Raw genomic sequence first — 72,089 nt, 5'->3', positions numbered from 1 at the left:
TTGTTGTTGTTATTTTGGTTTTCCAAGACAGGGTTTCTCTGTGTAGTCTTGGCTGTCCTAGACTCACTTCGTAGACCAGGCTGGCCTCAAACTCACAGCAATCCTCCTGCCTCTGCCTCCCGAGTGCTGGGATTAAAGGCATGCGTGCACCACCACGCCCGGCTCAATTTTGCTGGATGTAGTTGTCCTTGTCAGGTATTTGCCCCAGGGCTTGAGATACATCAGGTCAGACCCAGCTCTCCTGCTCTTCAGTGTTTACCCTGAAAAGGCTACTGTTACTCTGATATGTTTTCTTTTGCATGTAAGTCGGGGTTTCTTGCTTCCCAACGTCCGTATTTGTTCTTTGCCTTGTACTCCTGGCACTTTAAGTACAATAATACATGAGAGCTTCTTCTCTGGTCCTACTTATTTGAGGTTCCAAACGCCTCCAGGACTTGAATGTACATTCTTTCTCTTTTTTTGGGAAAATTTCTGCCTTTAGTCAAAACTTTTCTGCACTTTTTGTTTATATCTTGGTCTCCTCTCCTACACCATAAATTCATAGGATTGGCTCCTGGGGTTCATCTCAGAGGGCTTAGATGTTGTGGCCATGGTTGCTTAATCCTATTCTTAATTGCTATCTGAATATAGTAATTTCTCAACTTTGTTTTCAATCTATGATATTCTTTCTTTAACCTGGTCTGTCTATTATTGATGTTTTCCATTGGGTTTTTATTTTATTTATTGGCCTTTATATTTACAAGATTTATTTCATATTTCTTTTTTTAAATAATTTGTTTATTTTTATTGTATATGCATTGGTGTTTTGCCTGCAAGTAGTGAGGGTGTCAGATCTTGGAATTACAGACAGTTGTGAGCTGCCATGTGGGTGATGGGAATTGAACCCGGGTCTTTTGGAAGAGCAGTCAGTGCTCTTAACTGCTGAGCCATCTCTCCAGCCCTGTTTCATATTTCTTTTCCAATTCATTTTTGGCTGAATTTCTCACTGGAACATTTAAATTTCTCTCCCAAGAGCTGACTGTTCTATTATAATCATCTTCTTATCTGAATTCTCTTTGAGGTCACTGACTATTTTTAAAACCAGAGTTTCAAATTATTTGGCATTTCAACCATTTTAACATCTTTGGGTTCAGTTTCACATTTCTTGGGTTTCTGTGTTGCTACTTTCACATCTGTTCTGACAGCCAGCTCTTTTTATTTTACATAGGAGCCTTCTTACAGAGCATTCTTCTCTTGTGGGAGCTTTGCATCTTCAGGGGTTCAAAAAAGAAAATAACACATTTTTTAAAAATCAAATTTCAAAATAAAGACAAATGTGTAAATAAAATAATAGTAAGAATAGTTAAAAATAATAATACTAAAACATATATTTCTAAAAATTTCAGGGCTGAAGAGATGGCTTAGTGGTTAAGACCAAGTATTGCTCTTGCAGAGGACCCAAACTTGCTTCTCAGCACCTACATGGTGGTTCATAACCACCTCTAACCCCAGTTCCAGGGATCCAGTGCTCGCTTTGGGCCTCTGTTGGCACCTGCCTTCACATGACATACATAAAACAAAATCTTAGATTTTATTTATTTATTTTTTAAGACTTAGAGAAGCCTCTTTCTGGGTCCTCTAACATTCGAATCTCCCATATCTGGTATTAGTCAGCCGTGGCCGGAGTCTACTACAGTTCTCTGTGTTCGACTGTACAGGCTGGTCCTGTACATAGGCTGAGCGCCGGGTCTATGTTGTCAGGGCTATATTCTCTTTGGAAGATTGTCTTCCTTATGATCTGGGAGCTACTGCTGACCTTAAGGAGCTTTAGCACCTGGAGGCCAGAAAGGTGCCCATCCCCTGAGGGGTTCTCCCCACCCCCATCTCTGCACCCAGGGGTGGCTAACATCCAAGCCAAAGGCTGTCTCCTGCGTAGATCAGAATAGGAAAACCAAGAGAGCACTGAGCGCTGCTGGGGAAAGAAGGCCCGCAGGCGCTCTGTCTATTGCTCTCAGGCTTTCCGACCCTGGCCAGCAGCAAGGCTACTTGCAGGAGGTACGAAACGGTGCAAATCCATGGACCTGGGTTCCAGGCTCTACAAGCCCATCCAGCAGCAGGCCATATTTGAAAGGGAGGTTCCTGCAGAGGCCATACAATCCGCTGGCCACAGACTCACAACTTCCAGCCTCTGTATCAAACCCACAGAAGCTGAGTCCACAAACCCATTTGTCCTCTGCAGCCCGAATCCACCCTGCTGCTTACATTTCTCAGTGGGCCTGCCTCTAACTGTACCCCCACCCCACTCCCATCTCCACAACTGCCTCTCAGCTGCTTACCACACTGACACTATGGCCGGATGTTGCCAGGTTCCTCCACTCACTACTGACTTTTGTCTTCAGGGCCCCAGAGTATGTAAGTCTCAAACAAGAGGCTCCCTCTCAAGATGGTACCCTGTTAAAGTGCTCTGAGATATCAAGAGCTCGGGATATCACTGCCACCCCAAATGCTCCCATTGGATTTAAGACCTGCAAGAGCTGTGAGCTTACTGTCATCACAGCTCACATTCCCTAACAATAGACCTGATTGGAGTTGAGGTCTGTGGCTCATAATGTTCTCTTTCTCTCATCACAGTGTATACACAGTGTATATTTGTCACCCTGGCCTCTGTCACACAGAGGAAGTTTCTGTCTTACCCTGCCATCTTACCCTGGAAGTTAGATTTCAGCCTTTGAACCATGTTGCAACTGCACCCTTAAAAATCAACTTAACTGCATTTTTGCATAATGGGATGGTCATTTAGGCTGGGGATGGTGACATGTACCTGTCATTCCAACACTTAGAGGTAAGAGATCAGAAGTTCAAGGCCATCCTCAACTACATGGCAAGTTTAGAGGCTAGCCTAGGCTACACAAGACCGTGTCACACAAACAAAATAGAAGAAATGACCACAGGCCTTTGGGGGCCCCAGGGGAGAATATTGTATCCCTAGCTGACACTATTTTAGAAGGTTCTAGAAGGTTAGGTGAGGTCTAACTGTACAAAGCAGATCCCTGGAAGGGAAGATGGTACCTCTGAAAATTATATTGGAAGTCTCTGAGGTGGAACCCACGCACCTCTTCACTTTCTCCTTCATCCCACTCCTGCCACTGTTAGAGCCTGTACAAGCAACTGTTAGGGCTCAAGGGTAGACACACACTGACCACTCCAACACCAGACTCAGACTGATGGAGGTTTATCTGAACGCTGAACAAGAACTGACAAGTCAGGGCCATGGTCCGACTTTATAAGAAAAATCATAACCAGGTAACCAGATGGGAAGCAAGGGCAGGGCAGCATGACATCATCTTGATTAGCTAAACACAAGAAGAATCGATTTTGTTCTGAGCACAACGTAACCAGGTGGCTAGACAAAGCATTTTAAGCTGATTGGCTGGGATTTAGGGTAGGGGAGCTCTTGGGGGCTTTCCAGTTCTCTGGGAGTAAGGAACATGGCAGGATGTTGTGGTCTTAACTCTAACAGAACATCATTTATCTTTAACCCGAGCAGAACATGCATTTATCATCTATTGTTTTATTCTAAGCAGCATCGAACCTTCCAGGTTTCAGGCACGTAGGGCCTGAGAACTTGAACTTAATTTTACCTTATAATCGAAATGGAGACTCGGGAATAAAATGGCCTCTGATATGTTAAGAGCTGGTGCTAACAGAGGAGCCACAGCTGTGCTAAGAACTAAAGTAGGTCTCAATGGAAGGGCTACAGAGTTTAAGCAGGTTAACCAGGTTACATCACAACCATGGCCTGAGCTCCAAAATCCTGAAGCCAAATCAATGCTTCCTCCTTAAAGCTGTCCTTTCAGGTATTTTAGTCATAGCTGTGTGGGAAAAAAACAAACAAAGAAACAAAAACAAAAATCAAATATAAAAACAAAAACTGATTTTTAAAATAACTTTGGTCTCAGGGGCTTTTATCCTCATCTCTTGGAAGTCATAAGGTTAAAAAAAAAAAACCACTTCTCTTTTGAAGATAAAACCTCTTTTTCTCATTGCTCTCTAATGATTCATTCCTCTTGATTTTCCAAGGAAATGTAACACCAAAGAGTCGCTGTGAGCACAGCGGGGTGCAGGTAACACAGTCTCCCCACTGCGCTTATTGTAACCCAGCTATCATAACACAAAGTTCATACTCAATAGTTTGAAGAGGGGGAACAGATAGACTGAACACACAAGACAGCACAATGTCTGCCTTAGTTTGCAGAATCAAGGGGTTGCCTTGAGCAATTCACAGCTGAGAGAAAATGTTGAAAAAGGGATAGGGAGCAAGTAGGTATGGCTTGGTAAAGGAGGTGGGAGGACCACTCCCCGCAGAGGGAGCACCAGAAGCAAGCTCTTACAAGTGTGTGTGTGTGTGTGTGTGTGTGCGCGCGTGCGCCCGTGCGCGCGCGCTCCATCCAAGCGTATGTGTGTATAGTTAAATTTGTTTCTTTTTACTCTTCTCTTTGGGGTACAGGATCTGGAACGGATACCCTGAGGCTTGACATACATCTGGTTCGAGTTGAGTCCCCATCTGGCCTCTGTGTACATGAGTGTTTTGTTTGTTTGTTTTGAATTGTTTTTTGAGATTATAACTACATCGTTTCCTTCCCTTTTCTCCTTGCAAATCCTTCCATATTCTCCTCCTTGCTCTCCTCCAATTTCACGGCCTTTGCTTTCATTAATTGCTATTGTATACATATACACATCTATAGTCCTAAATACATAAATACAGCATGCTCACACCATACAATGTTGCCTGTCTACAAATATTTTCAGGGATGACCATTCAGCATTAGGTAATTAACCAGTGTGCGCTTCCCCGAGGTGGACTAGTCCTTTGGGTCAGCATTTCTTCGCTTAGCTGTAGCTCTTTGTGTAGGGCTGAGGCCTCATGAAAGCGTTCCCCCATCTGTGTTAGCATGTCTGCTGTTTCCTTGTTCAGCTCATGTTTAGGTGGTCACATTGGAGAGAATTTTATGGGTGTAGCCTTTGATATTCGAGTAACCTAAAGCCCTCCTCCCTGAGAACTAGCTTTCGTGGTACCCGAAGGCACTATGCCTGTTTCTGCAGAAGGGGAGTGAACAGCAGTCCCACCCAGCCATGATGCCTATGACCCACAACACCAAGCATGGCACAATAACTCTTAAGGGTGCAGTGGTGGCACACATACCTTGGTGGTAACCAACAGCTCTCTAAGTGGACTTAAGACCTGCTCAACAAGAAGGAAGTCATGCCTGTCCTGGAAACCAGGGCTAGTGAACTTGTGTGAGGGTGGGGGCAGGGTGCATAGCAAACAATCATAGGTAATGGAATACATGTGACAAAAGAACGGAGGGTAAGTGTGAGAAAGGGGCCTAGGAGGAGAGGAGTGGAGAGAAGGGGGCTGCAGATAACAAAGTGCAGATAAAATGTCCTAATGAAACTCCATTACTCTATAATACTAATTAAAATTAATCAAAAGTAAAATGCAATGAAATGAGCACAATTGTGAAGCCGGATTCCCGGCCACTGCATTGTCCCCTTCTAGATCTTATAGTTGTACATAGACGCACCAAGAAGAAACAAGTGCAGAGCTGTGGGCTCAGGGTGCTGGAGCACCTCATCCATGCTGGTCGCCCACGAAGTCGGCCACTCCTACTGCATCATGATTGAGATCGACTAAACAGGGTGCTGACGGACAAAACAGTTTTGCTTGAGCCTCTCTGAGTTGTTTTCAATCACTTACACACACACACACACACACACACACACACACAAAATAAACGAAGAAACCACACACTGATTTTAAATTCTACTATAGTTTTTCAACGGTTTGGGTAACAATAGATAACTGACTTCCCCTTGGAGAATGTCCTAATTTTGTTTCTGTTGCCTTGAAATATACCACGGCCAGGAACAAAGTGTGTGTGTGCGCCAAGGGGAGGTGGGGAGGTTTGTTTTGCTTACAGGTCCACATCACAGTTCATTATTAAGGAAAGTCAGGGCAGGAACTCAATCAAGAGCAGACGCAGGAACCATGGAGGAATGCTGCTTTCATGTTTTGTTTGTTTTTTGTTTTGTTTTTGAGACAAGGTCTCTTTCTGCAGTCCTTTCTGGCCTCAGATTCCTAGAGATCCGCCTGCCTCTGCCTCCCGAACACTGGGATTAAAGGTGTGTGCCACCAGACCTGGCAACCTGCTTTCTTATATAAGCAGGACCACCTGCCGACACTGGGTTGGGTCCCCCCACATGTCATTAATCAAGAAAATAGCCCCCGCCCCCAGACATGGCCACAGTCTGAACTGATGGAGGCCATCCTCGCCTGAGGTTTCCGCTTCCCAGCTGGTCCTAGTCTGTGACAACTGGACAAAACCCAACCAGCACAGCGAACTACAGTGCTTTAGCTTTCTTTTTAAAACTGGAAAAATTAGGAGCGCTGCCTTTCTACCCTTCCCTCAGTGTTCGCCCTCCCATCTCTAAATAGGCACTTAAAGAATATTCATTCAAGGACACTGGAGAGATGGCTCAGCGGTCAGTTAAGGGCACTGACCGTTCTTCCAGAGGCCCCGGGTTCAAAGCCCAGCACCCACATGGCAGCTCACAACTGCCTGTAACTCCAAGATCTGACACTCTCAATCAATATACATGCAGGCAAAACACCAGTGAACATAAAAATAAAGGCAAATACAATGTAAAAACATAATAAAATAACAATTTCAAAAAAAAAAAAAAAAGAATATTCATAGGAAAGGGCACCAAGGTATGACTGGCTAGTGACTGCTAGGGCCTGAGTCAGCACTTCTGGATCTCACTTGATGCTCTGGGTTCACCATGGGATGTGCATCCTGGAGCCTCCTAGCTTTTCTAAACCACAGCTTAGGAGCCCATGACTGTGAAGATGACAACTGCAAGGCAGGACGTGTGCAAACGAGAGAGACTCCAGCAGGCAGCTGCTCTGAGGAGGGAAGTCTAGCTAAAGCAGCCCTGGAGAGGTGGTCACCTCACAGCACTCACTCCGGCCTTTTCAGGGATGCGTGAGCACCTCTTTGAAACTTCCCCAAATTTTCAGACTGGTTTCTACCTGATAGGAATCTACTGCCCAAGAAAATGTTTGATGAAATAAGGATCATTTCATACTATTTTATTTGTGGGTTGTTGCTTATTTGTTTGCTTGTTTGTTTTTGAGACAAACAAAACTCAGAACTGAAAATAGCACTCAGTGTCAGGAAAGCACTCCAAGAGTGCTCACACATACCGGATCAGCAGCTTCGGGAAGCACCCACATGAGCTCTCCATTTTAGAGGGAGAGGGCAGCCAGCTGCGCCCTTTGCTGGAGAGCCCATCCAGAGGGCACACTACCAGCAAATGTGACAAGAGCCCCTTTAGTACAAGAGCATCTTCCCAGAAACCAACCCACAAGTCTTAAGCCCTCTTCCCATTCCCAGAAACCAGGTTCTCCGCCCCAAAAAGACTCATTGTTGTCAAGCTTGTGCAGACCTGGCATCCCAGCTACGTGAGATGCTGAGGCAAGTTCAGAGCCTTCCTGGTTACACTGGTCCTTGCTGAGTAAACCTTGCTCTACCTACTTAAAATTGATTGGTTAACTTAAAAAAAAAAAAAAATGCTGAAGCCTGGGATTTGGCGGAAGAGAGAGGCAGAGTTTGAGGTTTGCTGGCCTGGGGTCAGGGTACCAGGAAGCGGGGAGAGAGAGGAGACAGGTACAGGAGAAGAAGAAAGAAGAGGTGATGATGGGTTAGCATGGAGAGAGCACATAGATGGATCGTCATAGATGGCGGGAATTAGCCCAGATAGGAATGATTAAAACAGATGGCTTGGGATAGGGGCTGGAAAATGACAAGGATAGTTTAGAGGATTAATATCTGCCCAGTCCCAGGTACAATGAGGCTATTCTAAAATACAACAGATGTCTGTGTCTTTATTGATTATGCTAGCAGGTTAGATAATACTTGAAAAATTATAGGCTAATTTTATAATAAACATTACTAGGTTTTTATATTTTCAACAACAAAACATTGTGTGATATTTTCTTCACTATGTTTTCTAATACTGTAGTGAAATACCATGACCAAAAACATGTCTGGGAGGAAAGGGTTTATATGGCCTACACTTCCACATTGGAAGTCCATTATTGGAGGAAGTCAGGACAGGAACTCAACCAGAGCAGGAACCTGGAGGCAGGACCTGATGCAGAGGCCATGGAGGCGTGCTGCTTACTGGCGTGCTCAGCCTGCTTTCTTATAGAACCCAGGAGCACCAGCCCAGGATGGCACCACCCACAATGGGCTGAGCCCACCACATCAATCACTAATTAAGAAAATGCCCTACTGCCTGCAGCCCTATCTTATGGAGGTATTTTCTCAGTTGAGGCTCCCTCCTCTCAAGTGACTCTAGTTTGTGTCAAGTTACTATAAAACTAGCCAGCACAAACATTAACACTGTTTTCTCTGCAGAATGGGGGCAGGCTCCTGGGTCAAGTAATTTAAAGTGGCATGCCACACAGTGCATGTCAACTGCATGACCTGTAAACTTTCACAATGCTAACGTACAGTGTGACTCATGCCATGGTGGGGGCTTTAAAGTGTGCCAGGCCATTGTCTCTAAGCCCTTCCCAGGGAAAGCCCAGCGTCTTTCCATAGAACACCTCTTGGGAGTGCTACACTGTGTCTAGAGACCCTAACTCAAGCTGAGTCCTCTAGGCCAGAATGCTGCTCCCAACAAGAGAGCACAAAGCAGCAGGGCCAGGCCCCTTGGCCACCATCACCTCATCAGCCTCCTTGGAGCCTTTTTCCCAGGCTGTCGCTACTTGCCAAGGGGCTTGTGCAGGTTCTTTCTTTTGAGGGTGGGGCAAAGGGAACTTTTAATTCTTAATTGCTGGCTACTTTTTCTTTTCTTTTCTTTTTTTTTTTTTAAATTTATTATTTATACAGTATTCTGCCTCCATTTGTGCCTGCATGCCAGTAGAGGGGGCCAGATCTCATTATAGGTGGCTGTGAGCCACCATGTGGTTGGTGGGAATTGAACTCAGGACCTTTGGAAGAACAGACAGTGTTCTTAACCTCTGAGCCATCTCTCCAGCCTCCTGGCTACTTTTTCTATCAAAAATTGTTTTTCTATCTCAGATGAGTCATCTGAGAAGAGGGGAACCTCAATTGAGAAAGTGTGTCCATAATTATGGATTCAGTTGTAAGTTAATTAGTGATTGATGGGGGAGGGTCCAGCCCATTGTGGGTGGTGCTATCCCTGGGCGGGTGGTCCTGAGTGCTACAAGGAAGCAGGCTGAACAAGCCAGTAAGCAGCACTCCTTGCATCAGTTCCTGCCCTGCTTGAGTCCTATGCACCACCATTGGTGATGGACTACAATACAAGAACTTAAGCAAAATAAACCCTTTCCTCCTCAAGGTGCTTTTGGTCACAGAGTTTCATCAAAGCAAAGCTGACTAAGACACTTGTCAAGAAAAGAAGTTACAAAAGTTGTACCATAGTTTCTTAATATACGTTAACATGTATCACACGACTATCAAGCAAAATAGGGCCATTTGTTTGGAAATGAGAGCAAGCCTTCTCATACTCCCATCCCAGTGTCCCATTTGACATCGTCATTGCTTTTCTGTTGGTAGTTCACTGTCATCAAGATATAAATCTTCCCCTGCCATCCCTCCCCGAGGTTGAGAAAGGCAGAGCCACCCCGGGGAGCACCCACTGACATCTGTATGGGGATCCTCCCTTTCCTCCAGCCAGGTTGTACTCCTGGTCCACGATCCACATGTTGCTCCCACATCTTGACTTGGTCACGACTTCTCCACATAGGTCATTATCCTCGCTGCTGCACCTCTTTCAGACCAAGACTACCACTGACTAAATGGTCACAAAATGTATTCAGTATCTGCCTGGGCATTAGCCTTCTGGATACAGTCTTTTTGTCGGTTATAAACTGGTTTTGTTTTGTTTTCTTTTTGCAAGACAGGGTCTGTGTTAGCTTTGGGTGTTCTGGACTTGCTTAGAACAGGCTGGCCTCAAACTCACAGCTATCCGCCTGCCTCTGCCTCCCAAGTGCTGGGATTAAAGGTGTGCACCACCACACCCCTCCGCTATAAACTGTTAAACTGGTTTCATTTTGTCCAACCAATTCCTTACTGTAGTACTGGAAGATTCTGGCTGGGGAAAGAGGTGGTCAGCAGGAAGGGCTGTGGAGTATCTTTCTGAGAATGCTGAAGGGGTTTAGCGATCTTACAGCAGCAGCCAAGTTGCTTCTGCCTCCCTGGGACCCATCTCTTCCCTTCTCACCTCTCCCCACAAATAGGGTGAGAATAACTACCATCCAGAGAGGAGACTGGGACCCATTAATAGCACAGAATGCTCTGTTTAACAATGGGAGATGCAATTGTAAGGGAATTACAACCAAACAAACCTCAGCTGGAGAACAGAATACCAAGACGATGTCCCCGCAGAAGGAAGAGGACAATGAAGACGGCAGAGCACTGATATGGGAGAGATGACTATTCCTGGAGCCGAACGTCCAGGTGAACTTCCCAGGTACAATCTGCAAATCTGTCAGTTTGTTTTGACTTCTCACTTGCATGCCATTCTACTTCAAACCCTGACAGTTCAAACTAATTTCCATATTCCCTTCAAGGTACTTCTGGATCCAAGACACCGAATCTTCTATTTTACCATCCATGAGGAAGGCCGCTCAACTTACCCTGACTAGTTATGACCCAAGGCTTGTGAAATACACATGCTCAAACTTCATTACCCTTTGCAATAGGCTTTGTTCATATCCTAGTGAGCAAACCGAGACTCAAAAGGACCTGTAACTTGGTCAAATGAAGGCCGCAGCTATTCGGGCCAACCTGACTCTTGGCCTTGTCTTTTTGTATTACATGATGTTCCACATGGCACTGGACTGGCTACGAAGGAAAATAAATATATTGACAATACGCAATCTCAGAATTGGCACGTAGACATTGTTTTCTTTCTTGACGGGAATATCTGTTCCTTACAGCTCTATCTGGCTGAGTGAGTAAACAGCTTTTGAGCAGGCGGTGCTGAGTCAGCCAGGCTTTCATTCTGCCCTCACTGCCTGGAACACAGAGAACTTCACTGGGATGCCTGTAGGCCTCCTTTCTGACTCTGTCACCTTGTTTACGGGGCAGTTTGACCTCAAGCTGTGCACAGGTGCCATGGTTTGTATCCGGTCTGTTAGCTGAGTACATCCAAGGACTAGATGTAAAGATAAGCCCTGTGACTCAGGCTGACGTTGACATTAACTGTTAGACGAAAAGCTACTTTGAATCTGCACCAAGGACTGAACAGCCAAAAGCTATCCCAATCACAGGATGTTTAAGAAATTCTCTTAATACTGATGTGGGGTGAGGTAGATGCTTCCTAATTTCAAAAGAACCTAAGGGTCCCAAGGATGCAGAGCCAGTTCAATTGTAGGGATTGGATTTGGCCATAGTTCTAGGTAACTCTTGTTTGTTTGTTTCTTCTTCTTCTTCTTCTTCTTCTTCTTCTTCTTCTTCTTCTTCTTCTTCTTCTTCTTCTTCCTCCTCCTCCTCCTCCTCCTCCTCCTCTTCCTCCTCCTCCTCCTCTTCCTCCTCCTTCTTCTGGGTTTTTTGAGACAGGGTTTCTCTGTGTAACAGCCCTGGCTGTCCTGAACTTTCTTTGTAGACCAGGCTGGCTTTGAACTCACGGAGATCCACCTGCCTCTGCCTCTCGAGTGCTGGGATTAAAGGCGTGCGCCACCACACCCAGCCCCTAACTCTGAACCCTTTTGTTTTCACAAGACTCTACTGAAATTCAGGAACCAAAGGCTTCCCTCAAGATAAACAAAAACAAAAACAAAAACAAAAACAAAAACAAAAAAAAAAGAAAAAAAAAAAAGAAAAGAAAAAAAAAAGCATGCAGAATATTACAAGACATACCCAGTGCTTAATACTATGAGCTAAACAAGGCAAGACAATTAAAGTGCAGTGAACCCTAAGTAAAGGGTTGAGGGGAATTTGTGAAAACAGAGAGAAGAAAGAGTCTAACTGGAGTCAAGACCTCCTCCCGGAACTGCTAAAACTGAGGAGGCTCAAAGAGAAAAGGGAGTGCTTGGTTGGAATTTTTAGGCCTTCTGAGTGCTATCAAACCACACACTAAACTCTCCAAGACTTCATAATTTTCCCCTTTAAAGTGCTTGGTGACTGGAAATTTAATTCCTTGACAGTCAGTGCCCTCACAAATCTGTGAGCACTCTCACTCACGTGGCTTTCAAGGTTTTTAACAATTAAGCCGGAAAGCATTTATTTTGCTTTCTGGGTATTTGGATATTTTTGTTCTTTGCAGTTTGCAACCAGTATTCCCCGCCGCTCCCCTCCAACCTCCCCTCCCCATTTCCTGCAAGCTTATAAATCTAAGACACAATGCCTTTAACTGCCTAGTCAGTAAAACAGTAGTGACCCACAGAACTCAAGACACGGGGAAACATGTGTCTGGGATGGAGTTCCAGGAACTCAACAGCCTGAAATTGCTTGTCATAGCTAAAGTTGGATCCCTTCACACAGCAAGAGAGGCAGCCCCTGAGAAACACAGCCTCTTCTACCATTCTTCCACAAAGGCTAGCAAGAGCTTCAGGATGGCCGGGCACACCCAGACCCAGAAGGAGGAGTGTCCCTGGTACTCTACGTCCCAGCCTTGGTGACCTGGACACATACTCCAGAGAAGAGACACCTAAGATCACCACGTGCCATCGCTAGGCTGTGTACCTTCGTATTTAACATGGTGTCTACCTTCATCCGTGTGAGTACATCATTTTCCCAAATCATAGCAGAGAAAACCTAACAAGTGAAGCCAATCACAATAGCTTTTGGATGCAAGGTTCTTTAAAGGGCGGAGAGTTGTGGGAGAGGAACCAGGTATGCCTCGGGCCCTCTGAGAAACCCCATGTCAGAAATCACCCAGAATGTTTTCAAGCAAGTATGACTAGGATCTGTTGGGTCAAACTGTCTTGACAGGTATGACAAGGACCTGGGGCAGTCCTACACCCAGCGCCCTGACAAAATGACAACTCGTGTTTGAGTAAAGCAGTGGTGTGGCTTGATCTGTTAGACGTCAAACCCCGATAAATCATTCTTCTCAGATGACTTTTCAGATGTGGTCAACAAAAGTACATAAAGGCCTGACCTGCTACAGACATTCCCACTGTTAGTCACTTTGGAGGAACAGGCGAGGGCCGCCTGAGTGTGGAGTTCTAAGTCCTGGTTACGTGTCATTACTTGGATGGGTGAAAAACAATGGAGACACGGGTTGGGCATATAGACCATAGAGCTGTCCCGCCATTCCTCAGACCGGCTGTAACCACACAGGCAATTCTGCATCTTCTCACATGCTTATTATTTACTTATTCAGCCTACTCTGCCCCCTTTACAGCTAGGTTAAGTCCATCCCTACTGTGCATACACTGCCAAAACTTCAGTCCATTACTGTGGTGTTTGGGTTTTCCACCCACCTATTGTACTTAAGAGTGGCCTGTATCTGAGAAGAGCAGCCTGATGGTTAGTTTTTGTGTCAACATGACACAGGCCAGGGTTATCTGGGAAAAGGAAACTCCAGTTGAAAAAAAAAAAAAATTAATCAAATTGGTCTATAGGAGTCTGTGGAGCATTTCTTAGACTAATGATTGATGTAGGAGGGCCCAGTTGACTGTGAGTGGTGCCGCCCCTGGACAGGTGGTTCTGGGTCCTGTAAACAAGCAGGCTGAACAAGCCAGCAAGCAGCACCCTCCATGGTCTGCACTTGAGTTTCTGCCTCTGGGTCCCTGCTTCAATTCCTGCCTTGACTTTCTTTCATGATGCACTGTGATTGCAACATGTTAAGTCAAAACAAATAACCCTTTTCTCCCCGAGCTGCTTTTGGTCACGGTATTTTATCACAGCAACAGAGACCAAACCAGAACAAAGACAGCAAGCCAAATTCCCAAATCAGATCTGCCAAACAGAACTCAAACTTAGAAGTAAGCACTCAATAAATGACCCCTCCCTAGTGAGTAGCTAGCCCAAGGGACAAAGCCAAGAACAGAACAGACTGTAGGAGTTGAGTGGTCTCCAGACGCCAGCAGGCGGACGACTCCTGCCTGGGGTATTGCTTCTTTGGGGAAATTGAAAAGGGATCAAGAACAGGTTGTTTAAACAAATATTGCATTTGTGGGAACGCATTCCTGTGGTCGTAGGAAGCTGAGGCATTTCAAGTGTGGACTATTTCCTATGATCTTGTCCAAATTTGGGGGTGGGAGAGAATCCATCCTTCCTTATCTTCACCACTGCTCCCAGATGCCAACTCTAGAAGCAGCTGTAGCAGAGGGCTGGAACCTACCAGACACACCTGTGCCTACAGACAGACACACGTGCTCTCTGCTGCTTGCCACAGTCTGCTTAGGCTTCTACCTGCTCCCTGATACTGACCAACAGTACCATTTCCAAAGCTTGTACCAAAGGACAGGAAGCTTCTATCAGAGAAAATATGGCAGGCAATGTGGCCGCTAAGGTCTTTTTGGGTAGGTCTGACTTAAAACAAGAGTGACCTCAAATATATGACGTGCAGAATTCTAAGATGACCAATCAGACACTAGTTCAGTGCCAGGACTGGCAAATCTTCAGACAGGAGGATTCCCCAGGCAGGACTGCTGTAACCACAAGTTACTTCAAGGTGATCTTTCCCTAGGGTGCACCCCAAAAAAGAAGTCAGATTGAATTTAAATGTCAAGAATTTGATAGAGTCTTGTTGGCTTGCTGATGGAGGAGTCAAGCGAAAGGAAAGGCTGGCAGAATCTAGAGGAAAGCTGTTGGCAGCAGCCAGCATGGGGGGGAGGGGGGAGAACTGGACTTCCGTCTCATACCCTGAAACCTCCTGCACCTAGTTTTTCCCAGAGCCTTCAAATAGCCTCAGGGCCAAGACCTCGAGAGCAACCTTGTGAGAGGTCAGGTAGAGATGCTATCCACATGAACCACACTTCTGACCTACTGACTCTGGGATGAAGAGTGAGTATTGTTTTAAATTGTCTGTTGTGCACTAGCACAACACTAACAGGGAAAGTTCTGGGCTCTGGGCCTCATCCAGAAGGTCCAGGTGTTCCTCCAGGACAGATCTCCAGCCTCTGCACCTTCAGGCAGCAGCAAATGGCATTGCTCCTTCACTGAAAAGAAAATGTTCCGGGGAAGATAAGTGAAGCAGAGGCCATCCTAACTTCCAAAGCCCACCTCAATAGCCCTTATCCTGCCCACACGTCAAACATAGAACCTCCTGATCGGCTGGGGGTCTGTCATGGTCCTTGGTATGCCTGCACATTCCAGTTGGTCTCTGCCTAAGTCCCTTCTCAGAACCGTGTTTGCATAAGTAGTCTTGAGTGGTGAAGTAGTATTTCTAGTGGAACAAAGAACTGACTATGAAAAAGGAGGTATCTGCAGCATCTGTGGTCCCTACCTGTGGTGCAGGGCTTACTGTATGCACACCAACCTGCGCCCTTTGCTTCCACAGCAGGCCTTGGCAGTAGCAGACATCTGTTTGCATGTGTATGCTGCCTGCCATGCAACAAAGTTCTATGGCTCTGACTCGGGACTCTGATGTCTTCTGCTAGCATTCGTGAAACAGGAATATTAACTTACAAATAGGTAAAACCCCAGACTCTGCCTGTTACATCTTTATACGAGGAGATCTAGTATTTTTGCATTATAAACATCGAACGAACAAAATACCCTTTTGAATTGTCTAATGGAAATAATTTACACTACAGTGTTACTAGAAGAATAAAAACAAAACTTTATGCCATACCTGCAACACAGGGAAGATTTAGCACATTCCATAACAGCCGTCCCCATCCCAAGCACCAGACCCTCACAAGCACAATATTCCAGACTAAGTGCAGCATGTGCTCATGCAAGCAACTCATTCACAAGACAAGAGACAGGACAGACAGCTTTCACACACACTGTCTCATTGCTCCTACACAAAGCCACAGTCCAAAGCCACAGAAGCGCTGCCAGGACACTGTTCTAGCAGCATGACCACTTGATGAGGGCCTCTCCTCCAGATGAGCCAGGTAGCCCACACAGCCTGCACCTCCAGAGAGTGTCGCTGTCACCAGAAGACCCTCTGGAAGCCACGTGGTACAGACTTCTCCTATCTGCACAGCAGCGTTTCAGTGGAGAATGAGTGGAGTCTAATGTGGAAAGGCTGCCCCGTCTGGACAGACTGCCTGGATTTGGTCCCTTTGGTCCTTGGCAACTTCTGCTTCATCCTTCTGAGGTGCGGGATCACTTGAGGGTCTTGCTGAGGTTAGAGAAGCCAATACCCACGCAGGTCATCAGCACTTTGTCCCCACCCTTGAGTTCTTCCCCACATGGCTTGGTTTCAATTTTAAACATAACCTGGAAAAAGCTCTTCAAATGCCGCAAAAACTCTATCCTATAAGAAAATAATGAAAACATTCATTAAAAACAAAACAAAACAAAACAAAACAAAAAACCTGTATTCTTAAAAGCCAAGATTTTCATTTCTGAGACTAAAAAGACTGAGACTTAAAATGTCTAATCAAAACTGCTTAAATAATACTAAGCCTGTCAGTTTTCCCAAGAGGACTGGAGCAGCCTTCAGAGACACACACAACCCAGAGGGGTAAGTTTGACTGGAAACAGGGTACAGGTTAGTGTAGGACACATAGCCATTTGGTCCCACACACTTGTTAGAGAGATATATGGAGATATATGGAGGTGATTGAGTGGCCCATACAACATGAACCCCTCCATGAGCCACAGCACCATGGAAGTGAACAAAGACTATTTCTGGTACTGAACCCCAGCACCTGCCTTCTACTTACTCAACGTTTTCTGGGTGTCTCTACTAGATGCAGTCACTGTTATTGGCACTAGGAACACTGTCATGAAATGAAAAGATGAAAAAAGGAATGCTTCTCCCATCATCTGGGACAAACTAGAGAAGTTTAATATTCTTAAGAACATTTAAATAAAGTAACAGAGAGGAGAAGGGAAGCTGGGGTGTGGCTCGCCTCACTGAGGGGAAGAGCTGCATTTGTGCATATGTGCAGGAGACAAGTGTTCAAGTACTGCGGGAAGAGTTCACAGTGAAAAACTCATGAGGCCGTTTCTTACCATTTCCTGTAACAGAAAAATGGCCGCTCCCTTCCTGAGACAGCAATTCTTCAGGCAGGCTGCAAAGCGGCTGCAGGGGCTTCAAAGTGCAGCCCCAGCACATTCAGCATGGCCCTGGTCTACAGAGGGCTCACCTGGAGCAGTCACTAAACCCACAGGGTCCTCAGGGCTGGAGGAAGCACCCTCACGGAAGAGCCTAGAGTCACAGAGCACATGTAAATGCATGCTCTCCTCTTTCCTACACTCTGCTGTCAGAGTCCAGGGATCGGGAAGCTACTACCTGCAAGAATCCCTGGTGGTCCTTATCAAAGCCAGCCGGAAGAAACACAGGTCAGTGAAGAGCCCTGTTCTGCTCATCTGCAATAAAGCATCACACAGACAGCCTCCCTACCCAAGCCACATACTTCAAAGCCTCAAGTACACAGGGATGGCCTGAGGACTCCAAACACAATGATTCTAGACATGCGTATCCACGTAACAGAACTGGGGGTCAAAAAATAATCCCACTTACTTAAGGCAAGTTAATAGCTTGATCAGAAAACAACTATACAAATGACATGGGAATAAACAATTATTCAATTATTCACAAGCAAAGAATGGAGCATTTGGACTCCTTCCCATCACACACACACACACACACACACACACACACACACACACACACACACACACACACAAAATCAATCCAAGAACGCCAAAGACCTCTATAAGCATTGAAACTGTACTTCATTGCTTTTGGATAATGAACAGTTTCTTTTTTAAAATAATCAGTTTCTTAAGAGTTGCTAAAATAGAGACACCAAAATCACAGCAGTAAAAGGGAACATAAAAAATTCTTACAGTAATTTAGGAAAACAACTAACAAGACCGGCAAGCAATCCAAGGAGCATCTCCTGAAAGACATGCGCGTAAGCAGCAAGCACATGAAAAGAGGCCCTGCGGCATTTGCTATGAAGGAAATGAAAAGGCAAAATGCCAGAAGAAATCACTTTGTGCCCGGCTGGACAGGCACACAGTAACAAGTGTGGTGAGAGGCGGTGAACAAGACACTTCACGTGCCATGGAGGCAATGTAAAAAGCAAGGGGTTAAGGTGTGGCGTGCTGCTCTGGATGCATGCCTGAGAGGAGTGAAAGGGCACGCCCTACGAAAGCATCTACACGTGCATTTGTAGCAGCACTGCTCATAAGAATCAACTGATGAAAGAACGAATGTTCCCCAGCTCTCTAAAGTACTTGCTATGACACAGGCAAGCTTTGTAGACTGTGCTAAGTGAAAGAAGTGGTCACTAAGTACCATCTATTACTATCTGACTTGTTTTAGTCGAGATGGTCGCACTAGGAACAGGGAGCAGGGAGAGTGAGAAGAATGGGCAGCAACCACAAGTGGGCACAGAGTTTCTTTCCGGGATGATAAAATGTTCTAAAGTTAGACTGTGGTTCTTCAACTCTGAGTACACTGAAAACTGTTAAACTGTACACTGTAAATGGGTAAACTGTATGGTCACGTAAATTATATTTCTATATGGTTATTTAAAATAAGTACAAATTTATGTCCTGATCCTGGGCCCCACCCCTATTCAGTTATATATGAAACTAAGGCTACAGCCTGCTGCAGTGAATGTGCCTCCCTGTGCTCAATCCATTCACAGGAGGAAAAGCTACCCAGAGACTGAAGTGTTGCTGATCACTCACTCTGAGCTGCTGGCACAGGACAGGGACCAAGCACTAAGCTGCCTGGTAGCCCTCAGCTGAGACCTCAGCTGAGATCTACCTTGCTGTCCCTCCAGCTGAGAACACACGACTTCATCTTTACAATGCAAGCCCGTGTTTGGAGTCTTCCTTGAAGCACTCCTCATTAGTAACACCAATCCATGCCACTCTTCACTGCCTTATGGGTTTCTATAGGGTTCTCTGCTGGTGGCTTCTTAAGTTACTGCCACACCATGCTGACCCCCTGGGTAAGTCATATAAGCATCTCCGCAGTGAGGGCCTTCTGCACACACGAAGCTCTCCACCTGCTCCTGAAGGCATAGCGTAACAAGGCACCAAGGAGAGTGAGGAGTTGGGGGTAACTGAGGAATGACTTCAGCATTCTTGATTACTCAGGGAAGTCAGTTCTCCCCCTGCTGGCTTTCTGGTCTTACTAACCATGATAGTTTGTTTTTTTGTTTTTCCTTTTCCATCTCCTTTTCCCATCCATCCCACCCCCTTCCTCACCTTGTCTTAGAAGAAAAAAAAAAAAAGGAAACAAAGACAGGAACCTCATGGATAAACAGGCCACATGTGTGAGCCCAGCTTCCAGCTGGCAGCAGCAGAGAAAAGCAGCAGGGCCTCCCCCATCCATCTGCAGGCTGAGGGGACACAGCCTGTTCTCTCATGGCTGCTGTACTAACACAGGCCTGAGGCAAGCGTCCCTCTGGGCCTCACCCAGCTTCTTCACTCTGAATCATTTAACTGTGCTCAAAAAGCCAGACCCCCTCCTAGGGGCTTCAGCTTGCTGGGTGTCTTGGTGGAGGGAGGGATGCAGAAGTGAATGAGTGGCCTGTGTATGGGCAGCTTTGAGGAGTTTGTAGCTTTTGGAACGAGTAAGAAAAGCAAAGACTGTTGGACTTTCCACAGGTGTTCTGCCAACCTCTGAGGCTGTCTGAAGCCGGCTGCAGAAGGCAGGATTGAGGTACATTTCAGAACGTCCTTCTTCTCCCTCCAGCTCCTGTAGCTGGATACTAAAAAGCAAAGATGGAGTTGGAAAATGACCAGGGATGAGGTTAAGCCCAAACAAACAGCTTCCTTAAGAAGGAGAAAGTGGCAGGGGGGCGGGGAAGGGGGGGTAGGAGGGAGGGAGAGAGAGAGAGAGAGGAGAACATTTCTGACTTTGAGTCCAGCCTGGTCTACAGAGTTCTAGGACATCCAGGGCTGCACAGAGAAACCCTGTCTCAAAACAGAAGAGAAGGAAAAAAGGAAGGAAGGGAGGAAGGAGGGAAGAAAGGAAGACAGATCCAAGAGCAAGGAGCAGCTTCTCTTATAGATAAACCCACTTAGAGCAAATGGAGTTTATACAACCTCTGAGTAAATGATCCTAATTCCTCACTTGACAACTGATTCTGCAATGAGATTGTGTACGTGTGATATTTTTTTTCAGGACAAAGTGATTCTAGTAAATAAGGCTTTGCCGTCAGAGCCCCTGTCTATCTGACAAGCACGTTTCAGAGAAATCTGGAAGCAGATAATTGTCTCTGTGTGTCCAAAGTTTGATTGTCCCCACTGCCACTGTCAATGGGCAAGGACCATCTGCTCACAGAATCCCAACAACCAGAATTGGACAGGCTCAGATGCAGCCCCTCCAGTGCCCTCGAGAAGTACAGGGGTGAGGCAGGTGGTGGCGGTGATGGGTTAGCCTTTTTCTGGTGCCACAAATGGAAACCCCTGCCCTCTTGTTCTACCACAGCAGCAGGTTTCTGTGTCGCCTGGATGTGGGCCAGGGTTAGGTGTAAGGAGTTGTCCCTAGAGCTGAGTAGGGAAAGCCTGCTTCACCTGGTCCCCTGCAGTCAGCACACAGCTCCAAGAATGGCATTATTAAGTTTGGTTAAAGGCAACAGGAAACAGGAAACAGATCCACCCTAGCTGCAAGGCTGGCACACAGGGATCTCAGCTGGGTTCAGCCAACCACTCACCACAAGCAGGTATCACTTTATTTTACTATAATGCATTTTCTAAGGTTAAAGTATCAAAAGTGTCACAGGAGATTACAACTTCCACTGCTCTCTACAAACATAAGTCAGAAAGGGACACTGCAAGAGCTCCCAGAAAGCAGCAAAGCCAGTAATCGGGTGACCTTCACATGGGTGTGCTTGGCTAGCTGAGCAGCTGTGGCTTTGCATACCTGTACTTCCGTAACTAAAGGAAAGAAGTCATTACTAAAGTTTAAAGGAAGAAAAGTATCCTGCTGTAAGGTATGGCAGACCTGAGACAGGACATCTGAAAGCAGCAACACGATGTTCTCTCAGCAAAGCCCCGACGACCTACAGGTCCCAGCGCTTACTTAGGCTAACAGTTTAAGAAAGCAGCTCCTCCAATGAACCTCTCCCAAATCAGAGCCCCGCCTGCTCTGTGACCTTGGCAAGGGGCACGGCTTATCAGCTAACATGATGCACACAACAGCACCTTCTTTTTCATTCACACAGGGTTATGCTGAAAACTACTTGGGTTAAAAGATTTAAAACAACTTATCTTTTTGTTCAAGAAGAGGGAAATCATGCCTGGTGCTGAAAACCCAGACAACTGCCCAGGATTAATGAAGTTGTAGGGCCCTGGAAGAGAACCCACTGTAGTGAGCGTTGGCCGCTTTAAAAACCCAGTTATGTCATGCAAACATGTTTTTGTTTTAATCTCAGGTGTGGGATATGAGGCTGCTTCAGACTGTCCACAGCAGCTGACTGTTTGCCTTGTGTGTGCTCTGGCAGGGGCATGATTCTGCCAGCTGAAGACAGCTTATTTCTGGGGAGTCTAGAGAGGATATAAAGGCCAGAGCCCCAAGAGAGGCGGTGTGGCTGTTCTTCCTGCTGGTTCCTGCTCCTACTTGTTGCTGGTTTGTCAAGTGGTCATGAGAAAAGATGTCCTGGTGGGATGCTCAACATTAGCCTCCCTGGTGGCTCTGCGGCATAGACAGAACGTAAGTTGGACTTCAAGGCACAGGCAGAAAACCAAAGCCTGCTAGCTTTGACCTCCTGTCAGGATTTCTGAGCATTCTAAATTGCCTGATAATTGACGTGTGTGTGTGTGTGTGTGTGTGTGTGTGTGTGTGTATCGATTGATATATATATGCATATGTATGTATATATATATAATTTGACATATACATATATAATATATATTTTGATATTATCTCAACTTGTAAATAAAATGTAATTTCTCAGTTAACTGTAAAATTAGGCTTCTGGGGCACAGGGTAGAAACACTGCCATCAACTATAAGCCAACAATATTCAAATTTAAAAGAAAGAGAGGTTCTGTTCACATGTCTACAGCATCCAATACTATTTATTCAACTGAGAAAATCTAGCCTCAAAAAGCTCACAAAAGTAGACTTATTTCCTCAAAAGTACAGAGGACCCAAAACGGCAACCTCCTATAGCAACAAAGAGAGATAGGCTAGAGGAATGCAGCTGCCTTCACTTCGCAGCAAGGGCCTAAAGACAGAGAGAAAACCTTCCTAATCCTGGTGCTCCATGAGATGGCACTTAAGACACTACTCACTTGAATCAAGCACATGCAAACTACCAGAAGAAATGCACATGCTAGTTTCAAACAAGAATAATCTTCCTGCTTTCTTTGAGCAATGTGGAGTCTAAAAATCTGTTTCCATGACTTTAATGGACCAAGAAAATGTATGTGATAATCCCTCATTCCTGTGAAGAGTCACGGAACCTGCCCCACTCACGGGTAAAAAGATGCCAATTGTGCCTGTAAGGTCTCCTGTTCACCCTTCATCTTTCTGAGGCGCTGGAGCCTTCCATAAGATTAAGGACAAACAGGTCCCCCCATTTATAACATGCCTTTGCCGAACATAATTCCCTTCCCCTCATCTGTGCTTGCTTACACCAAAAAGTGCTTAAGGTAGGTGGGGTAAGTGTATGGCAGAGGGGGTGAGGGTCCACTTTCCCACCTTGTGAAAGCCCTCTGCATGAAGCCCCAGTGGAAGGAGCATGTGTCCAAGCCTCAGACCCAAATCCTGAAGCACAGATGCTCCCCTCTAGTTCTACTCTTTTAGAGCTCCACTGGGAGCAGAGCACTGTTTCCCCAGGAGCTGCAGTCATTAGGTTTCTGAGAGAAGGAAACCTCAATGGATTATGTGGTAAGGGACATGCCGAGGAGGAGACAGTCACATCCAGCCACCTCCAGAAAGGCTGTGGGCATTCAAAGATTATACAAGGCCCCAGAGAAGAACTGAAAAGCTCTCCAAAACCAACCTTAAAAAAAATAAATAAATAAACGAAAAAAATATATATTCCATGTTCACATGATGTTCTGCCAATGCCCAAACCCTGGACCGCACACATTTGGAGACAGTGGTTCTTACTGTTTCCACGAGAGCCACGGGGTCTCTGCTGCCCTGAAGCAGAGGCTGGACACAGCACCAAGCAGCTAAGAAGCCAACAGCCCCAGGATGCTCACAGAACCACCAGTCGCTTCCAGCAGCTCTGATGGAATCCTGGGCCTGGGGTGCTGTGCTGGCCGCCACCTCCTCTCTGAAAGCTCCAGTGCCATTCTGTTTGAGCAATGTGGACTGCTGAAGTTAGCAGACCTTTGGGATTACTCAACTCTAGGCTTCCTGTCCTGTGACACACTTTACACACGTTATCAAGAGATAATGTGTGGCTCTTTAGGCCCTGCTTATCAGTGTCGCCAGCTGCTAATAGAGTGTGTTCTCTCTGTTCATCTTCTGTTCTAAAACAACTCCCGCTGCCAACTCCAAAAGTAAAAGAATCTCTTTCAAGCTTCTGGTTCCCCAAGCCCCCTCTCTCAACGTGATGGCACCACCATTCTTCAGTTATCACAGTACTGTACCTTTCAGATATACAGCATCGGTACCATGATAACCGAAAAAGGGCAGTTCAGTCTCAGATCTACCTGTCCCCTCCCAGTTTACCACCCCCAGGTGACCATACAGCTATCTTAAGTCTGTAAGCATGTAAATGCACGTGTATGTACACATACACGTATGTAAGTGTGTATACACACACACACGTTTTCAACCCTGCTCATTTATCCCTGACTAGAAATGCTTCTTGCGCTTTGCACTCTGTCGCTCAACTAGCCAACTAGCTAGTGTTCCTGAAGAGTGTGTGCTTTTATGCCCTAACCCTGAGTGTCTGCTAATATCCAACTGCTCAAAGTCACCTCTGTAACTCTTAACTGGTCTGGCAACATCCCTGTGAATTTTGCCACTCTTTATCCCTTCCAGCCAATATGCAATTTCATTGGAAAAATAGCCCACTTGCCACAGTAAGAGTGCGAGAGTGAAAAAACCTGAAGCTTCCTAAGTTTCTCTCCAGATTAGAAACAAAACATAAAGTATGGACACAGAACTGCCCAGGGTATATGATACAGCTCAAAGAACAGGAGGACAGCAGCTGTAATGGAAAGAAGAAAAGGTCCAAGCCCATGTGTGAGTAAACAACCTGCAGGCCAACAGTTGGCAGCTGCTGGCTGGTTAAAGATCAATACAGGCAGGTGCATTGCTGCAGGCACAAGTTACACACAGCACATCCCTGTCATACTGTACAATCACAAAACCAGGCTGACCAGAGCATCGAGGTCAAATGAAAAAGCAGCTTACGTGTAGGGCGAGAGTGGTCCCAGCAGGACTTTGGAAACATCCTGTTGTCCAAGGGTCATGAGCAGCAGAGCTAGACTTTGGTTGGTCGAGTCCACACATCCACCCTGTAAACACAAACACTCTAATGATTATTCAGAGTACAAACCAGGAAAGGGAACCAATAAGCAGGGAGATGGAGGGCGGGAACACTCAGAGGACCAGAAGGCCCAGAACAGAGGACTAAGGTTCAAACACTAACAAATGGAGCATGGGCCTCCTGGGAAAGACTGGTCTACCAACCACCTTGAGGTTAAGCTAACAGTGAACCCACACGACAGTTGAAAAGATGACGATGCACAAGACATTCACATTCTCAGACAAAAACCTTTACAACTGGGCAACAGAGTGCATCATCTTAGTTCCAGGAGAGCTGTAGTTGCTCCCAAGGGTTAGGAGATGACCTGTGCTTATTAGCATGCCCCAGGGCACTCAATCACACACAGAAAGGGAGGAGTCTCACGGCACTCCTCCCATTTTGCTCCTAAACACTTCCCGGTGCTTTAACTGCTCTTTACCTCCTCCCATGCGACCTGACACTGCCAAGTGCCACAGTCAGACCACTTGTTCTTATTACTTGTCTGGTCTTATTACTTATCTCTCCCCAAGTTTTCTTTACCCCCCTTTTTTTTCTTTTCTTCCAAGCATTAGCAAAACACTTTTCTTCAAATTTTCTCTACTGAGGCAAAACTGTTTGAGCTGTTTCCTTTCTTCACTCTTTACTTCCAACCCTGTCAGCTGAGTTGCTGTTTAAATATGTGTCTTTAAAAAGCCTTTATTCCTCATTATTCTCTCTAGGGTAACTGTAACACTGTCAACCTGCATACAGCTTCACAAACAGGATGTCATGAAATATCCACCCATCTTGCATATTGAACAAATCCAGTTTGTGGCTCTCTGCTGTGCAAGGGCAGACTGAGAACAACAGGTGGCCAGCAGAGATGCAATGCCTTTCGTTTTGAATGCATGCAGGTTGGGGAGTAAAACAAATTCCCAGCTGCAAGCACTCCGTCGCTGGCTGTCGCTCTCAATTTCGGAGGCCTTTATGAAAATCTATTCCTCTCCGAAAGTTAATAAAAAACAAGACACCTTTTTCATTTTATTTGGCAAACTTTAGGACAAAAGCTGCTTTTCCATACAAAACAGGAAGTCTGACCAACAAAACAATTGTTTCACAGCTCTTGTTCATTTTCCTAAGACTGCCTAAAATTAAACTGCTCTCTTCTCTGCTGCCTACACCAAGCGCTATTGCATCATCCTCAGCTGACTTGTGTAAGGTACTGGAGTGAGATTTTAATGCAGTAAATATGTCAGGGTCCATGTACAGAACAGCATGGAGAGAGCAGGGTCTACAAGATGAGGGTGTTCCATGCCCAAGAACAAAGGCAGGCTGTGGGGAGCAGGAACTTAAAATGGCCTGAAGGGATAAGTAGGCCTTGGAAAGAAGAGAAAGGCAGCATGGGAAAATGGCTCCCAGCCAATGGGAAAGAGGACAGGCTCTATAGAGGTAAGGGGGAGGGCTGGGAGTGGGGAAGGGTGGTGACTGAGGCGGGGCTTTTCTAACTGGTCACAAATACTGACTATTGCAGAGGCTAAGAGGCCAGTGTAGGGCTCTGCACACGAGCATAGAGAGATCAAGTCCAGGTTTGGAAGAAGAAACAGACTGAGAGGGAGGTTGAGAGGATGTGGAAAGACTCTCCCCTCAGAAGGCAAAAAGGGCAACTTCCACGAGAGTGCAAGGTGAGGTGAGGCGGAAAGAGCAGGGCAGAGCCAATAGGGCATGGTAACCCATGAGCACCAGTAACTCGATCAGAGATTTGCAATTTTGATTTTAAAAAAAGAAAGGCATCTTCACAAGGGAGGGTTTTCTCACACATCACATCAGAGACCTACAGAGAATTAGCTAAAACAGCACCAAATATTTTCATCCTTTTACTGATTAAAGAAGAAGTTTTCTTAATGACTAAAACAAAGCAAAGTTGGCTGAGGAACAATCAGATTTTGAAAGACCTCAGTTAAAGGTAAGAATCCAACACCTACTGCAGGCTGCATGTTTTTCTCCCATAAGTGTAGGCTACGCTTTTACCCTGAGGCTTCGAGTCTGCTATTTATAAAAAGATGAAACCCAAACTCCAGCTAGACCATGGGCTCCTGCTGAACTCCTCTCGAACACAATGTTTTCCATTCTCCCACAGTCTACTAGAAAGGGACAGAAGTGTCCCCACAGATGGAGAGAGGACACATCAGCTCACAGGGTCAGGAGGAGACCTACACAAAGCCAACAATGATCTTAGAGACAGACAGCTACCACCCTTTACCCAACACAACGCACACATGGGGACTTTAATAAACTTCATGAATAAGTTAACTGGGAAATCAGTGGCTTCATCATTTACCCACAAACATCTGATGAGCACTCACCTTTCAAAACCAATGCTAAATCTGTCGTCAAAACTGAACGGATTTGACACCAAAAACCCTGCACTGCATAAGATTCCTGACAGGACATGTCTTGGGAAGGACCTCACTTCCTGTCTCCACTGCTTCCAGCAGCAAGCACAATGGCTATACCACGCTCCTCAGGTGTATCAGGAGGTACTCCTGTCCTCAGGCGTATCAGGAGGTACTCCTGTTTTTAATTAGGTAGACACAGCCACTTAGGACCAGGGTTTACTTAATTCTAAAACAGTTCAGCCTCCCTAGTCCTACTGCGAGAATGCTGACATTCTGTCGCATGACCACTGAGGCCCGCAGACTGTGCGGTCATTCTGGGGATCATGCACATAACGTAATGGATGGATCATAATCCATCTCTTAGGAACGTGTTTTCCTCTTGCCAACATCTTCTCTTCCCTCACAATCTCCTCCTTACTGTCAGTTGCCTCAGCGGTGAGAATGTGCAGTGTGCGCTCACGTAAGTGCCTGCCGCACGAGTGATTAACAGCAGCCATGAAGAAGGCAGGCAACCTGAGCTACAGAACTGAAGACTCAAAATACCAACTGGCTGGAGTCTGTCTTTAACAACGCCTAGTTCTCACACTTCCTAGAGCCTCCACCATGCTGTGACATTCTGCTCTTCCCTAAATTGTTTTCAGTACTCTAGAATATAATGCAAAAATCTACCCACATACAAATCCAGATTTCTACCTTGATAAATCTGAAGGTGAGTCCCCATCTTCACACAGCAACAAATGGGGAAGCTAAGGCTGAGTAGTCACAGGACTAAAGAGATGACTTGGTGGTAAAGCACACTTGCTACTCTTGCAAAGGACCCAGATTCATCCCAGCATCCACAGTGGCTCACAGCTGACAACACTGACATCTGACAACCCTGCAGGTATAGCTATGCATGTGGTGCACATAATAAATACACGCGGGCAGACACTCATACACATAAAACAGGCGCATGTGGGGCGGGGAGGGGGGAGAAGAGGGTTACTTTTGGTCTGTTCAGAGTGCCAGCCACCATTTCCGACTCCCACCCCCACCCCCGCCCCAGACAAGGTTTCTCTTGTAGTCCTGGCTGTCCTAGACTTGCTTTGTAGACCACATTGGCCTCGAACTCAGATTTCCACCATGCCCAGCTGGCCAGCCACCGCCTTAACCTTACTTGCTTTCTGTTTTATTTTGAACCTTCACTCCCTTTTCTGACTGTTTCATTTCTCTCCTCTGTCCCCATTAAAACCTAACTCTTCTAACTCCCAATAGAGCCAGATCTCTGCTCATGGTCTCGTTCAATGAACCCATTAAACCAGTTAATTCTAAACTGCTTGATGCACAAGCATAGGTCAGCTCTTCAGCTTAAATGCTTAGAAAGGAGTAAAGAAGGCAAGACATCCAATTGCCTTTTTCCTATTGTTCCCTCTCCAAGTCGGCAGAGGCCGGGGACATACCCTGTAGATTTCTTCAAGCAGCAGCTTTGCACAGTTCCTGCCGAGGTCCTCAGGAAGCACTGCTGCTCCCTGGCCCTGGGGATTGGAAGCCAGTTCAGCACTCAGGAAGGTACCGTTGGTAGTTTCTGCAACCAGCGACAGCCCAAACCCTGGAGACCTAGTGATGCAAGGGCAGACACCGAGTTAGTGAAGGCACGCACAGCAGCTACAGGAAGACAGCTGTGTTCTTCATTAGAGAAATACAGACTGCGAGGCACACAAGGCAGAAGCGCCACAAGAGAAAGTCCGCATTTCCTATTACTCCCTCCCTCCCTGCTCTTTGCAAAGACCACTGTGTTTGTAACAATCACAGAACATGACGCCAACAGGCTCCTAGGTACTGAGTGTGCAAATAGCATCAGTGCTGTTCAGTCTTGTAGAGAGTCTAGCATTGCCTCCCTTTACAAACGAGAATATGCCAGGAGTAAGCAGCCTGAAGCATGGCCACTCAGCTGAAGGGTGGCAAAGGTAAGAGTGAGGCCTCACAGATCCCAGAGTCTATAAAAGTTCTCCAGTTCCCATCTGTCAATTCCAAACTTACTATGGCACTGCGGACCACCTGACTACAATTCTGAGAAATACCAGATGTTTCCCATAATGAAAAGTAAAGCACCAGAAAGGGCAAGAGGAGTTACATGTTTGCACTTTTGTCTTAACTACAGTCAGTGGGCCGGAACTGTGGCCTCGGCCATGTTTATACCATCGATGGCTAGAGCCTAACAGTCTTCTCCAGGACCACTGCTGAATTACACATCCACTAAGCACCTGTGAGAAGCTTCCATGGCCAAGAAGTATGCTGGGTAAACTCTGAGATTCAGTCCTCACGAAATACAACAACCAACTTAGTCAGAAAAAAAAAAACAAAGCAAAACAACAGTTCACAAATAAGTTTTTTTTAAAAAGGCACCTCTCCACAAGTTAGCCAGATTTGATGCTGCAAATGTACTTTGTCCACTGCAAAGTAAATACCCTGGAAAAGTGTTCTCAGAGGCATGGCCCATACACAATTGCAACACAGGTCTGCCTCTTCTAACACTGCTCAACACCATTTCTCAAATGCCTTCTATATCCATAATACTGGCCAAAAGTAGTTCCAGAAAAACTGTAGTATAGTTATAATCATTTTTATTTTTAGAGATGGTGTTTCACTGGTAGCCCCAGCTGCCCTCACACTCACAGTTCTTGTCTTAGCCTCCATCGAGAGTGGGATTAGACATGCACCACCAACTCTGGCTAGTGATGTTTTCAAGCACTATATGGACCCATTATGTGGAAGAATTCTATTGTCCAGTTATAACTTCTTTAAAAACTGTAACACCTGCCAAAGCAAAGGCTCCAGACCGTCTGACTCATATTTAGCACTCTATCACCACTCACCATTAGAAACCCCTACAAAGTTCTGCTGCAGCACACAAGATGCCAAGAAACTGTGTGTCTCCCATGAGGGAAGCATGCACGTGGCGTCGCTGAGGATCTGCACTGGGAGTCTGCAAAGCATTGCCTCCAGTTTTCCAACCTATAAAGGACTACCTTACTCTTTCTTTCTTTCTTTCTTTCTTTCTTTCTTTCTTTCTTCTTCTTCTTCTTCTTCTTCTTTTTTCCTTCAGGACAGGGTTTCTCTGTGTAGCCTTGGCTGTCCTAGACTCACTTTGTAGAACTGGCTGGCCTCAAATGCAGAGAGATCCGCCTGCCTCTGCTTCCCAAGTGCTGGGATTAAAGGCGTGTGCCACCAACACCTGGCTTTTTTCTTCTGTCTTTCTCTTTTTCTTTTAAATAATGGCCACACTGGACTAATGTACATGATGGTCTAAGTACTAACAGAGGCCACCAAGAACTGCTGGCTCCCAGGGTTCCAGGCCACGTACACCACATTTCAACAAGCCTTACATGTGTGGATCCATCACTGGGTCAGACAGGGGCATAATCCAGACATGACTCCACAAAGATTTATTACCTGTAACTTGAGATTTCAAAACGGAACAGAAATGTAAGTCGATTTTATAAGTAATTCTTTAGATGAATCTTCGGTCTGTATGTAAGGCAGCTGCACTCAGAAACTGACCGTATGCCCAGACAGCTGAGTCAGCCGCATGATAAGAAGCTGTCTTACAGCTGGTGGCAGGCAGCACGGCCTCCAGGCCTGCACTGTTTCTTTCCTGCCCATTCTGGTAAAGCAAGAGATCAGAGAACAGTCTACCCTGGAACATGCAAACAGCTTCAGCTGCTACCTACCCTTCCCCGGGCCTCAGCAATCCCCTCCAAAAAGAGCTGACCTACTAAGTCCAGACCTACCACTATAGTAGCAGTGGGGGAAAAAAGGCCAACATTAGGAGCTAGCATTTCTGTAGCATGTACTGAGTGCTAGATACACGGATGGGGTACATAGACGCTTTTTAATGCTTACAATTATCCCGGGATACGTCACTACCCTTGGTGTGTACATGAAGAATGCTCTGGCGTCTGAATAATAAAAGGTATCAGAAGCCAGTGACCTTTCCATGTGCAGAGGGAAGGGCCAACTCTGTACACATAGCCTTTCCAGGCCCAACCTCCACAGGGCAGGGTGAAGGCCAAACTTCTCACTTACACTAAACCACACCCCTTCCTCACCTTGACTCTTTGCTCTCAAGTCGGGAGAGAGCCTATGAAACAGCTGTGAGGACCAGCTGTACTGGCCCTTAAAGGTGACTCTTTTGTTTTTTGAGACAGGGTTTCTCTGCATAGCCTTGGCTGTCCAGGACTCGCTTTGTAGACCAGGCTGGCCTTGAACTCACAGTGATCCACTTGCCTCTGCCTCCTGAGTGCTGGGATTAAGGTGTGCGCCACCACACCCAGCTTAAAGGTGATTTCCTAATGCAAGGAGATAATGTCCACTGTTTTTACTAGGGGGAGAGAAAACCTGAAAAGTTCTGTTCAAACCAAGATGAGAGAGGAGTGGCATAGCATTGTCACTGAGCTCAGCTGCTGACAGTTCTAAAGCAAACTCACTTCCCAGAACTGATGCCTTTCATGTGGTCTGTGTAAATATAGATGTCAGGTATGAACTTGTTGAGGATGCTCCTTGCAGAATCCACAATCCGGTTCGCCATCTGAGGAGACACACGCACGGAGTACCTGCAGCCCAGGGTTAAGGAGGCAATGATGCTTGGATCGGGGCTGCGGGGAGGAAGCAAGGCCTAGTTAGAAAGCCAGCACGTTCCTGCCACGCTGGGACTTAAAATCCCCGTTGCCCAACTGTTATTATTTAACTAAATAGTTCCATAACTCAATTTTTTTTTTTTTTAAATTATAAAAAGGGATCTAGATCCCTAGAATGGAAGGTACGGTCAGGTCCCACAGCCTGCTGCCCAACTCTGACTTCCCAACCACCCTTTCTCTAGAACTGTCGACTCCACACAGTGCGAAGATGTCACAAGTGGGATCCCTGCGATGACCGCAAGCTCTCTGCTATTATTCTTAGTCCAGTCCGACTGCTTAAGGAGCGTCTCTACAAACATAAGGGCAGGCCAGATACCACGCTGGGTGGCCCAGCCACCTCCTGGGGGCCCACAGAGGGACACAAAGCAGAATGTGTTTCTTGACAGATCAAGGTTGACTGCTATTTTGACTACAACAGGTTTTCCAACCATGGTATTTAAGAATCAGTTATTGCAGCTGGGTGTGGTAGCACCCACCTTTAATCCCAGCACTCAGGGAGGCAGAGGCAGGTGAATCACTGTGAGTTCGAGGCCAGCCTGGGCTACAAATGGAGTCCAGGACATCCAAGGCTACTCAGAGAAACCCTCTCTCAATGGCCCCCCCAACCCCTGCCAAAGAATCAGTTACTGCATCTGTGATGACAGAGGGGCGTCTACCTGCTCCTCTCTGATGAAAACTACTACCCAGAACTCTACAGCAAGGGACCCCAGGAAAGGAGGAAGAAATTAGCAAAAGGGCCGGTGCTGAGGCTGTGGAACCCATTAACCCCAAACTCAAGCTTTGTTAACAAGACTGACTCTCCTGATCCCACTGTTAAGCTGCAGTGTATCCTCGGGAGCTGGAGAGATCCGTGCAGGACTATGCAACGGGGAAAAGAAGATGTGGTTTTCCCACCACCATGGTACCAACCCATGTGGCCTCCAGCATAGTGTGACCTGCCCATTCCCACAAAGCTGCCCAATAATTATTGTCAACAACACACTTGGTTTTCTTTAGAACTAAGAAACAAATGCTGGGCATGGAGCCTGATCTGTCAGCCAGCTCCTCACCTTGACTGGACCTGAACAGTGCTCAAGTGCAATCTTCCTGCATCCTGCTGTCAAGACTCCCAGGCCCCCAATCTGGAAACCTCCACCCAGTCAGTCTTCAACCCCAACTGCCTTCCATCACTCTCCAGTTCAGACACCTCCGGCCTGAAGCCCTCCAGGCAGCACCCGACTCACCACGTTTCCCTTCAGACACATCTTGTCCTTGCTCCACAAGGCCAGGGGCTGTACTGCCCTAGCCCTCGGGACTCTGCAAAGCACTCTGGTACACAGAAACACTCAATAAATATTTGACTTGACTCAAAGGACAAATCCGAAATGGCGAAAGAGCAAAAAGGGATTTTTCAATACACAAAGACCCCAGTTTCATCACCACCTCTTCTGTCCAGAATGTACTTTGAACACAGTTTAGACAAACAGCCCCGGGTCTCACAGCCTTTGGACTGAGCGGGTGCCATCTTTCTGAAGCCTGAGCCTGTCCATTGTCCCTGGGACAGCTCAGGAGATGCTACCACCCTGTGACAACTCCACAGCATTCATGATTCCCAAAATCATCACACACATCACCTTATTTTATGCTCACGGCAACCCTACGGCGGGGCCTTAAGTCCTGGTTCTTGCGCTTACTACAGAGTAAGTTCTTGGGATGCAGAACTGAGCCACCTGCTCAAAGCTAAACAGACCTTACTTCAAAACACAGCGTCCTTTTACCCCTCCTGAGACAGGGAAAGCAGGGTGCAAGAGGCTGAGTATGTACTGCATGCAAATACACACATACACACATACATACACACACACACACACACGGGGTGAGGACGACACATGGTATGTGAAAGAAAAGGAGACAAAAAGAATCAAGCCAGCCTCTGTAGTGATAGGGAAAAGAAGCCAGATTGTCCCACAAACCCCAGCTCACCCACCTGTTGTCCCCAGTTTCTGCACTCAACTGTTCCACACCGGATCATGAGCTCTGGACCAGCATCGTGGCACTAAGAGCCTGTCCCTCCTCTCCTGTCACAGTGGGTGGCAGTCAATAAATAGGGATACGCTCCAGTCAGGGCTGCTGACTCAGACCACCACCAGCCTTCCCAGGACCTGTCCGTTTGGTCATTGATCTGTAGGCAGGAAAGGCATCACTGGAACTTGGGGGGTTGGGTGTCAGTTAAAACCACAGTGCTCCCAACTCAAAAACAAGAATGAGCTCAGTCCAGCCAGAACCAGCCCAACAAGTAAAAAACCACAGAATTAACTACAGCTTTTCCAAAGTCAGCTTTTATTCTGGGGTTCTGAAGCTGGCAACGGTGGAGACACAAGGCCACAATCCTTTGAGGGCTCATTAAATGCCAGTTCTGCTGACCAACGCTGGCACAGGTGCTCTTCAGGCAGGACTGTGAGGAAGAGTGCTGTGAGTGCTTCCATGGGCAGATCCAGGCCAGGGACCTGTGCCACTTTAACTGTTCTGTCCCTGCTTCACTGAAGAGGTGGGGATGTGGCACTTGACAAGTGTCTCCTGCCTCAGACTTCACAGAGGGAAGGTTCAAAGAGGACAAAGTTCTACCATCACAGCCTCCAATGTCTGACCCATCCAGCACAGAATTGTAGCACTTTAGCTTATAAGACACCAATGGTATTCCCTACACTCAACTCCTGTCCCTCACAGCACTCACACCCACATCCACTAGACCCCATCTTTATCTGCGGCTCCCAATTCCTCTGCCTCCTGTCCTCCCCAGAACGGTGAGTCCTGCCACCTTACTAAGTGAGGAACATCCTGGCAACTGCTGCCTCCTGGCTCCCAGTTCATCACATCTCTCCACCACCATCCTGCACTAGCCACCCACGTTGCCAGGCGCTTCCATCCCTGGAGGAAACAGGCACCCTTGCTCATCTGCTTCTCCTTCCAGGCTTGCCACCATGAAGGATTTCACCTTCACCTGAGCCCTTGCTCTGTGCCCGTGTCTTTTTATCCTCAAGTAGGACGGGCTGGCTGGCTTGCAAGCCACAGCGATCCTCCAATCTTTATTTCCCTGGTATTAGAGTTGCACACCTGCAACTACAACTTCTGGCTCTGTTACACACCTGACACTACAACTCCTGCCTTTGTTACACACCTGGCACTACAAATCCTGGCTTTGTTCCACTCCTGCCACTACAACTCCTGGCTTTATTACACACTTGCCATTACAACTCCTGCCTTTGTTACACTCCTGCCACGACAACTCCTGCCTTTGTTACACACCTGGCACTACAAATCCTGCCTTTGTTACACTCCTGCCACTACTACTCCTGCCTTTGTTACACTCCTGCCACTACAACTCCTGCCTTTGTTACACTCCTGCCACGACAACTCCTGCGTTTGTTAAGTGGGTTCTGGGAAGCACACTGAGGTCCTCGTGTTTGCAAGGCAAGCACTTTACAGGCTAAGCCGTCATAGCCTCATCTTTCTCCTTCTCTTCCCTGTGGAGATTCTGAAAAGAGACCCTAACACTACTACTTTCAGTCTTTCTACCCAGTCTAGAACTGGCTGCATGTGCTCCCTCCGCCATCACTTCAACAAAAGCTCGTTATAAGCCTTCAGCTTTCCGACCAGGACTGACTCCTCAGCACCTAGCAGGTAGTGGCCTTGGCATCCAGGAGGTCCTGTCTTCTTTATATCCCTCCTCACTCAGGTCTTTCCTTCCCAGGTCTGATGGCTTCTCCGGGTGCCAGCCTTCTCTCTTTGCGTTGTTCCCAGCTGCAGACGTCAAAGCATTCATTTCCAGCCCTCATCTTGCCCCAGAGCTACAGATCCTCAACCCTAACCTCCTTTCCAGACTAATTTCAGTGGAACCATCAAACTCAACATGTGTAACACTGAACTCTGAACTCATCCTCGCCCCATCCCACCCTGCCCCAACCTTCGGTAGCTACTGTCAGCAAGTATCCCTACCAACAAGCCTTGGTGAGTGGAGCATCACCCAACCCAACGGCGGATCCCAGTCATCTCCGTGTGTGTCATGTGCTCTCCCGCTACAGCCTGTCTCACTAGCAGCTATCACCTCTCACTATCAGCCTCCCGGCCTCTCCATAGGCCACAATAATCTGTTCCCACGGGCTCTAACTGGCTGCCAATAGGTGGTTTTCTTCCACAACCATACTTTCCAAAATTTTCACAAAAGTTCTTCCATGACCAAAGTTGTCCTTCTAATATGCAAATTTGCTCTCCAAATGAAAATCACAGACTTAAATAAAATCCAGCCGCTCAACGAGGCCTTCAGCTCTTCACTGGCCACTGCCCAACTCTTGCCCCACTGTGTTCATCAGCTGTTACTGAGCACGCGAGCCCTACACCCCACACTGCCAGCCACTCCCCAGAGCTTCGGTGCACCGCTTCCTCTGCCTCCCACCGCAACACCCCCTTTCTTGACTACTTCACAAGCTTCCAGCCTTTAAGGCTCATTCAAAAAAAGCCAAGGTTAAAAGCCTGACAAGGCTTATCCCATTTGTACCAGTTAGCTCTGTGACAGTCTTAGCAAGCAGAGCTTTTATTCCTCGGTTTCCCTATCTGCAAAATAGGATGTGAGTCAACTTGAAACATTCTGAAGCTTAGCACTGAGGGGCACGAAGTGATCTCCCCTCAAGGACACAGAAGTAGCTAGCAATTCACAACAGAGCGCAGTGTTAGAATCCAGCCTCCAAAAACACATCCAGGTAAGTGCCAGCCCCTCATCCCGGCTCCCCAGCCACTGCTCCTCCCCTCCATCACTCTATATGTTATACTGGAGCTGGGGCTTACAGAATTATTTCCTTCCCCGGGCAGTATAGGATTAAATGGGGGGGGGGGGGCGGGAGGGAGAATCAATCTTGTCACTGTGGGGCAGATAATAAAACCTATCTCAACTCTAAGTTCACTACTAAAGCCTTTAGAGATAGTTGTCTGAAATGTAAAGGGTGGAAGAAGTAGGGCTGTTATCTTCATGACGCAGGAAAAGAACAAGGACTCTAATGCAAAGGATACGCCATTCCTCTGATACGCTTGATTTTTCCTGGGTCGGTGAGCTGGACGGGTTTCAGGACCTTCCTCACAGGGCACGAGAAAAGCACTTCGCCTCCCCCTCCAGGAGGCATTCCCCGCCGCAAGATCTGCACAAAGTGGTAAGGGGGAGATGGGAGAAAGCACACACAGAAACAGGGGCTCCCTGACACTCCGACCCAGGTAGGTTCACCATTGCCTCTAGGCTTTGAAGACTCTGGATTCTCAAGAGATCCTGGACACAAATTACACCGGGATGATTCAGCTAAGAGGCAAAGGGCCAGACTCCATGTGTCTCTGTTCCTTGTCTAACCAAGAGGTGAGGTGAGGTGTGATGGACTCAGTGCGTGTAAAGTGCTTACAACAGCACCCACCACAGAGGAAGTACGACATGACTTCTGGCTACTACAGCCATCATTAAAGGGTCTTTTGGGGGGCCGGAGAGATGCCTCAGTGGTTAAGAGCACTGGCTGCTTTTCCAGATGTCCTGGGTTCAATTCCCAGCAACCACATGGTGGCTCACAAGCGTCTATAATGCAATCTGACGCCATATTCTGGCCTGCAGGGGTACAAGCAGGCAGAGCACTTAATAAATAAGTAAATCTTAAAAAAAAAAAAAGGGGGGGTTCTCTTTCAATTCACAGTTTGAAGCAGTTAATATGTCCTGTATGTGATGGCTTCAAACGATCATTCTTCCAATGAGGTAAATGACAATGTCTTAGACAGATACAGCCAGCAGCCACACGTTCTTACCTTTAGCTCAAATGATTCTCCATCAATTCCAAACTGCTTCAATAGAGGGAGCGCTGTGGCCTTAAGAACATCAACCTGTAAGTTATTTCAAAAAAGAATTTTTACTAAACCTTGAACTTGTAGCCAGAGTCCAAGCAGCAAACAAAACCCAGGAGACTGTTGGACTCACAGGGAAAACAAGCCAGGACCTCTGCTCGCTCTCACGGGTATCACACCTATGACACTTATTACTCTACTGAATTATTAATAATTATTATAACATTATTTTATTAAGCTTTTTTACAATATACATAACAACTATTTTCTTTTTGACACTGAAGAGCTGATGTTTCTCCAGATCAGGGTGAGCCAAATAAACCCTTCAGTGTTTACCTAAGAACCCTGATACAGGTACTGATGTGTGTGGTGGGGGAGGGGGGCCCTTAGGGGCAAAAATGACCTCAAACACATGAAGCACTGAACCCGTCAACGGTGATTACAGCAGCACTGACGGTTCGTGGCAGCATTTTGCCAACTACTGTTATCTCTTCTGTATCCAGAGCTCCGGGGAGGCCAGGGGGAGGCAGCCCTATGACCGGAAGCAAGGGCAGTAGCCCTAACCCTGGTCCCAAGCTCAGCCTCTGAGGAGCTAGCTGCATGGCTCCAGGGAAGAAAATCAGAGCAATCTCATTTCCTTCCCTAAGACAGGCTTCAGGCCTTGCTGTCTCCATGGTGCCAACGGTCTAACTGGCGGGCGCATGGTAATAATGCTACAATAAGACTCCAGGAGCAGAGGACGGACAAGCAGAAGGAGACATGACACACAAGGCCTAGGAACTCGGCTCAGAATGTACTGGGTGTGGCTGGAGCTGGCAAAACTATTCAAGGTTAGTTAATTTAATTACATACTAAAGCTAAACGCATCCAAAAACCTAAGAGTTGTGCCTTGCTTAACAATGGGGAAAATTCTGAGAAAGTCACTGGGTGGGTGTCCTTATACAAACCTAAATGGAAGTGTACTCCAGGATTTCCCCAAAGTAAGTGGCTTTTCTTCCGGTAGTAGCTTTCTCTAATTTCTCTATCTTGACAGTCTTCTCATGTGATTTGTCACTGTGACACTGGAACTTTTAGGGGTGATTTAGTAATGAGAATGCAGCCTTCATTAACAGATTATGGACAGTGCAGGAAAGTGGCTTACTTATCTTTGAAACAAACCTCTGATAGGTTTTGCTCAGTTTCTCTGTCCTGCCAGGCTATGCCCTCCACCAGTGCTAAATGTGCACCACATCTCTTGAATTTCCCAGCTTCCAGAAGAGAAAAAAGTTTTAATTTATCAACTACCTAAGTCTTGGGTACTTTGTTATAGCAATGATCATCAGACTAAGGTACAGACTCAACAGCGGCACATCTCACAGAGCCAGCCCAACTACCCATCCCAAGAGAAAGGAACTTCTTTGAAAGAAAAATTAATTCATAAAACTCATGAGATCCTTTTTTGTTTGTTTGTTTGTTTTGTTTTTTGTTTTTTCGAGACAGGGTTTCTCTGTGTAGCCTTGGCTGTCCTGGACTCACTTTGTAGACCAGGATGGCCTTGAACTCACAGCAATCCACCTGCCTCTGCCCCCTGAGTGCTAGGATTAAAGGCATGCGCCACCACCGCCTGGCTGAAACCCATTCTTTATGCAGACAGCAGAACCGTGGGGAACAGAGAAAAGAAGACACTTAAACTGAAGGTCCCAAAGGCTGAAGAAGTTACTCTTTACCCAAGATAGGCCTGGGCTTTTAGCCTAGGCTAGTCAGGTTAAACAAGATCTTTTCAGTCAACAGGTGACAACACATCCAGAGGAGAAAAGCACTGGTAGGCACGGCATTCCCTAACTATGAAAACAAACTTGCTTTAAGCATTCTGCATGAAAGGTTAAAGCACTATTTCAGGGAAGTTATCAACTATCTCTGTTACTAACACATGCAGTATTTTTAAAAGCTTATGTAAGACAGCATTTATGACATTTAGCAATTACAGAATGAGCATGAAACAGAAGGCACGGTGCTAAAACCCCAAACTTGTGGTCGCCATCATTCCAGACCCTTTCCTACCTATAATCTAAATGTGGAGATGCGGCCTCTCCTATCTTAACCAGTTCCTAGGGTCTCTAGACAATGAGGGAGAGGCAGCAAGAAGCTCCAATTCAGAATTTTTAACAGGTTGCAGAGCATTCTTTCACCTTTAGCTGAAAAATGAAAATCTCAAGCATCCTACAAAAGAGTCCACGTAGCTGTTGATCTGAGAACTGAGGAGTAAGTCCTCAACCACCCGAGAGCACGTTAACCATTAGGGACCACTGGTAAGCACGAGCAGTTGCCGTTAACTGCTCCCTCCCAGCCAGGAAACTTGCAACACCTTGTAGCTGCCCTCAGAAGCTGCTGTGGCCTGTATCTACAGAGAAGATAAGGGCCTCGCAGTGAGGACTTCATGTCCAGCAGCTGCACAACGCCTCTTATAGACAAGAAAGCATCCTGAAATGTAGACTCCTTCCCTCCGCCCGGGGATGCTAACATGGACACTGACAACTATGGTAAACAAAATGAAAATTCTTGTTGGGTATTAAGCCATTTTCCTTCTAAGTACAGGAAAATTAATATGTTAGTGAGAATCTTGCTATTTCCCACAACTATCAACGCTCATCACACATCTTTTCACCACCCTCATGCCTGCTTTGTCTGAAACCTAAGTGAAAAGTCCTTGAATTAATGGCTTCTGGAATTAATGGATAGGGCAAGATTATACTGTGACGATACCCAGATTCATATCCTGCCTAAACCTTAGATCTGCTGCTCTCCAGCATCAGTACTCACACAACCTTACAGAAACTCCACCCACACCAAGCCAGCAGAGCCATACTGCATGTCAAGCGTGACGAGACAGCAAGCATCTGTTCTGAAGTTCACAGACACAACAGAGAAAGGCATTTTGATGAATGCTAGCCATCACCTCCAACTTGATGATTATGAGTCGTCTGTGTCTTGGAGTGAATTCGTTCACCTCAAAGACTCAAGGTAAACAGCAAAAGGAGCCCATATAAAAACAAAACTGTGCTTATATGAAACTTCTTTCTAAGAAATTGGCTGTGACAACAGACAGAAGAAAAATCACACGATGGTTTGACCTCAGTACTTACCGAAGGGTCAACCTGGTCATTGGTCACTCCTCGCAGGATGATTTTTAATGGGTGCTTCATAAACGGAGCCAGGCAAAGCAGAGCCTCCAGGTAATAGCCGATGCTACGGAGGACGCTACAGTCATGCTCCACAGACCCACCGTATAAGAGGCCAGGCTGGTAATACAAGGTTGTTCCTTAAACCAAGAGGAAAAAAGGCAAATGATGCAGTAGGAACAAGACTAAGCACCCATATAAAATGCAGTGAGTTCCGAGGGGAAATCTGGCCAAGGCATCAAGGAGCTCAAACCGCCCTTCTCAAGAGTCCACACCTCTTGTCAAAAGCTGGCTGGCTCACCACTGCCAAGCCTCTGGAGCATAATAAACTGTGGGCACAATGTAATGCCAGTGACACACAAAGCCCTCCCTGAGCTAGCTATGCTGCCATAGGCGCAGCCAAGCACAGAGGGCTCCAAACAGACCCCAAGCTTACAGCACACTTAAGCTGCTGGCACTAGGCCTGAGGACCAAGGTCTCAGCACACCAGCAGTCTGCATCCTGTATACTCCCCTCCAATGAGGTCTCTCGCACACCCCACTTACCAAACAATACCACACAGACCGGGTTCTTGTGACACCCTATACCATTAGTGGTAGCTATGTTAATTTGATATTAGTTAGTGAAATATCTCAACTTATTCTGGTCAGAAGACACTCATCATTATCCTACTTCAGTTTTTCACACACACACACACACACACTCCAAATAAACCTCACTGCATTTATTATATATAGTACCAAAAAAAGAAAATATCCTAAGTGGTGTGGGAGTAAATGGGTAAACCAGTGTTTCTACCACTCTTTTATGATGTCTGTGGAATAGTTGCCAAAAATAAAAACATTAGAGGTTTTATTATATTATATACTCAATCCAAACACTACAGACAGGGTCACACTCAGATCCAAGTTCCTACCATCCCTCACAAGGACCACCTGGATCATGACCCTGGACAGAATTAAGTCACAGCAACAAACTGTAGGTCAAGAAGCTGAAAAGGAGCCTGTTGTTCTGTCTATATATCTACAAATTAATCAGACAAGAAACTGAAGAGGGATGGCATTTATAAGGGTACGTGGTGGCGGTCAAACATCACTGTCAGCCTAACATTATTTACCATTACCCGTGAGACCAGTGACGACACCTCTGGGTGTGTCCGTAAAGGGTTCCAGGGAGATGACCTTCAGGAGACTCACTCTAAGGGGAGCAGCCCTATCCCAAAGGTCAAGGGCCCAAACTGAATGAAAGGATGAAGAAGAACATCCTCTTCCTCTACCCCTGCCAGTTGGTGGACTGCTGAGCTCTGCCACACCCTCTCTGCCACCTGAAACCCTAAGCCAAAATAATTCCTTCCCTCCTCCCTTAAGCTGTCCATCAGGCTATGTGACAGTAACCCAACACTGACACAGCTGGAAGGGGACATGAGAGCATCTCGTTCCTGGGCCTGTTCTGCATTAAGTGGCTGAATACAGGCAGAGACCAGCACATCTACGTGACACATGCTACCTGTGAATTCAAACCAGCCTTCTTTCACCAGAGAGTCAACATATGGGAGAGGCTAGAGAATCCTGTGTGGTGTGTAGTGGTGTGTAGTTCACGGTGTCAACCAACAGACGTTTGGCCCATTTCCTAGTCAATGTAGACGGCAGTTCTAATAAAAAAAAAAAGAAAAGAAAAGAAAAGAAAAGAAAACTATCAAGGAGCTCAAATGTTTAATTACATTATAAAGTACCAGACTGTAACCCACAGACATACAGGGTGAGCCCAGCACAGCACAGCCCACTAAGTGGTGACAAGGCTACCTCCAGAAGAGTCTAGAAGAGGAAGGGGCTGAAAAGACGGTTACATTTCTCGAATTTATTTGTATAAACATGAAACAAAATAGATTTCAGTACCTACAACAATGCAGTACACCTGGGAGTTTGCTGTAAGAATTCAGCATAATTGCACAAGCAAACAGACTTCAGAAAGCTTCCATGGATGCTACAGATATGAAAAAAGGAGTGCTTTGTCTGCAAAGGCCACTTGTCCACTTCTCTAGCCAAGTGTATCTCTCTTATTTCTTTTCTTACAATGTTGAGGGTTAAACCTACGGCCTCGAGCAAGCTAGGCATGCACTGGACCACTAATTTATAGCCTTAGTTCTGTATGCCTCTTAAAAACTGGGAAATATATATATATTTAAATATAAATATATATGTGTGTGTTTGTACTTATGGTATGCTTGTGTGTGTATATACACAATAATAACATAAACACGCTGGGATTTCCATTTGACAATAATATATTAATGATCAAGAATAATGACCTTGTCAGGCAGTGGTGGCACACGCCTTTAATCCCAGCACTCGGGAGGCAGAGGCAGGTGGATCTCTGTGAGTTCGAGGCCAGCCTGGTCTACAAAGTGAGTCCAGGAGTCAAGGCTACACAGAGAAACCCTGTCTCGAAAAACCAAAAAACCAAAACAACAACAACAACAACAAAAAAGACCTTTCAACCTTTCATTACAATCTCCACTTAGCACTTCCTTGAGTTAATTCCAAAAGGTCTTCTCTTATATAAACACAAAATGGTTAGTAAAGTTTTTTGTTAATACAGTACAGTATTTATACCACTCAAGTGAGAAGCAGAAGTGTGTCTCTAAGTGGTACATGCAAATGCTTTTAGAAACAGAGAGAAGCAGCTTACCTGTTTGGTTGATTTCAATCCGAGAACCATTAGTTACTTTATCCAACAGCCTTATAAAGCTTGCTTCAAAATCTGTGAGGAGGAAAAACAAAATCTTCCGTAAGGCACCATTTCTAGAAAGCACACCTGGTCCAGGTACTGAGAAGAGGGGCCTTTGTTTGTGGCACCACATCTAGGGTTACCTTTGGAACTGGCTGACAGATCAATCATGAACTGAGAGACCTGAGGCAGTGGGAAAGCACTAACAAGAACAATTCAGCTCTCACACCTAACAACAACAGCAAACACATGTATATATACATACATATAGATAGATACAGATATAATACACAGCACTCTACCAATCTAATAGAAGCTAATTTCACTCACACAGAACCTCTAAGAAAGCTTGGCATGGCAGCACACCACTTTAATCCCTGCACTTGAGAGGCTAAGACAGGCAGATCTCTGAGTTCAAGGCCAGAGTGATCTACACAGTGAGCTCCAAGTAGCCAAGGCAGCATAGTGAGACCCTGTCTCAAAACAAATAAGCAAACCTACCCAACCTATAAAAGACCTCAAGGGGGCATGCCAAATGCAGAGGTAATGAGAAATGTCCCTCAGACTCCATACTCTCAGGGATTTGAACACTTGGCCCTGTTTGCTGAGGTTTAGGAGGAGGGGTGGCCTTGGAAGAAATCCATCCGCTGGGGAAGGGGTTTAAAGACTCAAAGACTTGCAGCTTGGTTCAGAGTATGAGCTCTCAGCCTTCTGCGCCAGTGCATGTGTCTGTTGCTTACTGCCACGCCACCCCAGGAGGACAGTCTCTCGTCGCTCTAGAACCATTAAGCCCTCATACTCTAAGTTGCTTTAGCCATGGTGTTTTATCACAGCAACAGCAAAGTAATTAGTATACCACGCAAGGGTGAAACAGCAGAAAGTACAGAGGGTTTTAAAAATCGAAGTTGTCCTCTCTCCTGAATGTCGAGGAGGCTATAGAGTAGAGTCCATCTTCGGTGTCACAGATGACAAGTTCCTCTCTCCCTTTCTTATCTATAACTATCTGACTAGTTCAATTGGGGTTTTTTTTGCTGATTGGTGGTAGTGGTTTTCTGTTTTGCTTGGCTTTTCATTGTAAGAGTACTTGAGGGTCTGGGGAGGTGGCTCAGCAGATAAAGGGCTTACTGTAGCAAGTACTAGAGTTGTAAATGCTGACAACCCACCTGTAATCCCCTGTGGAAGGTGGAGACGGGTCACCAGACAAGCCAGCTAGAACAGCCATAGCTGTGAGCTCTGGATTCAAGCAAGAGACTCTGCCTCTAAATATATAGAGTGATGATCCAGGAAGACATGATTGTCAACCTCTGGCCTTCACGTGCACACCCACAAATGTACACCCACACATACGTGAACACACACTGCAAAACTAAGCAATATTTTAAGTTGTACTTAAATATAAAATAGTACTACCATCTATTTTTAAATGAACGAAAAGACTGTTAATAAATGGACTTCTATTGATAGGAGTAGGCAGAATTTAATTTTATGCAAAATGTTTATATTTATGCTCAAATTTGTTTTAATTCCTTTCTGAAGATTTGTTTTTATGTCATGTGTATGCATGGCTTTTTCTGCACATATATACATGAACCAAGTATGTGCTAGGTGCCCTCAGCGCCAGACAAGGATGTCAGCTCCCCTGGAACTAAAGCTAAGGACAGTTGTAAGCCACTGTGTGGATGCTCAGAGCCAACCTCCAGCTCTCCAAAAGGACAGCAAGTGCCCCTAATTGCTGATCCATCAGTCTAGCTTCTCAAATGTGCTTTTATAGCTATTATCTAAAATCTAATAACTTGTCAAAAGCCAGGCTTGCTGGGCTCACAGCTGTACTTCCAGCGCTTGGGAGGCTGAGGCAGGAGTTGGAGCCAGATACACAGTGAGTCCTAGGCAAGCCCACACTTCAGGGTAAGAGCACACAAAACACTAGCAAGTCTTTAGAAGAGAGAGAGAGGCATGAAGAGGCCCGTAGAAGACAGAGGGACTTTAATGTGAAAGCAGAGTGTCCTCCAGGCTGTCCCCTGCCTGTCCTTCTCTAACCCCAACCTCTACTCTTGGACAACAGGAAGGCCAGCTCTCCTGCCTAGACAGACCCCACTGCTGTAATAAACCAGCACCTCAGAAGTCACATACACTGATCCCAAAGGGCGAGCAAACCACCTCAGCAGCTCCCAGCTATGTGCTCTGTTGCTTAATGGGGCCCCACAACTCCTCTATAGCAGATTCTGCAATCTGTTCAAAGTCAAAAAGAGCAAAAGGCCAAAAGTCAGAAAGACACCATTAAATCTTAAAACAGACAACTTAGTGCTATGACTGGAAGTTACTTTCAGCCATACATTGTCATTTAATCTTCAGAATCACAAGGCAGTGGCACCATTCCTGCTGCACAAAAAAAAAAAAAAAAAAGCTGAAACCTAAGACTGTCAGCTCGCCTAACCTGTTCGAATGACAGCAACTGCAGAGCCAAAGCCCATGTGTCCTTAACCACACCATGACAACTTTGCCTCTCCTCCACTTAAGACCTCAAAACCAAGCCCTTCCCCTAGGAAATCCCAACCTCTCTACAGAATGAAGGATTCTGCAAGCAGCTGAACGGCCCCTGAATCAACTTTTTAATAAGAGCAAAATGGACCACAATAGACCCTAATCAGTCCTTGACTTAGTTTTCCAGGTTTTTTGTTTGCTTGCTTGCTTGATTGTTTGTTTGTTTTTGTAGCCCTAGCTTTCCTGAAACTTGTTCTGTAGACCAGGCTGGCCTTGAACTCAAACTCAGAGATATGCCTGCCTCTGTCCCCCAATTGCTAGGATTAAAGTAGTGTGCCACCATGCTACCTTAACTTTTCAGTTTTAATTACTACCAGTCAGGCCTGTGAGATCTCAGATGACAGAGGCACTTGTCACCAAGGCTGAGGACCTGAGTTTGATCCCTGGGCCCTATATTATGAAGGGAGAGGTGACAAGTTAACTTCTGACCTCTATGTGTGTGTGTGTGTGTGTGTGTGTGTGTGTGTGTGTGTGTGTGTACATATATATTTATATATATATGTACACACATACACACACAAAGTAAATATTACTACCAGTCAATGATAGTCTGAAAATATCAAATGGAAAGTTCTAGAAATAAATAATTCCCTTCTGTTCTGCCAGAATATGAATCTTATCTTTATTCAGCATATTGAAATCAGCTAGCATCAGATCCACAGCATATTTTTCTTTCTTTTTTTTTTTTAATTTAAGTAATTTATTGGATTTTATCTCAATTGTTATACCCTCACTTGTATCTTCCCGTTCCCTCATCCTTCCCTCTTTCATCCTATTCCCTTCCCCGGGTCTGTGATAGAAGGGGACCTCCTGCCCCGCCATATGATCACTGCCTATCAGGTCTCATCCTGGTAGCTTGCTTACCCTTCTGTTGAGTGCCACCAGGCCTCCCCAAGTGGTCAAATAGGGAACATCAGAGTTCATGTCAGTGTCAGTGCTCGCTCGCCACACAACTGTGGAGAGTGTGCTGTCCATTGGCTAGATCTGGACAGGAGTTCTAGGTTTACTGCATGCATTGTCCTTGGTTGGTACAGTAGTTTGAGCAGACACCCTTGGGTCCAGATCCACCAGCTTTGATGGTCTTCTTGTAGGTTTCTAGGGCACTCTGGATCCTTCTATTTCCCCATTCTCTCTATTTCTCTCACCTGGAGTCCCAGTAGGAAGTCCCAGTATCTATCTCAATCTCCTGCTAAGTGAAGACTTTCAGGGGACATCTAGTGTCCAATTATTAAGTGAGTATATACCATGTGTATCTTTCTGGGTCTGGGTTAACTCACTCAGGATGATCATTTCTAGTTCCATCCATTTGCCTGCAAATTTCAGGATTTCCTTGTTTTTAATAGCTGAGTAGTATTATCCAAAATATAAATATCAAGAAATTAAACTCCACCAAACCAAATAACCCAATTAAAAACTGGGGCTCAGAACTAAACAGAATTCTCAACAGAGGAATATCAAATGGCTGAGAAACACTTAAAGAAACGCTCAACATCCTTAGTCATCAGAGAAATGCAAATCAAAATGACACTAAGATTCCATCTTACACCTGTCATAATGGCTAAGATAAAAAACTCAAGAGGCCGGGAGGTGATGGCGCAGGCCTTTAATCCCCGCACTTGGGAGGCAGAGGCAGGCAGATCTCTCTGAGTGTGAGTCCCGTCTGGACTACAGAGCGAGTTCCAGGACAGACAGAGCCATTATGCAGAGAAAGCTTGTCTCAAAAAAAAAACAAAAACAAAAACAAAAACAAAAACAAAACTCAAGTGATAGCACATGCTGGCAAGGATGTGGAGAAAGGAGAACACTCTTTCATTGTTGGTGGGAATGCAAACTTGTACAACCACTTTGGAAACCAATCTGGCGCTTTCTCAGAAAACTGGGAATAGGGCTACTGCAAGACCCAGTTACAGGACTCCTAGGCATATACTCAAAAGATGCTCCACCACACAAGGACATATGTTCAACCATGTTCATAGCAGCCTTATGTGTAATAGCCAGAACCTGAAACAGCCTAATGCCTCTCAGTCGAAGAATGGATAAAGATCCACAGCATCTTAGTCAAGGCTTCTTTATCTTACCTGATGACGACACTAGAGCAATGCAATGTGGTTGTGCTTAGGAGAAGCAAATGCATACCATGTGCATTATGCATTCGTGTATACAGGGAAATGTTTTAGGAAAGGTGCATGCTGCCAATCCTAGCACTAGAGAGACTGGGGCAGGACAGTCAGGAGTTCAAGTTCAGTGTAGAATACACAGCAAACACCAGGCCACCCTAAGCTAAGTAGTGAGACTCTGTCTAAAACAAAAACAAAACATTTGTAGAACTGGAGTTCAATACTATGTGGGGCTCAGGCATCAACAGGGATGGGGGAAGGTTGGGAGGTGTGGTGGTGGGGTGTCTTAGAACAAATGCCTCAAGGAGAAAGGCTATCACTACCCATCAGAGTAGCTAAACTATATAAAGCAAGGCTATTCATGACTCTTTAGCTTCAGTTTAACGTGTGTGTGTGTGTGTGTGTGTGTGTGTTTCTCTATAGAAAGCATCACAAAAATTAAAAACTAGTTGAAGGCTGGAATTAGTTACATCCATTGGACATTCTATTTCTAAAAACAGGCACAACTTGTATTACAATGGCACTTTCCAGTTAGGTTTATAGTAAATGCAAAGTACTCTGAAAAGAAGTTTATTTGCTCAAGCTTTCTAGTTATTTAAAGGAGTGAAGAGGCATTTATGAATAAAACCTAAAACTAAAGCTCCATATATCATATAGATTAACACAATGTAGGAAGAGGAGGAAGAAGTCAGGAGGGAGGGAGGGAGGGAGGAGGAAAGGACTTTAAAATCACTTCGTTTTGCAATGCTTGGGTGCTCGTAATCGTGACCTCAGTCAGAAGTGATCGCTTGGCAGGAACATGAGTAGGAAGAGAATGGTACCTCAAAAGACCTCCAGGCAGGATCATCCTGGGTCATGGCTCGTATGCTCACAAAGCCAGACCAGAGCAGGTCCAGAGTCCTCCCAGCAGTGAAGGTACAGCTCCATCACCTGGTACAAACGATCACCTCAGGCACCTAACAACAGCCAGCTCCCCAGCCTCATGAGCACGATGCACAAGACTCTCACCCGGTCTCCTCCCACACCTGGACCTTCCCTTCGGGATCACTCCTTGGTGTCTAAAATTTCAGAGGACTGAAAAACCAAGCAGTATTACTACACTGTTTGGGAACATGTAACTCAGGGCAAGATGTGTCCGCACCGGGACATGGCAGACACTGACAAGGTTCTACTTCTTGGCCTGGATAGTCTTTTTGTTTTGTTTTGGTTTGGTTTTGGTTTTTTGTTTTGTTTAAAACAGTTTACAGTCAAAGCTCTTTATTTCCTTTTGTACATTAGGCCATAATTCGTACAGAATGGGCTCCAGCAGCGCAGGCTCCTTCCAGTTAGTCCTCACGAAGTGAGCTTCTTTGGGTGGCGCAGGCTGGCGCTTCAGCTGGACCCAGGTGCCCTTCTCCTTGGCTTCCTCCCTGCCGTTCTCCTGCATGCACTTCAGGAAGATGTCCCTGTTCTTACAGTGCTTGATGTGGTCAATGCACACATTGATTCTCTTGGAGAGAATCTTGCCCTTAATCTGCTTGTTCACAATGATGCCCACAGCGTGCTGGGTGACATTGTAGACTCTTCCGGTTTGCCGTGGTAACACTTGTGGGGCATTCCTTTTTGAACGGCGCCCATTCCCTTGATGTCTACAATATCACCCTTCTTGTAGATTCGCATGTATGTGGCCAAAGGAACAGCTCCATGCTTCCTAAAAGGCCTGGAGAACACATAGCGGGCGCCCCTCCTCTTTCCTTTTGTGTTCGCCATTTTGGCGAGTTACTGCAAGATGGCTGCTGCGGCCAAAAAAAAGCGGCCTGGGTGTTCTTGATACAATCCCTCAAGCACTGTTTTATGTCTCACAGTATTTCTCAGGCTCTTTTAAAACTTAAACTGTGTGTGTGTGTGTGTGTGTGTGTGTGTCAACTCTGTTGCGTCAGATCTCTCCATCTACCTTTATGAGTAGTCCAGGGAGAGAACTTGGATGACAGGCTTGCATTGCAAGGACGTTTGCTCACTGAATCATCTGGAAAGCACAAATTTATGCTTTAAAACCAAGTGTCACGTGCACTCCCATTGGAAGCAGGAGGCAGGAGGACTGGGGCTTTAAGTCCCATCTGGGCTACAAGACACCCTTGTCTCAAAAAATAAAATAAAAAATAAAAAGGAACTAATTGCTATCTGTCTCTCTTGTGCGTATACACACACACATCCCCAGTTGCTATGGAATTCACTATGTAGACCAGGCTGGCCTGAAACTCAGAGATCTATCCGAAAGCAGTGAATTTCAAGGAACTATACTAAACAGTTGCAATTTAAAGGTGTTCTAACTCAACCATCTATCTACAAATAGCAGGCTGACTAGTCACGGCAGTGTGCTCAACCAGTATGAGTCGCCTCCACGGCACAAAAAGAACAACCGTACAAGTATTAGGATGAAGATGACTGTTTAAAAAAGTGTGTGAGAAAAAGAGGAAGAGACCTCAGCTTTGCGTGTGTGTGTGTGTGTGTGTGTGTGTGCGCGTGTGTGTGTGTGCGCGCGTGTGTGTGTGTGTGTGTGTAAAACAGAGCCTGCAAAAGATACAAATTAGAAACACTGGCTGTTTCACAGAGTTAAGACTAGAAAACAGACTCTAAGTTCCTTTCTTCTTTCTAAACTATGAACCGAAATGGAGTCAGCTGTCCCTTGACAAACCATGTGCATGCATTATTAAGTGCATAAAATACAATTACTATTTCACACAATTTAAAAGAAAGAATAATTTCATCAAATTTTGTAATACTATTCAGTTGTTAAGAATGTTCTAAAGCTTGACTTGCAGGATATTAACTGTAATCTCAGAACTTAAGAGACGGAGGCACGAAGAAATGAGTTTCAAGGTAGCGTGTGCTACATAGTAAAACCATGCCTCAAAAAATGGAAGAAAAAAATATAACAGCTTAAAGAAATTACTTAATTGCACAAAGAAATGTTCATACTATATTAAAAGTTAAAAAGGAACATATTCAATGTGGTTTCAAGTGTGTTAAGAAAAAAACTGGAAAGCAAGATAATAAACTGTTAAGTAAAGTTAGTGTCAGGGCTGGAGAGATGGCTCAGAGGTTAAGAGCACTATCTGCTCTTCCAGAGGTCCTGAGTTCAATTCCCAGCAACCACATGGTGGCTCACAACCATCTATAAAGAGATCTGGTGCCATCTTCTGCAGGTGTACATGCAGGTAGAGCACTATATACATAATAATAAATAATAAATCTTTTTTTTAAATAAATAAATCTTAAAAAGCAAAGTTATTATCATAATTTTCCTCATTAAGTCCCAAAGACAGAATTTACAAACATACTCCTAGTTCTGTTAAGATGTCTAATCACTAAGAAAATATTCTTTTACATGATATTATAAAACCCTTCATAATTTCTTGACCTGCATAATTCTTAAAGAAACATGATGTTTTTCCTAGATTGTGAGCTGACAAAAGAAAAGCTACAGAACATAATAAAATACCTTAAACAGAAACACAGATCCTGAAAGTGTATGAGAGGACCACTAAAGCAAACATTACGTCTCCAAAAGCTTAGGAATTAGAAGGAAAAGCAAGAAACAGGATGAAATGAGAGCCTAGAAATGGTAAAGAAAATACAGCACTATGGAAATGTCTAGTAGACTGTTTCCTGGAAAATGGGAAATGGTCTACAGTCTAAAAATTAAGATGTGCAACCTACACCAATTATTTTAACATTTAAACCATAAGAATAGTTAAGAAGTATTACTTTTATAACCTAAGTGTGAAACCACAATTTTCTCAATACATGCAAATTTTCTGTGTATTTTGGCTTTCTTTTATGCAACTGTGAGAGAAATAAAATCAACAACATTGATGTTGGGGATTCAAACTTATGTTCTCATGCTTGCAAGTGCTTCAAGCTAAGCTAGTGCCACACTCCTCTAGGATTAAGAGCTTTTATAACAAGCTGGTCTCTAGTACTACATTTAAAATTAAGCTAGCACCCAAAATAAAAGATCCAAATCAAAGAAAATAAGAAAATGTATCAGTACTGAAGAGCAGTCCTGAAATCCTTGCAAACTTTTTCAACAAAGAAAAATAAAATGATTGGTAAATTGCATATTCCAGAGTAGGAAAAAAAAAAAAAGAATACATAAAGAGGGCCCCTGCAAGATAATAACAAACTTTAATTTTCCAAAAAAAAAAAAAGCTAACATACAACTAATATCATTTAATGGAAACAGACAAAACCCTCAAATAATGTAAGAAAACAGATATACACACATCATGTATTTTAGTTACCCACTCTAACTAAGGATGCACCTTAGTCAGTTTGTGTGGAAGTGTCTCTCTTTTCTAATTAAAAACAAAACAAACAAAACTGCAAGGCCCGGAATGGTGGCGCATGCCTTTAATCCCAGCACTCAAGGAGGCTGAAGCAGCCTGGTCTCCAAAGTGAGTCCAAAACAGCCAAGGCTACACAGAGAAATCCTGTCTCAGAAAAACCAAAACAAACGACAAAAACAAAACCCGTAGATGAAACCTAAGAATATCTATGTCACTATTAACTACAGGACACAACAAACAAATAAGGGGGATCACATGGTCTGCTGGCAAAAAGGCGTCTGATAAGATTCAGTTCTGTACATTCTGATTTCAAAGATTTGGTGCACATACTAAATTTAACTGGGCGTAGTGGTGCACACCTTTAATCCCAGCACTTGGGAGGCAGAGGCAGGTGGACCACTGTTGAGTTGAAGGCCAGCCTGGTCTACAAAGTGAGCCAGGACAGCCAAGGCTACACAGAGAAACCGTGTCTGGAAAAACAAAACAAAACAAAAGATAGAAGCCTTAGTGAGAGAATAGAAAAATCTTCCTGAGTCATGGGGAAATGTGTGCTAAAACACCCAGGCTGTGCTGAGCTCCGAACACAACAGATTTTCCCTCTATACAGAACGTAGCTATGTTTAATTTGAAAATTAAGTAAGAGACCAATGCTTCTATGGTCTGATAAAGTAAGGTGAATGACAGCACTGTGGAGTGGTACAGGTCTGTGCTATAAGGGTTCTAAGTACTGGGGTACCTTTGTTACTGCACTTGAGGGCAGAGTCACACTTGTGCCCCAAGTCGAGTCCAACAACCCGCCCTCAATAAATCTCTTAAAAGAGTGAAATTAAGAATGGAAAGCAAGCCAGGCGGTGGTGGTGCACGCCTTTAATCCCAGCACCAGGGAGGCAAAGGCAGGTGGATCACTGTGAGTTCAAGGCCAACCTGGTCTACAAAGGGAGTCCAGGACAGGCAAGGCTACACAGAGAAACCCTGCCTTGAACCCTGCCCCCCCGCCAAAAGAATGGAAAGCAACAGCCAGGTGGGCCAGGCGGGCACAGTGGCACACGCCTGTAATCCTAGCAATCTGGGAGGCAGAGGTCAGCCTGGTCTACAAAGTGAGTCCAGGACAGCCAAGGCTACACAGAGAGACCCTGTCTCAAAAAAAACAAAAAACAAAAAAGAGAGTGGAAAACAGAAAAGGGAGATGTACTCATGCGGCCACACGGGAAGAGTGGTAGAGGGATTCAAGCAAACCCAACCCCTCAGGACTCTGAAGTGGACCAAAATGTAAAGACAGGGTCACGCGCACAGCTGAGCACTCCTGCTCAAGGTGTGCCCCACCTAGCACTCACCTATCGGTGCCAAGGCTCGAATCAACAGAAAGTCTCTCTCTAACAACAGCAAAACATACAGTTCTTCTAAGTGACCACAAGTCTATATCAAATAGGCTTAAAAATTCAACCAAGTTTTGAGAATTAAAATCAGTGATATTCTCATACCAACAATAAAGTTAAGATCAGCATCACAAAGAAAGCAAGAAGTAATCCAAGCACTAGAAAACTAAATACGCTAGTGAATAATCCACGGGTCAACGAGAGCCTCAAAGGAAAAAATTTAAACCACACTGTACTGAAAGAAAACCAGAAGACAACGCACCAAAATGCGTGGGATAGAGGTACAGCACTGCTAAATGGGACCCTTTCTGTGCACCCCATGCTTGTGTTAGAAAAGAGGCATCGCTGTCTAACCTCCACCTCAAGAACCTAGAAAAAGAAAAGGAAAGTAAGCTCAAAACCAGAGAATAAAATAATAAAGATAGCAGGAAATAAATTAATGAATACAAGAAACTCACCAAAACAAAGACCAATCCCTTCCCTCTCTCTGTCACCATGGTGGAGGGAGGGAGACAGGGAGAACTTTGGAATTTCAAATACCCTGGGCAAATGATCTACCACTGAGCTATATCCAAAAATCAAGAATAAAAACAAAGAATCATATTTAAAAATGGGCGCTGGTGGCACACGCCTTTAATCCCAGTGCTTGGGAGGCAGAGGCAGGCGGATCGCTGTGAGTTTGAGGCCAGCCTGGGCCTCAAAGTGAGTCCAGGACAGCCAAGGCTACATAAAGAGACCCTATCTTGAGAAACAAAAAATAAAAAAATAAAAATGGGCAATGACATGAAAGGACATTCCTCAGAAAACATTAGATATATGGTGGCATATGCAAATTAACACAATGAAAAATGACTGCATAACCCAGGCATGGTGCTGCACACCTATGACCCAGCACTCAGAGGCAGAGGCAGGTGGATCTGAGTTCGAGGTCAGCCTGGGCTACAAAGCAAGTCCAGGACAGTCAAGGCTACACAGAGTAACCCTGTCTCAAAGACCAAAAAAAAAAAAAAAAGAAAGAAAGAAAGAAAGAAAGAGCAAAAGAAAGAGAAAGGACTACAAGCTAAGTGTGACCCAGAATGACTAACATGAGAAGCATTTCCAATGCTGGCAGGGATGGAGGGGAACTGAAGCACTGGTGCATTCTGGGGAGAATAGAAAGTGGTACATGCACACGTGGGAAGAGTTGGCACCGTCGTAAAAGACTGAAAGGTGACTACCATGCAACCCGACATTTATACCAGAGAAAGAAAGGCTGTGGTCCTCATAAAAACCAGCCCACACTGGGCTGGACAGCTGGCTCAGTGGTTAAGAGTGCTGGCTGCTCTTCCAGAGGACCTGGGTTCCACTCTCTGCACCCACATGAAGATTCACTGTAACTTCAGTTCCAGAAGGCCTGATATCCTCTTCTGACCTCTCAGAGACCAGGCATCCAAGCAGCACACAGACATGCACGCAGGCAAAATACCTATACAGCTTAGAGCAAAAGAGCCACCAGTCTACCAACTGTGTAGAATAGTTCAAAACAAAAACTGAGCCAGATGTTCTTTGAAAGTAATTTTAGAAAGAGAATGAAAAAGTGGTACTTGCATTTCATTTTCATACTCAGGAACTTTTTTTAAAGGATCAAACTTGATTTTTTAAAAACTAAAATAAATGTTCACTCTACAATCCACAAGCTGCATGCTACCAAGGATAATTATGAACACGGCACATTTAACTTCTAAACTTACTTGTGTGGTTTTTGCTTTGTTTTAATAACTCAATTCTAGTAAGATGCTATGGCATGAACTGTCTCTAACTCTGTACATAACATATAGCAAAAAGTCAGACACCCCTGAGATTCTTGCTGAATGAAGTATCTACTCTGGAAGGTTCTATATTCTACTCATCTAACCTTTTTTTTTCCCCCCAAGACAGGGTTTCTCTGTGTAGCCTTGGCTGTCCTAGACTCACTTTGTAGACCAGGCTGGCCTCAAACTCACAGCGATCTGCCTGCCTCTGCCTCCCGAGTGCTGGGATTAAAGGTGTGTGCCACCACGCCCAGCACTCATCTAACATTTCTTAATGGCAAAATTGGAAATAGAAAACAGATTAGAAGGAACAGTGAAGGAAGATAATGGGTGTGGGTACAGAGGGACAATATGAGCAACTTTTGTTCCGTTAAGTAAATCTCACAAGAAGGGAAGGTTGTCATTTAAGGCAGACAAATATCCTGAAGGAACTCCATGGCTCCAGAGCCAGGGTTGTCTTCCTGTAGGCATATGGTCATTGTTTAAAATAATAATAATAATAACAACAACAACAACAGCTTCACCATCTCGTCAATGGGATGCAGGTCACTCAAGTGTTGACAAGGGAGAATGGTGATCATTCTACTGCTGACTCCAAACCTCCTTCCTTACGTAGGTTATGAACTGCTGCAGAGCTAGCAAGGCAGAGATTTGATTGGGTCACAGTCTGTATTTCCAGGTACTGCCACAGCAGCTAGGACTCAGACTCCCTCCATCTCACCAACAACTACCCTGGGAAAAACTTGCCCAGGAGGAAAAGCTCCCAGGGCAAAGAAACACCTCAGGGCCGGCCATCTTCCAGGGACAGTTTGATCGGACAGTTTGATCAGATCAAAGAGTCCATCAAACAGGTCAGTTTCCGTTCCTACTGAAGGTGCTGTCTGCAAAGGCGCTGCCCACAGGCACTGCACATGCAGACCCACTGGTGCAACGGCCATTTGGCAGCTTCTGGCCAAACCAAAGTCAGCCAGCTTGACTGTGCCACCACTTGTCACAATATTCTTTGGGCTCAGGTCTAGTGGACCATGTAATCGGCATGAAGGAAATCTAAGCCTTTTCAACTGCTGCATTAGAGTCTTGATGGTCTCAGCTGACACGCCTGATGGAGTCCGTAGTCTTCGATCTTGATCTATGGGCTCAAACACTAGGGTCACCGAGCTCCCCATGAGCAGGCACAGGTGACATGAGGCTAAAGGCTTTTAGTCTCAGAAACACCACTTCATAGACTGCAGAGGGGAAAGCCCCTCTGGCTCTCATATATTCTCATCCTTCCTCTCCCTCCCTCTTACTCTCCCTCCCTCTCTCCCTCCCTCCTCTCTTTCTGTTTTTCAAGACAGGGTTTTTTTCTGTCTAACAGAGCCCTACCTGTCCTGGACTCGCTTTGGAGACCAGGCTGGCCTTACAGAGCTCTCGATGCCTCTGCCTCCCTGCTGGGATTAAAGGGGTGCTTTGTTTTAATTGGGTGGTGGTAGAATGTCTCACACTCTTGAGGTCCACAAAGTAGCTACTGTGCCAAGAGCTCTATTAACAATTGAAGACATTGGCTCAGATGAAGCGTACCCATTCTCATGTCAGGAGAAACCCACACGTCAAGCTAAGAGCTCTTGGGTGGTCTGTTACTGGGGCCCAAGCAGGTACCTGCAGCAGTCTACACTAGAACTCTGAGCCAGGCAACTAGACACGATAGACCAGACCACAGATCAAGGAAAAAAGCTAGACAGTACCCTCAACCCCTCACCATGTGACCAGCTTAAAAAAAAAAAAAAAAAAAAAAAAAGACCAGGAACAAAACCTCACATAGAAAGCGCAATGTGGGAAGTTTTAGTCATGAAAGGGTCTGCGGTTCCCCTGCACCAGTGTTGTGATAGTTGGTACTATGGTTTGACCAGATATTCCCATTGGGCACGTGGGTAGAGTACAGGCAAGAATCTTCTATGTGTTACAGCTGTCATCAGAGCTTTTGGCTCGATTACATACCTATAATGACCTCAAAAAGAAAAGTTTAGTTGCCAGGTGCGGCGGAGCACATCCTTAACATCAGCAGTCGGGAGGCAGAGGCAGGAGGATTGCAGTGAGTTCAAGGACAGCCTGGTTTACGAAACGAGTCCAGGACAGCCAAGGCTACACAGAGAAACCCTATCTCAAAAAACAAAACAACAACAAAAGTTTAGTTTAAAAAGGAACGTGCACAGCACAAGTGTCCCCTACCCCAACCCCCAACCCCAAAAATAGCATTTTTATAACATCTAAGCAAGAGCAGAAAACAGGCCAGACTCTTGACATTCTTTAAGAGTATGGCTTGTTTGGGGCAACCAAAATTCATCACCAGGGAGCACAAATTAACAACCAATAGAAGCACAAGGGGACGCCTAGTTAACAGGACAATATGCGACCTATACATGTCATTATCCATCATCTGGTTCCCTCCAGTCCAGGTGTCTCTTAACAATTCCAATTGCCAGGTCATAATAGGAAAAAAATGATATAGGAACATCTTCCTTCTAGAAGATCTAATTTATGAGCAGCCAGATTTATCCTCTAAATGCACCAGCTAGCCAAAAGCTGTTTTCCTTCCCAAGGAACTTCATGTAGCATTTCCTCCTTTGATTAGAACTCTACTTAGCCTTCCCATTTCAGAACCACCGCTGCTCAAGCAGTGTAGAGCACTCCGACGGGCCCAAGTAAGTCTAATTTTGTTGTAAAAGACTCTGAAACTGAACACATGACCAACCAGGTAAAAGTCTTATCACCGGGCTCCTAAACTTAATGTTTTAGCCAAACCAAATGTCTCATTCGTGTGATTCAAAGAATTCTCTTCGGTGTGGATCTTCTCCAGTTAGTTCTCACATTACATAGAAATCATTAGACCAAGTGAACTCCTTGAGCCCTTGTCAAATCCAGAGGTAAAGACAGCCAGGACATGCCAGGCGTGGTGATGCATGCCTTTAATCCCTTTGTCAGGAGGCAGAGGCTGGCTGATCTCCTGATCTCGATCTCCCCCCCCTCCCCAAGAGTTTGAGGCCAGTCTGATCTACAGAGTGGGTTCCAAGATGGCCAGGCTTACACTGAGAAACTCTGGGGAGGGGGCGAGGCCTAACCTAGGACAGGTGCTTTATCTTGCCAACATAGAACACCCAAGTCTGTAAAAGGAAAACGAGCCCCTTGGGCTGGAGCTGGCTGAACCCTATAGCCCTCATGAAATAGGCATTAACATCTATCAACTCACTTAACCATCCTGGCTATTTTATTTTCAGGAAGATGGCAGAAACTACAACAGAAATATTTTGAGACAAATTAAGACTACTAGCCTAGCTGACAGAATTCATTAAGTGACCCAGGCTGGCCTCTGAACTAACCTCCTGTCTCCACTTCTGGGTGCTGGGGTTAGAGCAGGTGTGTGCCACCACACCAGCTGTCTCTGGAAGCATTCCAGGACCATCTTTCTATGGAGTCCAATTTCTTATTATTTAATCCTCTGCACAGGAAGAGAGCAGCTTTAACACATTAATTTCTTTGCTTGAAGTCCCAGGCCTTGGGCAAGACTGAGGCTCATGCACTTCTGAAGCCGAGGGTCCTCTGCAGCTCCCACTGGCTTCAAACACAGCCTACTCTATGGTAGTGTAACTCACACCACCATGTCTAGCTCCTTGAGCAGTTACTGTAATAGCTGCTGTTCATCTTCAGAATCTGGAATATAAAGAAAATCTTTACCCACCCCTTGCTGGGGCAGTACAAGAAGCTGGCTGCAGCCCTTACCTCCTCACCTGAGCAGCCAGGAGAGCTGGTCCCAGCCCTCACCTGAGCAGCCAGGAGAGCTGGTCCCAGCCCTCACCTGAGCAGCCAGGAGAGCTGGCAGGCTGACCAACACAGCTACGACCCGGGCCCAGATCCAGGGCCTTGAGCTGGCCCACCCCAACATCTACCCCATCTCTGAGCTGCTGGAGGGCATGAAGGGGCAGGTCCTGTTGAACTAAAGCTGCAGGATCTCCTTGACTCAGGGCAACAGCAGGATGTCCGAGAGGAGTCCCTGTGAGGCTCCAGTATTGATGGTGGAGCAAAAGCCAGAGGCCTCGGACCAGACCAATGACTCACTGCACTGAACATTTGCAAGCTTTTTGGGCAGCTGATACACTGCAGCTTCCAATGCCACTATGACAGACGGATGGACGGACGGACAGACAGGCGGACAGATGGATGGAGAGGCAGGAAAAACGGAGGAGTGGGGTGGTATACGCACAGCGGAACTGGAGCCGGGACAGCTGTGACAGGTGTAAGGGAAGGCCGTGATTGGTAAAGGAGCAGATGGTTGCCCAGAGGGGTTACTGAGATTTTATTTTCTTTTGTGGGGAAGGTTATAAGGATGGAGGTCAGATATGAAAGGACTGGAAAATGAGGTGACTGGGGTGCATGATGTAAAACTCCCAAAGAATCAATTAAAAAAAGAAAAGCCGTAGTTATTAAAGTCTACTAGAATAGTCTTTCAGCACCAGTACTGACATTTTAATAGAATGACTACTAATACACAAAGCAGTTCCTGACGGCGAGATCCACCCTGTAAACCATAGCGTTTTAGTAGCTTCTTGGGCTCTCTCTATTTGACAACTCCCCTAGTGACATCCAAAAAATGTTTCTAAATACTGTCAACATCCCAGGGAACAAAACTACCAAAATAGGCTCATATGCATAACTGATCACATAAAAGGGAAATTTCAAAGGGACAACATAAGTCTCTTTAAATACTGACAGTTTCCAACGGCATCAGGGAAAGACCAGACAGCACAGCTTTACCTAATGCTCAGTCGAATCATAATAAACCAGCTAGCATCTGTTTCTCCAGCTCACTGGGCCCTGTTTATTCATCTAAGTATTAGTCCTCACAGTAGTCCCACCTCAATGGGCTTTGTTTTCACATTTCTTTTATGTGTAAGGGTGGGTGTGTACATACAACCACGTGCATGTAGAAGTCAGAGGACAGCCTGAGGGAGCACCATGGCACAGGCGTGTACACACACACACACACACACACACACACACACACACACATACACACACACACACACACACACACACACACAATGTTTAGAGGGGGAAGGCTTAAAAGAACTGTTTCTGTCACCTGTACAGATCTTCCCGGCCGCCATTTCCACTGTCACAACAGAAAGGTATCCAGAGTGTCGTCCTTATAAATGCCAAGTTAATCTCTGCTCTGGGCCCCACAAGTTCCTCCATCACGCTTGACTTTGTCATGCTACTCCACTCAAGCTCTTCCTGTTTGGAGGACAGGTTCCCTGAGTGCAAGAGCAACCAAATTCTATCTCAACTCCCTCCCTAAAGCCTTGAACAGGTGAAGCTTAATAAACTTCTGAGTGGCCCTGAGGCAGACTTCCAACACGTACTCCCTTTGGGGTGTTTAAGCCAGCACCTTTGGGGGATGTGGCTGGTTCTTGCATTCCAGCTGTAGACTGGACTGGGTAGTCTCTGAGTTTTTTCCAAGTTCCATAACCTGAGTCAGGAAGAGGCAAACAGATGGATGAAGCTACCGAGGATTGAATATGGACCCAAACCATGTGTTCAAGGCCACAGATGTGTTCGTGCATGTGTATATTATGCATACTTAACCTATGTATATAGTCACAGGCATATTAAATCTCCAAATGAACGTTTGGATGTGTATCTGGGTCCCTCTGTAAGTAACCAAACAGTAAACCTTAAGTAAACTTAAGCCAGCACAAGGCCTCAAGTGGGGGGGTCTCTGTTAACAAGTTAGTACATTGAGGGGGTATGATGGTTAGACTTTGTTGTCAACCTGACACAAAGTAATTCTATTAAAATGTCAGTGCCGGTGCTGAAAAACTATTCTAGTAGACTAACTTTTTTTTTTTTTTAACATTTTTTTAGAGGGAATCTCAATCAGAAAGAGCACCCATCAGAAAAAAAAAAAAAAAAAAAAAAAAAAAAAAGAGCACCCATCAGACTAGCCTATCAGCAAGCCTGTAAGACATTTACTTGATTGATGGTAAAAGTGGAAGGGCCCAGCCCACTGTGGACGATGCTGCCCCTGGGCAGGTGTATAAGAAAGCAAACTCGGCAAGCCAGGAGCAGCAAGCCAGGAACAGCAAGCCAGGAGGAGGAGTCCTTCTTGGTCTCTGGTTCGAGCTCCTATTCTGACTCCCCTTCCTGATGGACTACAACGGTAATTGAAATAAACCCTTTCTTCCCCCGGGTGGCTTTTGGTCATGGTGTTCTATCATAACAATAGAACCGTAAGACAGGAAGTAAAGCAAATTCTGTTCTACAGTGGTGCACCTGATAAAATAGCAGCTAGTACTGCCTCCCCCAGTACAAGAATCCCCTCCCCTTTCAGAAAAATGCCAAGGGCCAACTCATGTTTTTGAAAGAAACAGGAGGTCATATGTGAGTTCCATTCAAGTTTTTAGAAACATGAAAATTTATATTGGAAGGCCCCTATCGTCAACTTTGAAGCTGGGTGTGGTGGTGCACCCCTGCAATCCCAGTATTGGGGAGGCAGAGGCAGAGGCAGGCAGATCTCTTTGAGTTCAAGGCCAGCCTAGTCTACAAAGCTAGTCTAGGACAGCCAGAACTACAAGAGAAACCTGTCTCAAAAAAACAGGGGGGTGGGGGTTGGAGTCAACTCTGAATTCTATCTTATGGGCATATATTTGTTATTTGTGAAAGCCTAGGCTTCCAGGCTAAAGCACTTCTGATCAAAATATAATTTAAAGCAAAACAAAACTTGTGTTCAGTGGTCATAGCAGAAGCAAGGTCTCCTGGATAATCTGGAGTTGAAAAACATGAGAAAGGGCTGGAGAGATGGCTTAGTGGTTAAGAGCGTGACCTGCTCTCCCAGAGGACCTGGGTTCAATTCCCAGCACCCAGCACACCCAACTTACAATTATCTGTAACTCCAGGATCCAACACCCTCACACAGATATGCATGTGGGCAAAACATCATTGCGCATAAAATTAAAACAATTAAAAGAAACACACACACCAAAGCAGGTCAAGCAACAACTTTCCCCAAGGACCAGATTTGAAACTAGGGGTGCAGGGAGTTGGGGGGGGGGGGCGGCAGAGATGAGGGAAAGAGCACAAACTACTCACAGTCTCTCCTCATCTTTGAGGTTTCTTGCTGTCTGCTTTCAGTTTTTATTTCTGTTTGTCTGCTTTCAGCTTTTATTTGTTAATCTGGTTGGTTGGTTGGTTTTTTTTTTCGGAACGGAGTCTGACTATACTGTAGCTCTGGCTAGCCTGAACTTCACTGTGTAGAACAGGCTGGCCTCATCTGCAGCTGCCTCCCAGTTTTTTATTTTAAGACAAAAACTCATTGAGTAGACCAAGCTGGCCTTGAACTTGTGATCCTCCTGCCTTATCTTCCTGAGTGCTGGGATTACAGGTGTATATCCCCAAGCCCAGCGTTCTCTCCAGCAGTCTAGGGAAGGCAGGAACTTAATGACCACCTTACTAAGCCTTCTAGTTTCCTTTCTAACCTTATATTTCCATCACCATGTCCAGAACTTCAAGAGTGGCAGAAACAAAGCAATGGGGGGAGGAGGCGGGGGTAATTCAGACAGAAGATGACATGGTCTAGCCACCTAGTCCAGAAGCCCCTGCAGCAAAGATAAATACATCAGCCTGACCCAGGAAGTCTCCCAAACCAACAACTATCACCCCTCTCCACCTTCAGGCTACAGGCAGGTTTTCTCACTCGCGCGTGCGCTCTCGCTCTCTCTCTCTCTTGTTTTTTTTATTGTTTTTGTTTTTTATAAATTCGATTGTCTTAATTTGGAGATTCTAGGGGTACAGTTAAAAACCAAAAGCCGTTTAATGAGATGCGAGTTCAAATGATGAGTTGACTCCATCTACCTTTGTGGGACAATGAGCCGATTTGAAGCTTACAGTTCATGGGGCAATCAGGTCTAGAATGTAAACATTATCTCAGCGTTAGGTAGCAGGCCTGTAATCCCAACACTTGGATGGTGGAGGCAGAAGGAACTGGAGTTGAAAGTCATCCTCAGCTACATACCTAGTTTGGGGCCAGCCTGGGCAACATGGGACCGCATTTCAAAAACAAAACAAAAACCTAGCTCAAAGCTTGTCTACTGCGCACAACAGTGACTAACAGAAACAAACACATCATTTAAAACTATATATATATTCCACTCCCGAAGAGATGGGGGGTGGGGGCGCGATAAATAATGGCGACAAGAACTGGTGTCCAAGCGGGGCAGCGGTTTCAGAGACCTGCTTTGGATGAGATCCTGGAACCAACCAGTGGTACTTTTCTCTCCAACGTCTGTCGGTCCACTCTCTCTCATTCACTCACTACATGTTGGTCCAATAAACTGTTTTTCTCCCTTGAGAGGTTTATGGCGGAAGCGAGTGGGCGATGCCTACGGTTTGTAGCAACAGCTAGCCAGGAAAACGTGTAGCTGTTTACTACCCGCGCCCAGGAGCCGCAGGGTACAGTTCCTCGCGTGGCGCAGCTCTCGAACAGATCTGCCTCCCGCGCCACCCAACCACCGCCTCTCCCACGCGCCCCTCCCACGCGGCCACTCCGGGCGGCGACCCCCGGATCCCCTCTCCTCGGGCCCCCTCCCAAGTCACCTCGGAGGCCGGGGTTGTCGTCCCTGGCTCGAATCCTGCGGATCTTGACCGGGCGCCCGCTCAGGGTAGACAGGACCAGCCGCTGGCGCAAGAAGTTGCAGCCCGCGTAGCTGAGGGAGTGCGCCTGGGTCGCCATGTGCGCGCCGTCCGCGGAGGCCCCGGGAGCTAGGAGTGCGACCCGGGCCACGACGGCCCCCGACGCGTCCACGTGGTTTGGAACAGGAAGACAGAGCGACTAGACACCGGGTCAGAGGGGAGAGAGGCGGAGCCTACGGCCGCCTGCCCGCCTCCTCGCCTGGCTGGGGCGGCCCGGGCGCCGGGGCACACCGCCATTGGCCCAGGGAGGAGCAGGGCGTTGCCCTTTCCGCGTCGCCATTGGCCCCCGCTGTAGCTGGGCGGTGCTCTGGCCGCGTCGCCATTGGCCGGTAGTGAAAGAGGGCGGTGCCCGAGCCCCAGCAACAGCGCGCGGCAGGAGGGAACGCGTAGCGCTGCGGGGGAAACCCGGGCGCTCGGACGGGGTCCCGGTCGGTGTGCGCGCGGCTTCCCCAGCCTATGAGCTGAAAGATGCAATGGCTCCGCCTGGGTACCTGGCTGGCTGGCACTTAGCATCGCACCTGCGGCAGCCCCTGGGCGAGGATGCCAACCTCTCCCGCGTTTTCCTGATACCGAGAGAACGGGGTCGGCGCGCTTGCCTGTTGTTCGCGGGGTCTGGGTCTGAGCGATGATCCTCTGAGGTGCAGCCTACAGTCTTTCGCTCCCGAAAGCAGTCAAAGGCTGCCTGAACCTTAACGCAAGCCTTTAGACAAGAGGCCACTGCTTATTTTCTAATAAGGGGCCTCGCTTTGTCCCTTTGGTGTCTGCCGCCTCGTTTATATTCTTTGAGTTTGGTGTCACGACAGATCTGTCAGCTCGCAATGGCTCAAAATGGACAGTTGAAATAACTTCAAGACACATGCGCATGCATATACAGGATATGGGTGGATGGGGGTGTCTTGCTTCTCCGTCCTTCCTGTCATCCAATCCTACACCCTACAATCTTCCTAAATATTGTGTTGTTTCACTCCTCTATTCAAAAACTATCAAATGACTACCAACTTAGGAACCCACAATCACAGTGTTTGGTTTGCAGCGGTTCGTGAGCTAATATAACACCAGACCTTGAGTCTCAGAAAGCACTGGGGAAGATGGAGTGGGAGCTGGAGAAAGAGTGGCCATCCTAAGCTAGTGAGAGTGACGAGGAAACCCGGAGGAGCACCTAAAGGGTAGCAGGGAGCACAGAGGCACAGAGTCTATGGGTCAGCCCTGAAATTCACGGAGGCAGCCTACCCACTTACCGTAATGCTGTTCTGTCAGACTGCCCGTTAGACAGCTGAGTGGTCTGACGCGCAGCGTTGGAAAAGCTCCAGGGTCCTTAGCGTCTCCTCTAAATGCTAAAGCACCAGGCGTACTTTCACACCAGGAATGGATTTTCCGTTTTTCTTTTTCTAATGTCATCTCATTTAATTACTCAATAATCTTGAGGAAAAAAATATTATTCAATAAGAATATTCACATCCGTTCAGATCTAGTTTTATTGCAAACCTGCTCAGTTTCGTTCCATTAGCGCCTCATCTCTGCTTCTAGATTTTTTTCAAGCCCACCTGTCATTTGCAGGCCAATAGTACTGGGACGTTAATTCCCCAACTCTTCAAGCAATGGCTGACTACAGCTGACAATGAACTACCCTGGCTCTCTTTAAGCTTGGAAGCGGGGCGGGGGGGGGGGGGGCGCCACTCTGTGGTGTCCTTTAAGTTCCAATTACTGCCCGTGGTATCTTCTTGGTTAAGCACCATTTCCTGGCTTCTTTCCCTGTATCTCGTTCTTGCAGCCTTTTGAAATGTGTTGGAAATAACTCTCAAATAAATTACATCCACTCTAATTCTTGCCTTAGCATCGTCTTCTGGGCAATTGAGAATAAGTCCAGACTTATACAATTTGAGATTCAGAAGGGAATTGGGGGCGGGGTGGTTTGTTGTAAGCAACATAGTGAATGGCAGAATCAAAGCAAAAAACTCCACTCATCTATGTATTCGTTTAGACTTCTGACCCTTCTGTAAAAAAGGGTCTTCAGCGCAGCAAGGATACAGCAAAATCCACACAGAGAGAGGAGTGCCCTAGCAGCCAGAATCAAGTGCCACACAGGGTATGGAGTAAACCTGCAGGTGATTTCACTCGTCACCTACCCTATGACTAGTCTGTGGAGGTACCCTCACCAATGCCATCTGGAGCACAGATGAGCAGCTTCACTGAGCCCTGCCTGCCCAAACTGCATAGCCACACACGGATTAGAGCCACTGTTTTGTTTTTTGTTTGTTTGTTTGCTTGCTTTTGTTTGTTTTTGTTTTTGGCTTTCAAAACAAGGTTTCTCTGTGTAGCCTTGGCTATCCTGGACTTTGTAGACCAGGTTGGCCTTGAACTCATGGCGGTCCACCTGCCTCTGCCTCCCGAGTGCTGGGATTAAAGGCATGTGCCATCTTGCCCAGTTTTAAGCTACAGGCTTGAGTCATTTGTTATATAATAATAAATAACTGGAAATCACTTACTGTTGCACAGGTGTGTTGTTTCAGTTTAGTTAAGCTATAACTACACACCCCTGTTAGCAACCCATAACAAATGCTAGTCTGATATGACTAAGCACATGGCCAGTCAGTTTCCACACCAAGAGCCTTGTATATGGCACCTTATTTTGTCTTCACATCAAGGTAGCTCACAAGTTGGACTGTATGTAAGCAGGAGCTTATGGCACAGCTTTGTAGAATTTTGCCTATGTTTACACTGTCTGTACAATTTATTAATCTATTCATACAGTCTTCGGCTTCCTAGCTAAATGATAAATGGCGTACATCTCACTCTGTGATCACTTCTCTAATACTTCTTTGCTAGGAAGGACAAAGTTCTACTTCACTTGGCCACAGGGCACTGGGTTTAGGAGCCAGAATAGAAATAAATTCTTCCTACTGCACAGAAAAAGTTGCTCAAAACCATACTTCCACACACACCCTACTATTTTGTCATATCCTTTCCTCAAGTCAACAGGTATCCCAGAGCTTCCCCTCCACCACCACCCCCGGCCCCCAGCTTTGGAACTATTGTGCTCCAAGTTTAGGGTAAGTTTCTATGTTCAGTTCTCTTCAATGTCTTACAACGACTATTCATAACTATGTTTGGGCATATTCTATATAGCCTTTTATCACTTTTATTTGTATACTAATCTCTCTAATAACACTTTGCATCCAGAAAAGGCAGGCCTGAGTAGTTTCTTATGAAACTTACCATGACAATAAGAAATATACACAAAGCTTAGCACCTAGTATGAGTTTAATAAAAGTATGACTTGACTAGAATGATTACTTAGTCAATTAATTGAAAGATGCATAGGAACAGTAAATCAGTAAAATCAAATGCTTCAAAATCATTGATTCCTAAACTTTAGCATTCATCAAATTGCCTTGAAGGGAGAGCTGGCAAGATGGCTCAGCAGATGAAGGTGCTTGGTGGGGAAATCTGGAGACCTGAATTTAATCCCATATAAAGGTAGAAGGGGAAAACTAACCCCACAAGATTGTCCTCTGACTTTCACACATGTGCATGGGCGCGCGCGCGCACACACACACACACACACACACACACACACACACACACACTATATATATATATATATATATATATATATATATATATATATATATATATATTTATATATTTATATATTTATATATATATTTAAATTTTGCCTAGGAGTTTATTTAAAAAACAAATAATGCCAGGTGTGGTGGCACACGCTTTTAATCCCAGCACTTAGGAAGCAGAGGCAGGTGGATCGCTGTGAGTTCGAGGCCAGCCTGGTCTACAAAGTGAGTCCAGGGCAGCTAAGGCTACACAGAGAAACCCTGTCTCAAACAACAACAACAACAAGCCAGGCATGGTGGTGCATGCCTTTAATCCTAGCACTCAGGAGGCAGAGGGAGGCAATCTGTGAGTTCAGGGGCAGCCTGGTCTACAAAGCAAGTCCAGGACAGCCAAGGCTACACAGAGAAGCCCTGTCTTGAAAACAAACAAACAGGCTTTCTCATAGCCAAAGTTTCTTCACTATGTCTGGGGAGGGTCTGAGAATCTATAGTTCTAACTATTTCCCAAGGGATATTGATGTTTCTGGCTTATGGACTATGCTTTGAGGAGTTGCTAAAAGAAAAAAAGGACCTATCAGGTGTCTTAATATTTTGTTTTGGTTTGGTTTGGTTTTTTTTTAAAGACAGGGTCTCTCTGTGTAGCCTTGGCTGTCCTGGACTCGCTTTGTAGACCAGGCTGGCCTCGAATTTATAGTGATCCGCCTGCCTCTGCTTCCCGAGTGCTGCGATTAAAGGCGTTGACCACCACACCTGGCCCTAACATTTTCTAACCTACACATAATTGGAGTTGTTAGGGAAAAGGGAATAGCAAGTGTTTGAGGAAATAGAGGGCAACTGCTTCTGATTTTGACTAAATACACGAATCTAAGAAGCTCAACCAATTCCAAAACAAAGGGACTCAGAGTTACGCATCAGGATGCAGCCTCTCATCGAACTACGGAAAGACAGAGACTTAGAAGTGGCAAGGAAGAGGAGGCTTATGGCTCACAAGGGATCCTCACTGAAACGAACAGCTGGTCTCTCCCAAGGAGCCATCAAGACCAAACACACATGGGAAAACCTTCAATTTTACAAGAGGGAAATTCTGTCAATAAAATTTATATTCAGGACTGGAGAAATGGCTCAGCAGTTAAGAGTACTTGTCTGGCTCTTCCAGAGATGCCAGGTTTAATTCCCAACACCCACGTGGAGGCTCACAACCATCTGTATCTCCAGTTCCAGGGCATCTCTCACCTTCTTCGGACCTCAGGGAACACCAGGCATGCATGCAAGCAAAACACACGCGCACAAAATGAAATGAAATTATATATATATATATATATATATATATATCTCCAACAAAAATTACTACAAGTTAAAACCAAGTCACCAAGAAAGTTTGTCACCAGGAGACCAACATTACCTGAAATAAGAGTCCTCCGGACTGAAATGAAGGAAGAGTGATGACACTCTAAACCAGATGACAAAAAAAAAAAAAAAGTAAGGTAATGCCAATGGCATTAGCGTATTTTTGCTTGCAATTTCTCTTTTTTCTAATCTGCACAAAAATCTAAGCTTCATAAAATAGTAGTTATGAATCTCTGTTGGTGTGCATACAATAAATGAAACTATAGTTTATAATAATAACAGCAGAGACAAGAGGAAGAGAATGATGGAAGCAGAGCGAGCTCTCTATATGTGATGGGTTGCCCCCCACCCCCGTGTGTGTGAGTGTGTGTGTGTGTGTGTGTGTGTGTGTGTGTGTGTGTGCGTGTCTGGCTGTCCTGGATTCACTTTGTAGACCAGGCTGACCTTGAACTCACAGAGATCTTTCTGCCTCTTCCTCCCAAGCGCTGGGATTAAAGGCGTGCTCTTCCACACCCAGCTGTGATGGCTACTCTTGGTTGTTAACTTTACTACATCTGGAATTAACTAAAACCCCCAAATGAAGTGGAAAGATCTACTTCTAATGTACTTTAAGGTAGGAAGACACATCTTTAATCTATATCTGTAATCCATAGTTAATCTAGGCCACACTTTCTGCTGGAGGCCTATAAAAGGACATGGAATAAGGAAGCTTTTGTTATTTGCCTGCTTGCTCTCACCTTGCTAGCAAGCCCATTCCTTCACTGGCATTAGAGCCTAGTTATTCCTTCAGTATCCTAGTGAATGCTGAAGGTCAGCTGAGCCATCCAACCTCATAGACTTTGCAACTACAGAATTCTTGGACTTTCTTTCATAGCCAGTCATTGCTGGATGAGCTGGACCACAGCCTGTAAGTCATTCCAATAAATCCCTTTTCTATATATAGAATGATTCACTCTATAAGTTATTCTAGAGAAGCCTAACTAATATACTATACTCATGAAATTAAATTATAATTAATTTGAAATAGACTGTTCTAATATGTTCACGTTGGTTTCCAATGCAGCCACTAAGAAAATATCACAAAATATGTACAATGTAAATGCCAAAAGAATTAAAATGATACAATGTATGCCAATTTAACACAATTAGGTGTTAATGTAAGAATTGAGGGGGAGGCTAGGTGGTGGTGGCATACACCTTTAATCTCAGCACTTGGGAGGCAGAGGCAGGTGGGTCTCGATGAGTTTGAGGCCAGCCTGGACTACAGAGTGAGTTCCAGGACAGCCAGAGCTGTTACACAGAGAAACTCTGTCTCAAAACAACAACAACAACAACAACAACAAAGAATTGAGGGGGGAAATAATAGGTATACAGATAAGAAATAACAAGGTTTTTTTTTGTTGAGTAATTATTGCTAAACAAAAAATTAATTGATGGAGGTGTCTCAGTAGAGAAAGCTCTTGTGGTATAAGATTGAGTATGTGAGTTCAAATCCCTGGAACATACATTAAGCTGGACACAATAGCATATGTCTGTTTTCCCAGAACTCCTACAGTGGGTATAGGCAGTTCCCCAGAAATTCACAAGTACACAATGGCAAACAACAAAGAGACCCTATCTCAAGGAAGATAGAAGGCAAAGACTGAAGCCCAAGGTTTCCCTCTGACCTCCGTACACATACCGTGGCATGCACATGCCTGCACTTATACAAATGCATAACACCCTCTAATTAAAGATAGAGACTTACAAGCCGGGCGTGGTGGTGCACACCTTTAATCCCAGCACTCAGGAGGCAGAGGCAGGTGGATCACTGTGAGTTCAAGGCCAGCCTGGTCTACAAAGTGAGTCCAGGATAGTCAAGGCTACACAGAGAAACCCTGTCTTAGAAAAAAAAAAGATAGAAACTTACAGAATAAGTCATATAATCTATCTGCCCAAGCATAGGACTCCCTGATTAGATTAGGTATGTAAAGACAAAAGATCAATATATCAAAAAGACATATCAGGGGCTGGAGTGAAGGCTCAGTGGTTAAGAGCACTGGCTGCTCTTTGGGAGGACTTGAGTTCAATTCCTAGTACCCACATAGCAGCTTACAATTGTCTGTAACTCCAGTTCCGCAGGATCTGGCAACTTCACACAGATGCATATGCAGGCCCAATACCAATGCACATAAAATTAAAATTAAAAGGCATAGCAAAAAAAAGACATATCAATTAGAAGTATTTATGTGAGGCTGGAGATATGGCTCAGTGGTTAAAAGCATTGACTGCTCTTCCAGAGGACCCGGGTTCAATTCTCAGCACCCACATGGCAGCTTACAACAGTTTGTAACTCCTGCTCCAGGACATCCGATACCCTCACATACCCATACATACAGCCAAACACCAATGTACATAAAATAAAAATAAACAAATTTTAAAAAAGAAATATATGTGCACATAACAGCCCCAAAATGCATGAAACAAATGGGCACAGAAGAGCCAGGTGTGATGGCACACACCTTTAATCCCAGCATTCAGGAAGCAGAGGCAGGAGTTGTTCAAGGCCAGCCTGGTCTACAAAGTGAGTCTACGTCAGCCAAGGCTACACAGAGAGACCCTGTCTCGAAAAAAACAAAAAACAAAAAACAAAAACAAATGGGCACAGAATTAGAGAAACAAAAAGAGTTGTACCCAGAAACTTCTATTCTCAATAACAAATAAGAAAATGGGAGTTGATTTTGTAATTCTTGCCTGTAACTCCAACACTCTGGAGGCTGAGACAAAAGAATCACTGTGAGTTCAAGGTCAGCCTGAGCTACATAGCGGACTTGAGGCTGGCCTACGCTACATGAACTCTATATCAAAGAAAATTAAAATATAGAAGACTTGAACAATACACTAATACAAGCAAAACCAACAGATC

At 45.5% G+C, this 72,089-nt stretch overlaps 1 protein-coding gene and 1 pseudogene across 1 annotated transcript; both read right to left on the bottom strand.

Moving 5' to 3' along the window:
* Positions 1–16,238: 16,238 nt before the first annotated feature.
* Rcl1 (RNA terminal phosphate cyclase like 1) lies at positions 16,239–64,406 on the bottom strand. Its single transcript, XM_051146310.1, has 9 exons — positions 64,170–64,406; positions 43,354–43,425; positions 40,630–40,805; positions 37,472–37,546; positions 36,704–36,828; positions 31,451–31,576; positions 28,424–28,580; positions 24,495–24,598; positions 16,239–16,455 (listed from the first exon to the last, which is right to left on the bottom strand). The coding sequence occupies exons 1-9, from the start codon at positions 64,303–64,305 to the stop codon at positions 16,305–16,307; spliced, it is 1,122 nt and encodes a 373-aa protein (XP_051002267.1). The 5' UTR covers positions 64,306–64,406; the 3' UTR covers positions 16,239–16,304.
* On the bottom strand, positions 49,282–49,822 carry LOC127190140 (60S ribosomal protein L21-like; annotated as a pseudogene).
* Positions 64,407–72,089: the final 7,683 nt, after the last annotated feature.

The sequence above is a fragment of the Acomys russatus genome, chromosome 5 (genome assembly GCF_903995435.1).
Source record: "Acomys russatus chromosome 5, mAcoRus1.1, whole genome shotgun sequence".
NCBI classification, from domain to species: domain Eukaryota; kingdom Metazoa; phylum Chordata; class Mammalia; order Rodentia; family Muridae; genus Acomys; species Acomys russatus.
This window is presented reverse-complemented; position numbering and strand designations above follow the sequence as displayed.

Excerpts from the sequence above, each read along its gene's own strand:
- Rcl1 (XM_051146310.1), bottom strand. The coding sequence starts at position 64,305 with ATGGCGACCCAGGCGCACTCCCTCAGCTACGCGGGCTGCAACTTCTTG. Across the intron at positions 43,426-64,169 it reads CGACAACCCCGGCCTCCGAG|ATTTTGAAGCAAGCTTTATA; the intron begins GTGACTTGGGAG and ends TCCTCCTCACAG. Across the intron at positions 36,829-37,471 it reads GAGAATCATTTGAGCTAAAG|ATCTTGCGGCGGGGAATGCC; the intron begins GTAAGAACGTGT and ends CACTTTGTGCAG.